At 33.7% G+C, this 72,089-nt stretch overlaps 5 protein-coding genes and 2 non-coding genes across 10 annotated transcripts in view; 3 read left to right on the forward strand and 4 right to left on the reverse strand.

The window, feature by feature from the left end:
- Positions 1-284, reverse strand: part of LOC115698003 (uncharacterized) — a 3,091-nt gene extending 2,807 nt beyond the window's left edge. The window contains exon 1 of one of the 4 annotated variants that reach the window (XM_030625179.2): positions 25-284. The gene's annotated coding sequence lies outside the window, so the exon portion shown is untranslated. The other 3 variants (XM_061101809.1, XM_061101807.1, XM_061101808.1) reach the window with 3 other exon arrangements.
- Positions 285-11,226: 10,942 nt separating this feature from the next.
- LOC115697506 (protein transport protein yos1) lies at positions 11,227-12,413 on the forward strand. Its single transcript, XM_030624536.2, has 2 exons — positions 11,227-11,404; positions 11,978-12,413. The coding sequence occupies exon 2, from the start codon at positions 11,981-11,983 to the stop codon at positions 12,215-12,217; it is 237 nt and encodes a 78-aa protein (XP_030480396.1). The 5' UTR covers positions 11,227-11,404; positions 11,978-11,980; the 3' UTR covers positions 12,218-12,413.
- A 162-nt stretch (positions 12,414-12,575) lies between these two features.
- On the reverse strand, positions 12,576-13,542 carry LOC115697505 (uncharacterized). The gene has a single exon (XM_030624535.2). It carries the CDS (start codon positions 13,368-13,370, stop codon positions 12,771-12,773), a length of 600 nt encoding a protein of 199 aa, XP_030480395.1. The 5' UTR covers positions 13,371-13,542; the 3' UTR covers positions 12,576-12,770.
- An 8,930-nt stretch (positions 13,543-22,472) lies between these two features.
- Positions 22,473-37,500, reverse strand: LOC133039600 (uncharacterized). Its single transcript, XM_061118497.1, has 7 exons — positions 36,366-37,500; positions 35,619-35,963; positions 35,193-35,438; positions 34,930-34,934; positions 33,227-34,835; positions 32,736-32,808; positions 22,473-22,638 (listed from the first exon to the last, which is right to left on the reverse strand). Exons 1-7 carry the CDS (start codon positions 37,498-37,500, stop codon positions 22,473-22,475), a joined length of 3,579 nt encoding a protein of 1,192 aa, XP_060974480.1.
- LOC115698451 (small nucleolar RNA snoR26) lies at positions 28,597-28,687 on the forward strand. The gene has a single exon (XR_004008197.1). It is a non-coding gene; the product is annotated as a small nucleolar RNA snoR26 (small nucleolar RNA).
- LOC115698452 (small nucleolar RNA snoR27) lies at positions 28,731-28,820 on the forward strand. Its single transcript, XR_004008198.1, has one exon. It is a non-coding gene; the product is annotated as a small nucleolar RNA snoR27 (small nucleolar RNA).
- An 829-nt stretch (positions 37,501-38,329) lies between the features above and the next one.
- Positions 38,330-39,461, reverse strand: LOC115697763 (uncharacterized). Its single transcript, XM_030624887.2, has 2 exons — positions 38,925-39,461; positions 38,330-38,842 (listed from the first exon to the last, which is right to left on the reverse strand). The coding sequence occupies exons 1-2, from the start codon at positions 39,373-39,375 to the stop codon at positions 38,649-38,651; spliced, it is 645 nt and encodes a 214-aa protein (XP_030480747.2). The 5' UTR covers positions 39,376-39,461; the 3' UTR covers positions 38,330-38,648.
- Between the last annotated feature and the right edge of the window lie 32,628 nt (positions 39,462-72,089).

Below are 72,089 nucleotides of genomic sequence, written 5' to 3' on the forward strand. Positions count from 1 at the left end.
TAATCAGAGTATGACCGAAAATACCTTGAGCTCGAAAACTTTAACGATCGGTTGGAGAAATTTCTATCCAAATTGGGAAACTATATATACATATGAGTGTGAAAGAAAGGTTGCCAAAGAAAAGAAAAAAAAGACCACGTGGCATAAATAAAATTATCTGAATAAAGAGAGGAATTTAATTTGATTATCAGATAATCATAACATAATTAAATTTTATATTTATATTTAACGAGTGCAGAAATGATTAACTCAAAAAAAAAGTGCACACGTAATATTTGTTAAAAGTATTAATTATTATTATTATGTTAGTGTAAAGAAAATAAATGAAAATTGTAAGGGAAGAGTGAAACTTGGCGGCCTAAATTGGGGTAGAAGAAGCGTGTGGATGTCATGGCATATTATGTTTGGCTTAATGGCTTTCACAATTGACTCTTTCTTCCTATAAAATTGGGTGGTATTTGCCTACTCTTGCAGCTCAAGTAACTCTAACCCAAATTCTTTTTCTTATTTTATATTAGGAATTTTTGTCCTCTAAATTTTGACATGTACTAAATTATATTTCCTGAATTTTTCTCGCCGTTAAAAATTTCCACCAAACTACTGAGATTATCGAATTTAAAGACTTTGTCTAATTTCCTTCAATTTTACTTATTTAGTGATTGTTTATATATTAAATCATGCTCCTCAGACTTTAATATCTATCAAATTATGTCCTCTGAACTTTCATTCATGTTGGACTTTCCTTACTAAAATTGGACAAAAGTTCTTAAATCCAACAATCTCAATAGTTCAAAGAAAATTTTTAACGACTAGAAAAATTTAAGGAATATGATTTGTTACATATAATTTAAGGGGACAAAAATACTAATTAACCTTTGTATTATTCACTTTTCCATAATTTTATTTTTGTAACACTAACAATTAATAGGCCTCTTTATTTATCTATACATGATTTGATTCTCTAATAGTGATAAGATAAACATTATCTCTTTAATATAATTAAATAAGCCCATATAATTAAGAGTTACACGTGGTTAGTAGTAGTTGTTACATAATAAATGTATTCAATAAGCATATTTTATTCCAAAGGAAAACAAAATAATCAATTCTAATAAATAATCCTAACATGAAGAAGAGAAGAGGAAAGTAACCCATAAATTGTAACTTTAAAAATAAAGCATTACTATTAAATACAGCCTAATACTATCATGAAATATATAATAATATTTAAAAATAATTGTTAAATTAAATAATGTAAAATTCAATATTTAATTCTATTAATAGCTCTATAATACTTTAGTTTATTTTAACATGGAAGTTATCAATAATATCCACAAATATATATCCATACTTTAGTGCTTGTCTTGTCTTTATACAATCAAAGATCTATAAATAAACGTTGTCCACACAAATTATCCTTCACTTACCTTAGATAGATCTAATATGGGATATTTATTTTTAAAAAAATATATAATATATTCTTATCTCAACTTCTTCAAACAAACTCAATCATTCATGAGAGTGACAATTTTGCAGTACTTGTGCCATAAGCCATATCTAATAGAGACTCCACGTGGCAAGGAAAAACTCTACCAAGCTGTCAATTATGTAGTTTGTATCAAAGGCCTTTGTGGATATAAGTTAGTTTAAATTCTTAAAAAAATAGTTGCCACCAAGTTTTAAGTTTACAATAGGTCTTTAGTAATAAGATAAAGTGTTATTTGCGGCATAACCTCCTTAAGTGGTCAGGTTTTTGTAACTAACCCCCAATTCTAAAATTTTTGCGGTAAAACTCCCTAAACTCAAGTTCTATTAGCACTTAGCCATTTCCGTTCATTTTTAGCTGTTAAGTGCCATGGTGGAATGTCCACGTGTACACAATGTACATGTGGCACAAATTTAATGGTCCATGTAAATAAATATTTAAAAAAAATAAAAAAATTAATTATTTTAAAAATTAAAAAATTAAAAAATTAATTTTTCTTTAAAAATTAAAAAATACAATTTTAAAAAAATAAAAATTAAAAAAAAAAACCTAACTCCCTTCTTCTTCTTCTTCTTCTTCTTCTTCTTCTTCTTCTTCTCTGCTAAAAAAAAGAAACCCTAATCTAACCTAGTCGAACCCCCCCAAAAAATCAGCCCCCTCATCGTCCTAGCCGAACCCCCCCCCCCCCGGCCCAAACTATGGCCTAGCTGTGTGCTCCGCCTTGTTGCCGAGCCCAACGTCGATGAACAAGTGTGAATGGCGGCCGTCGTAAACTTCAAGTATCACCTCAAAGGTCGATGGGCCCCCTCTGCTTCTTCCAATGAGCCCAACGCCGTCGCATCTCCTTCCCCTATACCTGACCCTGAGAAGGATTAGATCAAAGCCCTAATCGTCTCTCTCATGCTCTCCGCTAACCCCAAAATCCAGAGGCAGCTCAGCGAAGCCCTCGCCGTCATTGGCAAGCACAATTTTTCAAAATTGTGGCCTGCTTTACTCTTCGAGCTAATTTCAAGCCTCCAGAAAGCGTCGCAGGCATCAGATTATGCTTCCATCAATGGTATTCTAGGTACACCTGTGTTAGAAGGGGCTGATTTTTTTTTTGGGGGGGGGGGGGGGGGGCGGGTAGGGTTAGAAGATGATGGGGACAATGATGGCTGAATTTTTTTTTGGGGGGGGGGGGGGGGTGGGTTTGGCTAGGGTTAGAAGGAGTCTTCTAGGGTTAGAAGAAGAAGAATAAAGAAAATAGAAAGAAAAGAAAATATATATATATAAAAATAAATTTTTAAATTTTAAATTTTTTAAATTTTTAATTTTTTATTTTAATTTTAAATAATAATTACATGGACCAATAAAATTGTGCCACGTGTACACTGTGTACACGTGGACATTCCACCATGGCATTTAACAGCTAAAAATAGACGGAAAGGGCTAAGTGCTAACAGAACTTGAGTTTAGAGAGTTTTACCACAAAAATTTTAGAATTGGGGGTTAGTTGTAAAAACCTAACCACTTAAAGAGGTTATGCCGCAGATAACTCTAAGATAAATACAACCATAGTGTGACTAAATCTATTAAAAAAACTTGGGTGTGTGTATTTTTTTTAATAGAATGAAACTTTTATAAAGGCCAAAATACTAATCAAAAGTCTAAAGACTTACACAAAGTTCGGCAATCCCAGCCACAAAACTCTTGCCTCATCAAACGATAACGCCAATTTAACAAGATTATGATCAATATAATTCGCAAAACGATTACAAAACATAAACGTAATAACAAAAACATGAGAAGAAATTGCATAGATATCCTGAAGCACTAAGCCAAGTTCAGCATAAAAAAGTTTTTTTTTTTTACAAAATTAGAGAGCCACACGTTGACAATCAGTTTCAACTTTCACTTCATTGTATCCAAGTGCTGAACAGAGACGAAGACCATGGAATATAGCCAAAGCCTCTACAATAGGAGGAGAAAGAGAGCCATTAGCAGGAGAGGTCGTAGAAGCCAAACAAAGACCACGGTGATCATGGATCACCGCCCCAAATCACGTCCTCCTATCTTCCACACAAAAGTTCGTGTCAGTATTAAGTTTTACACGTCCCTTCAGAGGTGACAACTAAGGTGAAGCCACCGTAGGACCTCCAAACCGATGACAATGAGAAGGAGGTTTCGAGACCACAATGTTAGCTGTCTGGAAGTTTCGAGTAAAGGCAACAGACCACCCGAACACCCCTTCAATATCTAAAAGTTTCTTATTGTGGAACCAATAGTTTCGACAGAATCAGATACGCCATATGGGAACAAGGAGTTGTTCCATTTCATCTTTCACCAAAATCACCTCGTGTGCTTTAAGGAAAGCATACAAGCTAGCCATTGGCAAAGAGGATGGAGAGAAACTCTACCAATTTCGTAATAGAATTAAAGCTAGAGCACCCCCAAAGAGCATGGAAGGAAGTCTCAATTTCAGTGCCACACACAGGACAAAGGAGAACCGTAGGAACCTTATGGAGGAGAAGATTATGGTTAGTAGGGAACCAATCTAAACAAGCTTTCTAAATAAATACCTTAATCTTAGGCAGAATAGTAAGGCTCCATAAAAATTCCACCACAAAGTTGGACATCACATTGGTACCTACCCAATAATCTTATCATTCTAGTAACTACTCTTTATAGTAAAGTCAACAAAAGAATAATAGTGTTATATCAAGCGGTCCTGCTGCTTAGAGGATCGGGGAATAGCCAAAATCTAACTAGCTTCATCACTAGAGAACAAAATATCAATGAGACCACAATTCCAATTCTTATTATCCAGTAAAATGTCACTCACCATAAAAACATGCGGATGACCATGGAAGGAGTAAGATAAAGAGGCAGATTTTTCTGAATCCACACCTGGCAGCAAATATTTACATTATTCCCATCACCAATAAGCTAACACACTCCTTTCACAAAGAGTTCTCGACCCCACAAAATACTAGTCCAAATATACGAGTCGTTATAAATTTCCTCCCCATTCAGAAAGTCCCCTTTAGAAAAATAGAGACCTTTCATAACTCTGGCATCCAAAGAGTCAACAACAGAATAGAGGCGCCAGGCTTGTTTTGCCAATAAATTTTTATTGAATATAAATAGATCACAAAATTCGATACCACCATTAGAATTGTGACAACACAACCTCTCCTAAGTGCACCAATGCACTTTTTTATTATCATCATCACCACCCCACAAGAAGTGGGCACAAAGACAATATAATTCTTCGATCAACTTCACTGTAAGACGAAACAGATACATAGCTGTTATACCCAAAAATTGGCTATGTACCAAAAGCTAACACGTGTCCTACAGAAGGAATATGAATCAACTCAATGCATATAATAATGACATTATATCATTAAATGTAATTCAAATAACTCGTGTCAATTAAATACAAGTTTGATATAAATGATCAAACTCGCTGACTGCTTAGTTTTATGCGAGACAAGAATAAAAACTATTAAACTAGAATTGACGAGACATATGTTCGCCTTGGAATAAACAGAGTAGCAAGATATATGATACTGTTATCTAGAATCTCGTGATTCATTAACTCTCCTACACGAGCAGGGTGAAAATAACAACACTCAACCGCCTCGCATTATTCACAATGTGGTGATCATCTCGCATCACTAATACAAATAAAGGGAAACAACAAGATGAAGTGCTTCTAACACTTAGTGTTTTTTCCTATTAAGATGGATAAGAAACAGAACTCAAGTTTGACGAGATACAACCATCACAGTCAGTATAGCCGTCTAAAGGATAAAACAAGAGGCAGTTGAGTAGTTATTAGATATTATCCATGTTTAAATAAATGAAATGTGGGGAATGTCCATGTTTCATCAATAATTGTAAATGAATCAATCCCAATAAAATAATTGCCAACCTATATTCTTATAAATAGGGGCAAAATCCATGGAAAAGGGGACGGTAAAAAATAAAGAGAAATTCTATTATTTTCAAATATTGAGATTTGTATTCTGCTATCCAGAAAATATCCCTAATAAGAAGGACTCGTAGACTATGTAGATTTTAACTACAAAACCACGTAAAATATCTAGTGTTATTTATTATTATTAAATTTTGTAGTATATTTATTGCAAAAAAGGATATTAATTTGGTTAACGAAAATCTACGTTAACAGTTTGGTACTTTCATTGAGAGCATTGTGATAAAAACTCGGAAAAATCCCTCCTTATAAACACAATTCAAACCCATATTAAATGGTTGATAACAATTAACACAACGGTAATCGTCTTGAGGAAACAACCCTTCATCCTCACAAGGAACCTATGGGATCTCAAAGAACCAACACATATAAAACACCACGTTTAGGGAGGAACAATGGTAATTTCAATGATGTTGGGGATCAAATCCCAGAAATAGCGAGTGAGGACGCCTATGATCCTACCAGATATATGCCACTGGTAGAATTGGAAAATAGGCAACTTCGACAATGCTTGGCTGAATCAAACTGGTGAAACGCTGAGTTGGAACTAGAAGCAACAGCGGTCAGGGCATCACAAGGAATAGTTCCTCAAAACCAGCTTAATCCAGCAGTACGGAGACCATGAGGAAGACCTCGGGATTCCAGGACTAGGATACATGAGAATAACCAAGGGAATCCCCCAAATACCCAGGAGGAGCAACCTGGGGATACAAGGGATGTCCCAATGTATAATCAATCTAACCCTAATAATACAAGGAATCAAGAACATCAACGAGATGTTCCACAAACTTCCCATGGATTTGCGAACCAAGGGAATGAACAAATGACATGCCAGAATCATCTCGCATGAATGAAGAGGTGAAGCAGCCTCGACCAAGGAACTAGGGATTACCTCATGGTAATAAGAGAAACCCTGGAAACTAACCTAGGTACAGTGGTCTTCCTACGAGACATTTGCAACAGCCATCTCGCGTGTATAGGGAAAACATGCACACTTTCTTGAGTAGGGGATGTGTGTCTACTCTCCAGCCACACAAGATTTTTTTCTCTCTCCTGCGATATAAATTGTTGACTTTCATATGCGATCAAAATCAATCACCAAAGATCATTCATCAAGAAACTGATTTCTTCAACAAATAAAACTATCTAAAAATAAATAAAAATATTAAATATGGACTTTAGAAACCTAATTTACATATATATGACATATCAAATACCATAAAATAGCTAAAAAAAAAATGTCATATAAATTGGTCAAACCTAAAAGTGTCATATTTAAGTAAACAACTTTTAAAATCTCATAGTGAGGTTAATTTTCTTTTTTAAGAATGTATAATTTTTTTTTTTTTCACATTTTTACAGATTTTAATTTTTTTTAACAAAAATAAATAGTGTTTTTTTATCGTTAATATTATATTACTGGTATGGGAAAGTAATGTAAAAATAACGTTTTTTTTTTTAAATAAAATAAAAATAAAATTATAAGTAAAAAACCTATAAAAACATAATTTGTAAAAATATTAAAAAAAAAAAAGATTATTTCACAAATACACAAAAATAATAATAAAAAAAATTACGAAATTTTAAATATTTTTATGATTTTTTTGATTTTATTTATAGAAAATACGGTCTTTTTATGTTTTACTCATGTTAATTTGTTGTTGTTATTTAGATGTTATTTTTATGTTACTTTTATGTAGTTTTTTTGTTATTTTTCGTGTTATTTCTATGGAAAACCGTAAAAATGTAAAAAAAAAAAAAAAAAAATCTCTAAACATAAAAATATAATTTTTTTACAAAAAAAATAGTGATTTATGTAATTATCCCAAAAAAAATATGATTTTAAGTAGTTTGGGTAAAGTAGAATATTACACAATACATGGAAAAATTATAAGAGTTTACTTTTTTGAGGTATAAATAAATAATATTATGGGATTATGGGTTTTTTTTTATTATTATTTTATATTTATATGAGTTTTTTTATGTCATATTTTTGTAAAAAAATAAAAATTTCATATTTATAAAACAATAATAAGTTTGGCCCGAAAAGTCACCGACGATGAAAAAATCATCGGTGCTGGAAAAGTCACCGGAAAAATTATTATCGCTGAAAAATTTACTGAAAAGTCACTGCTGCCGAAAAAAGTCATTAAAAAAGTCACCAGAAGTAGATATCTCAGATATAAATAAAAATATAACCGGTTCTATAAGATAATGAATAAAAATAAATAACATAAAATAACTCAAACGGTTATAATTGAAATATAACTGGTTCTGTAACATAATAAATAAAAACAAATAACACAAAATAACTCAATCCAGTTATAATTAAAATAGAACCAGTTCTATAACAGTGTTATAATGAATAAAAATAAATAACATGAAATAAATCAAACCGGTTATAACTAAAATTAGTGAATGAGTATTTTTTGGGGTAGATATAATATGAGTGTAATTATTTAGTAGGTTAGAGCATATTGAATTAATATTTTTGTTTGAGTTATTTTATTCAATTAGTTTTGGTGTGTGAGTTTTTATCTTAATTGCTTTACGAAACCAGTTTTTTGGTCTCAAATTTTTAATTAGTTGATAAATATAACCGATTTCTTTATATTATATTTGAGTTATTGTATGTTATTATTTTTATTTATTTATTTTGTTATGGAATCAATTCTTTTCATATTTATGCCTTAATATTTTTTAGAATTGATCTCTACTTTTTTATTTAAAAAAAGAAATATCACTAGTTTTATGAGATATTTTGTTGTGGAACTAGTTTTATTTTTTATTTATGTTTCAGTGTTTTAGGAGCTGATTTCTTCTTTGTTTTTTTAATTGCAATCGGTTTAAGTTATTGCATGTTACTTGTTTGTATTCATTATGTTATATAACTGGTTTTATCGGTTTGAGTTATTTCATGTTATTTATTTTTATTCATTATAACACTTTTATAGAACCGGTTCTATTTTAATTATAACTGGTTTAAGTTATTTTTTGTTATTTATTTTTATTCATTATGTTACATAAACAAGTTATATTTCAATTATAACCAGTTTGAGTTATTTGTTTTTATTCATTATGTTATAGAACCGGTTTTATTTTTATTTATATTTGAGACATCTACTTCTAGTAACTTTTCCGTCGACGGTGACTTTTCCGACAACTTTTCCGGCGACAATAAATTTTTCGGTACCAGTGACTTTTTCGGCACTGGTGACTTTTTCAGCAAAACTTATTATTACAAGTTTTATTAATTTTTTTTATTATTTTTTTCCTCATATTTTAAATTTTAATTATTTTTTAATTCCATATTTTTTACATTATGTCATATACTACTTTTATTAATCAATTAATCAAATTTACCTCTTATTGTATATTTAATTGAAACATACCTCTTTTTATATATATTGTACCCAAAATACCCTGACATAAGATAGTCACATGGAGAGTATCTTGAAGTGACAAGGGCAAAATTGGTACAATGTTTAAAAAAAGAAGTAATAATGATAGACTTTAAAAAAGAAGTTAAAAATGAAAGAGCACAATATAAAAAGGGGTAAGTTGAAAAATACACCTTTTATTAATCAATTAATCAAATTTGGCTCTAATTTTATATTTATTTGAAACATATCTCTTTTTATATGAATTGTACCCAAAATACCCTGATATAAGAGAGTCACATGGAGAGTATCTTGAAGTGACAGGGGCAAAATTGGTATAATGTTTAAAAAAAGAGGTAAAAATGATAGAATTTAAAAAAGAGGGTAAAAATAAAAGAAGACAATATAAAAATGGTATAGAGTGTAATTTCCTCATATAAAAAGGTATATAATTTTTTTTTCTATATTTAAAGAAAAAAACGATTTGGTAAAGGAATAATTACATAATGCACTATTTTTTGTAAAATATTTACATTTTTACGTTCAAAGAATGTTTTTTTACATTTTTACGGTTTTCCAAAAAATAACATGAAAACAACATAAAATCAACAAGAAAACAACATAAAAGTAACATGAAAATAACATCAAAATAACAACAAAAAAACAACAAAAAATAACATACATATAACAAAAAATTAACAACAAATGAACAAAATTTCAACATAAAAATATCGTATTTTATTTAAATAAAATCAAAAAAATCGTAAAAATATTTAAAATTTCGTGAAACCGTATTTTTGTTGTTTTTTTTTTTTGTTGTTTTTGTGCATTTGTGAAAGAGGAAATTACACTTAGTATGGGATTTTAAAAGTTCTTATGATAAATATGGCACATTTAAGTTTGGCCAATTTATATGGTATTTTTTTGTTTTTAGGTTTTTGTATGGTATTTGATATGCCATATATATGTAATTAGGTTTCTAAATCCCATATTTACTGTTTTTATTTGTTTAGGAAGTTTTATTTGTCATTGATGCCGGAAAAGTCACCGGAGTTTGCTTCCGGTGCCGGAAAAGTCACCAGAGTAGCGGTCGGTGCCGGAAAAGTCGTCGGAGTTCTTTGCGTGGCGGAAAATTCGTCGAAATTGGCATTTTCGCCGGAAAAATCACTGAAAAATCACCAAGAAACCGGTTTCTTGAAGTCTAAGAAACTGGTTTCTTGGTGATTTTTCCGTTGACAATGCCAATCGACGACTTTTCCGACGCCGAATACTCGGCGACTTTTCCGCACCGACAGTAAACTTCAGAAAAGTCATTAGAATTGGCATAGTCGCCAGAAAAATTAACAAGAAACTGGTTTCTGGTTTCTTGATGAAGAAACAAGTTTTTTGGTAATTTTTCGGTAATTTTTCGACGACAATGGCTCGACGAATTTTCTAGCGTTAGTAGCAACTCGACGACTAAAACACCGACTACTCCGTGACTTTTTCGATGACAAACGGTAAACTCTAGGAAATTCGTCAAAATTGTCATTGTCACCGGAAAAATTATCGGGCTAATCACCAAGAAACTGGTTTTTTTTCGGTTTCTTGATGAAGAAACCAGTTTCTTGGTAATTTTTTTGTATTTTTTTCTCTATTTGGTTTATTGATGAAACTGGTTTCAATTATTTTCAGTGTATATCATTTTTGTTTTGTTTTCATAATCTTTATTATTGTTGTGTAACAAAATTAGTTCCTTGATGAAGAAACCACTTTCTTGGTGAAGAAACCAGTTTCTTGATGAAAAAACCACTTTCTTGGTGATTTTTCTAATGATTTTGCTGGCGACAATGCCGGTTCGACGACTTTTTACGCCGGCAATAACTCTGGCGATTTTTCCAACACCAGGAACTACTCCGGCAACTTTTTCGGCACCGACATCAAACTCCAGAATAGTCGTCGGACTTGGCATTGTCACTGGTAAAATTACCGAAAAATCACCAAGAAACCGATTTTTAACATCAAGAAACCGGTTTCTTGGTGATTTTTCCAGCGACAATCACCAAGAGAATTTTAATATTTTTTATGGTAATTTAATTAAGTTTTTATTTTTTATGAATTTTAAATTCAGATTTCTTTTTAATGTTTTGTATGGTTTTTTTTAGAAAAAAGCCATATTTTTAGTTTGATTGGTTAGATAATGCCATATTTAGTGGTATTTACTTTTTATGCTATATTTATCATAACCTTAATAATTTTTCCCATATTTTTGAAAATAGCGCTTTGTGAAATTAATTAACCCTTTGGTAAATGATGTGTATGGTTTGAGTTAGTCCAATACGAGAAGCCCAGGCCCACAACGTTCATGTTCTCTCTCTCTCTCTCTCTCTCTCTCTCTCTCTCTCTCTCTCTCTCTCTCTCCGTTAATCTATCCATCGGCCTTTTTGGCTTTCTTTGGTTCTGTCACTTACTGATCGGAGACGAGGAACCCTAGAAATATTAACAACCTCGTTTGATAACTGATCGGAGATCGGAGAGAAGGAATTCCGTTTCACTCATTGGCCGCAGGATAAACAACAGGTACTGTTTTTACGGTTTTGAGGTTGCTAATGAGTTTTCTCAAGCGATTGTTTCTGTTTTGTATCGAGTTCTACATCGGAATTCTACAGGGATATAAATTGATTTAGTTATTATCCAATTCTCTTTTCTTTTTCTCTTCTTTTTAATAATAATGATCCGAGATTGGTTCTCAATCTTTTTTTCATTTGAAGCCTAAGGGTCAGGGCCAAAGAAACTTTCATATTTTTCTGAGTTTGGTTCAGTAAAACTCAGTAATTATAATTCTATAGTTTTCTATTTTATTTTCCCTGTCAAACTCTTGGAGTTATGAATTTGATCAATAACGATTCACTTATGCTAAGAGGCAAGCTTTTCGAGATTAAATTAGCAAGTGATGCTGGTTTTGAATCAAATCAAATTAGTGATTTTGTAAAGTTAGTACTTTAATTGATTAAAGGTTTAACTTTTGAAGGAGCCTTAACTTGCATTTTAATTTTATGCACACACCATTCGGCATGTTTGAACTCATCTATGCTTATAATTGAGGTTTGTTCTTCTGGAAAATGAATTGTTGGAACCCACTTGTCATTTCAGAAGATGGGTTTTTGGACTTTACTCGAAGGCCTTCTGCTGTTTGCAAATGCTTTGGCGATTCTGAATGAAGACCGGTTTCTTGCTCCAAGAGGGTGGACTTTGTTAGAAGTACAAGGAGGAGGAAGGAGAAATTCATTGAAGGGACAGATCATAGGGCTTATACATGCATGCCAGTTCTTGAGACTACCACTCATACTTTTTAATATTGTAATAATTGTTGTGAAGATGTTTTCTGGATGAGGCTTTGATCATTTGCAACAGAAACTCAAAACAGGTGTGTACATTGTGCCTGCAACTTTGAGGGAGAGTGTGTTTGATAGACATAATTCAGTGGGTTGATCCCAAATTTCAGTGAAATGCATAATCAGTCTATATTTAATCTCATTGTTGTATCTGAATGTTATATATTTACAAAGTTGACCATTTTCTTAAACCACATTATGATCTTGACTTGTTTATTGTTAATTGTTTTCTTTGTTCCTTTATCTTTAAAGTCAACTGCACTTGGCTTATGATTGCATTTGTCTATTTTCTGGAAAGAAAGAGCCATTATCTGTTTACTCTTACTGCACTTTAAATGTATACAAAAGGCACTTCATTTCTTCTGGGAACCAAAACCAAGCTATGCTATGCTTATCATTTGAAAAGTCAAAACCATACAATCTTATTCTACAACAACACCATATTACAAAACCCAGAACATACAAGGTTGGAGTTAAACTACCAATCTCAATTCATATTTATATATAGTGCTCATACATTACATTATACATACATACACTATGTGACTCTCTCATTCAATAGGAATCAAAATCTCATTAGTTCTAAAAGGAGGCAAAGTCCATGGTGGGTTATACCTAGCAAGCAAGTATTCCCCAATCACCTTAAACCCATCTCTCTCCAACCCTTTCTTCAACATCTCCACCTTCTCCTCCACCACTCCATCACTAGCCACACCACCAAACCTCACCGCCCCATACTTCCTCTCCCCCTCTTCCCTTATCACCACCCTCTTATCCACTGGCGCAGGCGCCTCCTCTGCTCTCTGGTACTTCGCAGGCAACAAAAACTCCATAGTCACCATCTTCTTTTCCTCTCCTTCGGTCTTTGTCACCACCGGAGCCGTCATGGCAATCTTCTCGCCGGTTTTGGTGATCACCGGAGCAGTCATGGCGATCGTCTCCGGCTTGGTGTTCTGGGGGTCGCCCAAAGCGCCTATGTAGTTGGCCAAGAGAGTGAAACCACCGTCTTTGTTGCCTCGGAACTCGGACGGGTCGTAGGTGACTTGGGCCACCACGGCTGGTGGGTATCGCCGGATTTCGTAGTCGGCCGTGGCTTTAATTACTTCGTGATTTGGAGTTTCGACGTTGATTTTGCCAAATACCATACCCATTTGAGCAATGAAAATTGATTCGGTTTCGATTTCTGGAGGAAGTGTTTTTGTTGAGCAAACTGATGTTGATCGATAAGGGTCAGAAAATAGAGAAGTGTATCACTTATATATATTGGCATTTGCGGTGATTTTGCATGGCTGAATACGGTGGGTGTACGTGGACAATCTTCTTCCATTAGTTTTTCCTTTTAATCCAATCTAAATATAGTCGTGTCGTGAGACTTAGAATCTTGGTAAACAAGTTTAGATCATTCATTAAAAAAAAAAGGGGAAATTTGTGTCTTTGTTTGTTTTATTACTAATAAGTACCCAATTTTTTAAAATTACCACATTAATACTCAAAACTTTATATTTCTAAATTTCAGTTGGTGTCCACTAACTTCTGATAATTTAATGTAATGGTCCAAATTATTTCATTTTTATTTTATTTATTCTAATTTAATAATTATTTTAGATTGAAACAAATTAAAAGTAAAACTAATAATAATAAAAAATCTCAAAACACTCATTCTTCTCCCTCCATTTTTTTTTAAAAGACAAAGATCAGTAACCAAGGATAAACAAAGGAAAATAGTTACAAATGATCTTCAAGAAGAGGAACAGAGGTTGTTCCAGACCATCTCTTCGTCCGTTCCAAGAGCTGCTCGAGCGAGATTGTGAGCGATGGTGTTCTCTAATCTTGGGAGAAAACCAATTGAGGCACCTGGAAAAGATGACAAAGAGGAAATAATAGAGGCAATGAAACCCGAGAGAGCCGATCGATCAATGGAGTGCTTCTAAATTCGACGAACCAGCGTCTGGCAATCAGAGACAATAGTTCTTAGGGGAAAGCGAACTGCCTGACACCATAACAAAGCACGGTTGAGAGCTTCAGCTTCGGCGTAGATTGGGGAGCTGAAAAACCAACAATGATCTGACCTTGAAAATCGGTGACAACAGCGCCATAGCCATGTTTGGTGGAACCGGGAGAGAGAGTTGCATCCACACTAAGCTGAAACATATTACTTGGGGCCTGCAAATTAGTAGTGACCGATTGAATGGGAGTGGACTGAGAGTTGATTAGTAATTGAGTGTAACGCCCTGACCCTCAGGGACGCCACGTGTGTGCGTTTAAAAAAAAAAAAAACTTATTATTATTAACCTATAAATTTCGAAAAAGTGTGGCTTAATTTAAATCTTAATATAAATTTAAAATAAAAACTTTCATTTTAAATACCGTCGTAATATAGGGATCCCCTGTTTATAAAATAAAAATATTCTTTTACAATAGATTACATTTCCAAACATAGAAAGGAATTCGATCCTGCTTCCCAGAAGCCAAGACCCCACGGCTGATATGTACATTGCTGGGAGACCTCTGACTCATGGCCGAACACAGCTTCTAACTTCCTTACCTGCACCACGAAGTACCCGTGAGTCACAATGACTCAGCAAGAAAAGTTACTAATTAGACATTATGGAAAGTGCAGGCAGATTTCATAATAATATTATATACATACCGGTAGGTCTTACATATGTCAATTTACATATACAGAAATAACATAACGCTTATGTAAGCACACTTAATACATAATAAAGAATATTCATAGCTATTCATAATCAACCATCCTAGTGGTTCATAAGGTACCTTAATTACACATCATTATAAACACTCACTTTCAGCACTTCATAAATCACTCTAATTCATATATTACAGTAACCACATAATCTCAGTGCTTCATAAAGCACTCAAACACATAATCTTAGTGCTTCATAAAGCACTCAAACACATAATCTTAGTGCTTCATAAAGCACTCAATTCTTACATCCCTACAACATGTATTTTTTTTTACCCCCCGTCAGTTACAGAGAATAATTTCATAAATAATATAACGTTCATTCAATCATACCATAACACAATATATTTAGTTACAACTCATCACATAATAACACGCTTGATCGTTCCACAACTTCATAACCACATAATTTAGGTACTTCATAAAGTACCTCTACCACTCGTTAACCACGAGCTATATATGTCACTATCGTTGTCCGATACAACAAACGATAAGTAAGAAACCTATCCGCGGTTTCAGGAGTAATTACTCATAACGGTAATAACCGTTTCTTCTACTCGATCATAATCGAGCCACAACGATAATAATCGTTTCATAATACTTCCCTCGATCATAATCGAGTCAAACGATAATAATCGTTTCACAATATTTCCCCTCGATCATAATCGAGTCAAACGATAATAATCGTTTCATAATATTTTCCCCTCGATCATAATTGAGTCAAACGATAATAATTGTTTCCTATTATTTCCCTCAATCATAATCGAGTCACATCCAGTACATATCGTTAACCTCGATTAGGATTAAGTCACAACAACGTTTAACAAGATTTCGATCTTAATCGAATCTGTAACAATCAAAACATTAACCTCAAACAGTATTTAATACTTTTCTTACCTCAGTCCAGAGATTAAGCGTGCATGCCAGCCTAAGTGGATAAACAAAGCTTGACGATCCCGGGTCCTATGTCACGACAATATCATTCAATCAATACCTTAATCCATAAATTCGGGAATAACCATACTTCCCATAACTAGTGAACATTAACTTCTATTAGCTCCAAAATAGGTTTTACAACTTCCAAACAATCTATACCAGACACGGAAATCACCCCGAGCTCTAAAATCGGCCCTAACAAAAAATGAAAATTTTTCCCTGTAAGCAAACCGGTCGACCGGTTCTGCTACACCAGAACCAACCGGTCGACCGGTTTTGGCAGGATTGCAACCAAGAGTTTTCTCCTCCAAACTCGAACCAAAACTAAACCAAACCTGTCCAACTACTCTAGATCAATATAATATCATAAACACAACATAACCAATGCAACAAAACACCACAACTCATCCATTTGCTCAAAATTGTATTCCCAAGTGAACTAGAACTCATAAAACTTCATTCAACTCATTTCCAAGTTAAGCAGCCCTTATATTCAGCAAACTCAAACCTATACAAGCTTTAAACCAATCCTAAAAACAGATTCTAATCCTAACTTATACCCCAGGCCCGAATTTCTTGAAACCCTAACCAAAACCTAACCTTAAACTTAAAGAAATCAAAGGAAAAATGGTACCAAACTCACCTCAACTTGACTAACTCCTAGGGCAGAAGGTTTTGCCAAGAATTTGATGAAGAGAGCTGAGATTCCCACAAGTTCCTTGCTGGTTTTCCTTGGAGCCGAAAGAGAGAGGAAGAGAAAAGTGATGCTCTTGACTTTTCTTTAAATTTTGACTTTCTTTTCTTATCACTTTTTATTAATAGAATAAGTAGTTAACACTTAAATAAATATCTTAACCCTCCCAACTCATTTCAGCCATCCAAAACAAATAAAACATAACATTAACTTATCACACCAAATGACCATTTTACCCTTCTTATAACCCTTGAGCTTAATATCAAATCTTAGGGGTATTTTGGTAATTTCAAACCAATCCCGCCTAACCGACAACTTAAATTTCTAATCTAGTCTGGTATAAATCCAATTCCAATTTAATTCACATTTTATTGTCGTGACATTTCTGACCTCTCCGTCTAGTTCCACAATTGCCAGACCCAAGAAATAATTATTTAAAAAATGGTATCCATGATACCCACATATTTTGATATAATCTCCGTAATTAATAAATTACGCTTTATTTAATCATTTAATAAATTTACACCAATTACCCTAAGTAAGATCATAATCTTACTTCATTACCAAAATAATTACATATTTAATAAAATATGTCAAATTAAATAATATATTAATTTCCGGGATATTACATTGAGCATCCCTGTATTCCTGCAAGTAACTGCTGACAGAAGCTTCCAAATTTAAATCAAGATAGTGGTGAGCATTGAAAATGGCCTTATTCCTGCTATTCCATATTGCCCATAACAAATCCAAAAAACAAGCAAACGTTTCCTTGTCAAAATGTTCAAAACCACGATGCAAAAATTCCTTAATGTCACAATTATTATTAGTAAAATAAAACTGAGAAAATGAAGATTTCTTCCAATACTTACCTGCTCTGGAACACGTTACTGGGGAATGAGTGTTGGTGTCAGGATGAGAAAGACAAATAGAACAAAAGGAAGAAGACCTAGACTTACGATGGAAAAGGTTAAGATTAGAAGGAAGGACATGATTAAAAGCTTTCCACACAAAATGTTTAATTTTAGGAGGTATATTAGCTGACCAAACAGAAAACCACCATGATTTATAAGCAGCTGGATTAGAGGAACCAGGAGCAGAAGAAAAAGAATTAGCCAAGTGGTAAGCAGAGTTGACGGTGAAGCAGCCAGAAGGGTGGTAATTCCAAATAAGGCAGTCATTATGGCAAGGATCAATAGGAACACTGAGAATGGAATTAAACACCCCCTCATCAAAGTAATGTTGGAGCTTGCTAATATCCCAATGTTTGTCCTCAGTAATGAAAAAAGAAACAGTTGAGGAAGGGGGAGAAAGGCCAGGTTTGAAAGTAACACTATTCCAGTGAGGAAGCCAATTGGATTCAGTGATGCTAACAGAGGTGCCATCCCTAATTTTCTAAATTAGTCCTTTAATGAGAAGCTCCCTACTCCAAAGGATACTACGCCAACAGAAAGAGGGAGAGTGACCAATAGCAGCATGCAGAAAATCATTGTGTTTAAAGTATTTAGCTTTCAAAAGTGAAGCAACCAAAGAATCGGGAAATGTGAAAATTCTCCAAGCTTGCTTAGCTAACATGGCCTGGTTGTGATGAAAAATGTTACGAAAACCCAATCCCCCAAAAAGTTTTGACTTGTACAAGTTGTCCAAGCTTTTCCAGTGAATCTTGTGTTTGTTACCAAGAGAGCCCCACCAAAATTTAGCCATAAGCCCACTGAAATTCTTACAACTGGAGACAGGAATCCGAAAACAAGACATAGCGTAAGAAGGGATAGCCTGAATAACTGATTTGAGAAGAATCTCCTTATCAGCTCTCGAGAAAAGGTTTTGGTTCCATCCTGATAATTTGGAGCTTGCTTTTTGCAGAAGAAAAAGGAAAGAAGACTTTTTGGATCTAGAAAAACACTGAGGAACTCCAAGATACTTATCAATGAAAGGCTTGTTATCCATATTCAAGGAATTACGAAAGAAATCTCGGTCAAGAGAGTTGGAATTAGGAGAGAAAAGAATGGAAGACTTATGAAGATTGACCGATTGACCAGTAGCCTTCTGATAGATGAGCAAAATGTCTTTGATTTCAGAACAAGAGGAGGCAGAAACTTTGGTGAAAAGTAAACAGTCATCAGCAAACAGAAGATGGGAGATGGGAGGGGCGGAGCGACAGATAGAAATACCATGGAAAGAGTTCGACCGAGATTTATAATTAATAATCCCAAAAAGGCCTTCAGCGACAAGGAGGGAGAGATATGGCGAGAGAGGGTCACCCTGTCGAATTCCACAGGAAGGAAAGATTTGAGAAGAAAGACAATTATTTATAGGAAGACGGAAGGAAACAGAAGAGATGCACCGAAGGATGAGAGAAATGAAGTGGGAAGGAAAACCAAGTTGGTGAAGGATGTCTCGAATAAGCGCCCATTCAACTTTGTCAAAAGCCTTTTCCATATCAAGCTTTAAAGCCGCCCAACCAACTTTCCCATGCTTACAATTAGTGATGGCATGAATAACTTCATTAGCAATAATGATGTTATCAAAGATTATTCGATCACTGAGGAAAGCTCCTTGATTATGAGAAATAAGATCAGGAAGGATGGATTTGAGACGGTTAGCGATAATTTTGGACACAACCTTATAAAAGGTAGAGCAAAGACTAATAGGTCGATAGTCCTTGATACGGGAAGCATTCTTGACCTTAGGGGTGATAACCAAAGTCATATCGTTGACAGGAGCAAGGTCAACGTTGGTATTAAGAGCATGTAAGGCAGCACGACAGAGATCAATGCCCACGGTGTCCCAATTTTTCTGGTAAAAGCTAGGGTTTCAAGCCATCCGGGCCAAGAGCTTTATCCCCAGCAAGCTGAAAAAGGGCTTTTTTAACCTCCGCAAAGTCAAATTGGGTGGCAAGAAAAGTCTGCTGAGTAGCAGTGATCCTTTTAAAAATCCCTTGGAGGGTAATGGCAATGGCATCAGGATCCGTACCTTGCGAAGAGAAAAGGTCAAAGTGAAACTGAACAAAAGAATTAGTTATACCACTTAAGCTGGAGACACTGGAGTTATCATCTAAAGTAAGGGACTTAATGAAATTATTGCGCTTTCTAGTAGAGGCCTTACTATGGAAATATTTGGTATTCTTATCACCAGCTTTGAGCCAGTTGGCCCTGGAACGTTGTTTCCAGAAAAACCTCTTCCTTAAGCAAGATATTGTCGAGAGTACGTTGAAGAGCATTAGCTTTTTGAACTTCAGAGGGTGAAATAACTGGGCCAGCCAAAAGAGGCTCAATATCAGATTGGATGCGTTTGATTTCTCGAGCAAAGTTATTTTTATTTCTACCCCAAGAAATCATTGAAGCAATGCAATTATGCTGTTTCGAGAGAAAATCTTGGAGAGGGGAATTAGATTTATCCGAAAGAGCATCCATAGTCCAGTTATGTTTAACAAGATCAGAAAAATCAGATTCAAGAAACCAATGGTTTTCGAAATGAAAAGTAGAGTCACGTCGAAATATCATAGGGTTGCCCTCAAAAACCATTTTAAGAGCCTTATGGTTCGAACCGAAAAAGTCAAGATGATGAAGTGACGCCGTAGGGAAAAGATTATTCCACTTATGATTAACAATGGCCTAGTCCAAACGTTCTAAAGATGTACCATGTTTTCAAGTGAAACAGCTACCCGAAAAGGGGAGAAAGAGAGTATTTGCACAGAAAATTCTGAAAATGATGCATGGCATGAGAAGGAGGCAAACAGTGACTATTACGATCATTAAAACCAAGGTAATCGTTAAAATCACCAATAATAAGCCACGAAGCCAAAGGAGCAACATAAAAAAGACGATTAAGGAAAGTCCAAGAGCTATTTTTATCAGAAATATAAGGCGAGCCATAATAGCAAGACAAATGAAAAGTATTATTATTTATAGTAACAGTACAGGCAATATGATGAAGGGAGTAAGACAAAATATTAACATAAACATCATATTTCCAAAAGAGAAGCAGACCTCCCCCTAAACCTAGTCTAGGAACCTCAAGAACATTAGCAAAATACAACTTAGCTCTAAACACAAAAGTAGAATGAGCAGCAAGCTTAGTTTCCATAACAAAAAAAAAATCTGAGGTTGATGTTGCTTGCAAAGGAGGGAGAAGTTATGGAATGCTCGGGAACTCCCCAATCCACAAGCATTCCAACTGAGTAGACCCATTTTTTTGGGTGGGGTTGCTGAGCAACACCCGCCGTATTCTCATTGTCAGATATGGAAGGAACAACTGCAAAGTCAAAGTGAGGGGCACGAGCCCGTTTCAGCATGCTACGAACCGAAGAACCCACTTGACCACTATGCCGAGTAAAGGACCGCTTCCTTGTGGTTGAAGGAGCAATAGGAGTGTCAAGGTGTGATGGTGGAAGATTGAGGGACAGATGCCTGGGGGTTCGGGGTACATAGGAGCTGTTCCTTTTGAGGTGGAAGGAGTAACAGTGGAAGTCATAATGGGGAGAGAGGGAAGTGGGCAGTTAATGGTGGAGTGTAGAGGGTGTTGTTGAGTGACAATGATAGTAGTTGGTGGGAATGAAGTGGGGGAAGGGGCAACTGTAGTAGTCTGAGCAGTGGAGTAAACGGAAGTGAGGGTGGGTTGAGCTATGCTTGGGACAATGAAGTGGTCCATAGTTTCTTGAGGGCTAGAGTGGACAGTATTGGAGAGAGAGGGTTGTTCCTCAAAAGGAATGGATGTAGAAAGCTCGAAAATGCTTTTTTTTTTGTAGACAGACTTGGCTGGGGCACGAAGAGTGTCATTGTAACTAAGGCTGGGAGGAAAGGGATGATGGTCGCAATGATGGAGGAACTTCTCACACTTATTAAAGGTGTGATCAAGCTTGCCGCAGTGGTAACAATAATTCTGAATACCTTCGTAAAGAAGTTTGAGCCACTTGGTGATGGATAACTTCCTGAAATGAACATTCATGCCACGGTGAAGGGGTTTTGTAGTGTCGAGAAGGACTCGAACACGCAGAAAAGGAGTTATTACATCATAAAGAGAGGCCAGATGCACCTCAATAAGATCTCCAATAGTGTCAGCAACAAATTGAGCCAGACCATAGGAACGAGAGCCAAACGGGACATAATAAACCTGGACCCATAGAGGTATGAAGCGAAGTTGGGTGGAAAGGATGGTGTCAAAACCATCAGGAATAGCAAAAATCATAAGAGAACGATCGAAGTGCCAAGGTTGGCCTTCCATTACCCTTCGACGATCACCCTTGCAACCAAACTGAACCAGGAACATACCTGAGTGGTAATCAGAGAAAGAGAAAGGGCATTGGGTAACCCATGCATAGCTTTTTGAATCCAATCAGCTTTCAGGGTTTTGGGGGAGAGGATCTTAACAACCAAGCAGAAAGAATGGGATTGGGGTTCGGGGTGAATGGACACATGGTCAAAGTCGTGAATGAGGGCTTCTTCCTCAATGAGTTGAAGGGAGTGGTTATCAGGGAGAGTAGTCATAGTGATGAACAAATATGGCATAAAACACAGGGTAGGTAAAGAGAATAAAGTAGATATGGGGTAAATAAAACCCAGACAACATAACCTTAAATAGGTGAGGAAAAGAAAGTAATACCTGGATTGAATAGGGAGCGGAAGGTGGGGGGTGTTATTGCCATCCTAGCTGACGGAGGTCTAGATCGCCTTCTGCCCAGAATCAGAGCAATGATTCGTCTCCACCTGAGAATGGCGTTTGGAATTGAATGCTTGAAGGGATGATGGAGAAAGGGAGAACCATAGGATTTCTGGAAGTGCAATAAATGAGGTTCTCGGTAATGAGAAATAGGAGGTTGCATTAAAGGATTGTAATGATTAGTGGAAGATATTAAATGAGATAGCATTAATTAAGAAGTGAGAGGAGGAGGAGAGAGGAAAAAACGACGGTTGGGTATCACAAAGAGTAAACTGGATTAACCAGAGAAGAAGAGAGAACCCTAGAACGTTCCAGAGCAGAGCTCAGCTCAACTTCCCAATATTTTTTTTCATTCTTCTCCCTCCATGGCACCGTCCAAAAACGAGAAACCTTCCTAATTGCACACCTGAAATCGATCAAACCCCTGCCTCCAATTAATTTTAGTGGTTGAACTCAAAAAAGAAATAAAAAATGTACCATTCTATCATCACATAGCAGCAAGCACCCATTCTATCAATCATAGCATGAAATCAAATATGTATGTAGCTAAGAAAAGGGTATTCTCACTTTCAGTAGTACTCTTCTTCTTCAAGACGAACCGTGATTGTTTTACTTCAATTATAAGATTGCAGAGGTGACCAAGTGTCAATGGTATTTCACTGAAAATGAAGTTCCGTCTGATGGCTAGAAACCTGGGGTTTTTCAATTGAGAGATTAACTGCGGCATCGGACTGATGCAGAGAGCTTTCCCTTTACCGTGTTGATCTGACCTGTGAGACTCGAAGAGTCGGCTCTAGGATCTCCGAGATTGAGAGAAATAACCTTGTCGGCGGCATGGGGTTTGATTGATGGTTTTGGGGCTGGATTTCAGGTGTGCGAGTGGGATGGATTTTTGGTTTCTGAGTGGTGCAATGAGGTTGAAGAATCGATGTGTTGAGATTTAGGTTTTATTATTATTATTATTTTTAATTTTTTTATTTATTTTAACAAATAAATATTAGGTGAAAATAAATAAAATAAAATTAGAATAATCTAGACCGCCTGTGTCCATTAAACTAATAGAAGTTAGTAGGTACCAACATAATTTTAGAAAAGTGAACTTTTGAGTATTAATGCCATAATTTTCTGAAATTAGGTACTTATTAGTAACAAAATAAATAAAATAGGTATTTATACCGTAAATTTTTCTTGAAATGATTATTAAATAATAATATTAATTGGCGTGTCAAATTTATAAAAAAAGATAAATATAAGGGATTTTGCCACCAAAAAATAGATAAGGGGGTTAAGTGTATAAAAATTAAAGGGAAATTTGCAGCAAAAGTCTCCAAAAAAAGTCACTTTGATGCAAATTAGTCCTCAACCTCCAAAAATAGTGGCAATAGTCCTTAAGTTCATGTTTTTTATTTTTCCGTTAGTCCTAATTTTAACTGAGTCGTTTACTTTTTCAATATTGCTACGTGTCAAAATATTATTGGTCCAAATTATTATTTTAATTTTAAAAAATAAAAATATATAAATAAATATTTTTTTTCTTTTTCTTGTTTTTTCTTTTCTTCTTCGTCTTCTTCACGCAGCCTCACCCCAACCCCCATGATCCATCAACAACAACAATATTCATCTACAGTTGACATTTTCTTCTTCCGTTAGATTTAGTGGCAAAACCACCATGGATCTCATCTTCCAAAAAAAAGCCCAGAAAAATAATTAATCAAAAGAAAACATAGATTACACTAAATCTATCTTGTTGCATCTAAGTTTAACCAGATCCGTGATCCTACAGAGAGAGAGAGAGAGAGAGAGAGAGAGAGAGAGAGAGAGAGAGAGAGAGAGAGAGAGAGAGAGAGAGAGAGAGAGAGAGAGAGAGAGAGAGAGAGAGAGAGAGAGAGAGAGAGAGAGAGAGAACCAAAAACGAAAAGAAAAGAAGAAGGGGCTTTGGACTGCGGGAATCTCACATCTGGGGTTCATTTAGGCAATCATTCATTGGAAATTGCTCAAATGGCTTGGAATCGGAGAACCGAGATTGATAAATGCTCATCGTCTCTCTCTCTCTCTCTCTCTCTCTCTCTTTCTCTCCAAAAAATCTCCCAGATCCAATGTTATTATCCCCAAAAATAACGAAGGCGGAGATGGAATTGGCAAGGTGGGTTTGAGATTCGAATTTTGGAAGAACTAGGGTTTGGAAAGCATTTGCCATGGGAGGAAGAAGATGAAAGGTTAAAGAAGAAGAAGAAGGTAGATAGATAGAGAGAGGTAAAGAATGAAAAAGGAAAAACTGAAAAAAGGTTTTTTATTTTTTAAATAATTTTTTATAATTTTAAAAATGTTTTTTAATTTTCAAATAAAAAAATAATTAAAAATATTAAAAGATTTTATTTTAATTTTTAATAAATGTTTTAAATTATTTTTAATTGAAATTTTAATTTGAACTAATAAAATATCAACACGTGGCTTTTTTTTTAGAACAACTAACAGATTGTTAGAAAAAGGATTAACGGACAAACAATAATTTGGAGCTTGAGTATTATTACCGCTATTTTTAGAGGTTGGGGACTAATCTGCATCAAAGTAAACTTTTGAGGGACTTTTGCCGCAAATTTCCTAAAATTAAAATATAAGGGGGTTTTGCCACAAAAAAAAAGATAAGGGGGTTAAGTGTATAAAAATTAAAACATAAGAGAATTTTGCCACAAAAAAAATAAAAGGGTTAAGTGTTTAAAATTAAAACATAAGAGGATTTCGCCGCAAATTGCTCTTTCTTAAATAGGTCACATATAAGGTCCAGATTCTAGATCATTGGGTCTAGACAGAAATATATAGTATCAGTTACTTTCAAATGTTCTTTTTCGGGGAATTTTCATAAATATGAGAATTGAGAAAATCAACGAAAAAGTCAACGTCTCTAGAAAAGTCACTCGAAAAGTCACAATAAGTAAATGTCTCAGATATAACTAAAAATATAACTGGTTATATGAATAAAAACTAATAACTCAAACTTGTTATAATTGAAATATAACCGGTTTTGTAACATAATAAATAAATATAAATAACATAAAATAACTCAAACCAGTTATAATTAAAATAGAACCGGTTCTATAACAATGTTATAATGAATAAAAACAAATAACATGAAAGAACTCAAACTGGTTATAACTAAAAATAAAACTGGTTATATAACATAATGAATATAAATAAGTAACACGCAGTAACTCAAACCGACTACAATTAAAAACAAAGAAGAAATCAGTTCATAAAACACTGAAATATAAATTAAAAACAAAACTAGTTTCACAATAAAATACTTCATAACACATAATACCTCATAAAACCGGTTATAATTTTTTTTTTTAAAAAAAGTGGGGGTCAAATGTCTCAGATATAATAAACATAGAACCAGTTCTATAACATAATGAATAAAAATAAATAACACAAAATAACTCAAACCAGTTGTAATTTAAATATAACCGGTTCTGTAACATAATGAATAAAAACAAATAACACAAAATAATTTAAACCAGTTATAATTAAAATATAACCGGTTCTATAACAGTGTTATAATGAACAAAAATAATTAACACGAAATAACTCAAAACCGATTATAACTAAAATAGAACCGATTATATAACATAATGAATACAAAAAAGTAACACACAATAATTCAAACCGATTACAATTAAAAAATAAAGGGGAAATCAGTTCCTAAAACACTGAAACATAAATTAAAAAACAAAACTAGTTCTACAATAAAAAACCTCTTAACACATAATACCTCATAAAATCGACTATAATTTTTTTTAAAATGTGAGAGTCAATTTGAAAAAATACTGAGGCATAAATATGAAAAAACTCAGCTCCATAATAAAATAAATAACACAAATAATAACACACAATATCTAAAAATATAATATAAAAAACCGGTTCTATTTATCAACTAGTTAAAAATTTGAAAAAAAAACTAGTTTCGTAAAGTAACTAAGATAAAAACTCATACACAAAAACCATATAAACAAAACATTTCAATAAAAAACTAGTTCCTTAAATTAACTAAATAAAAAAATCAGTTCTCGAAATAACTAAATTAAAAACTAGTTTCTAAAAAAAATAATTCAAGAATTAATTTTTGAATTGATTAAATAAAAAACCAGATGACATAAATTAAAATAGGCTCAGTTCCACAACAAAATGACTAAAAACAAATAACACACAATAACTCAGAAATCGGTTATAATTTAAAAATAGAACTAGTTCTATAACATAATAAATAAAAATAAATAACGCAAACCGGTTATAATTAAAATATAACCGGTTCTGTAACATAGCGAATAAAAATAAATAACACAAAATAACTTAAACTAATTATAATTAAAATATAACCGGTTTTATAACAGTGTTATAATGAACCAGTTTTGTAACAATGTTATAATTAATAAAAATAAATAACACAAAATAACTCAAACCGGTTATAACTAAAATAGAACCGGTTATATAGACATAATCAATGAGTATTTTTGAGGTAGATATGGTATGGGTGTAATTATTTGGTAGGTTAGAGCATGTTGAATGGATGTTTTTGTTTAAGCTATTTTATTTAACTGATTTTGTGTGTGAGTTTTTATCTGAGTTGCTTTACGGAACTAGTTTTTTGTCTTAAATGTTTATCTAGTTGATAAATATAAACAGTTTCTTTATATTATATTTGAGTATTGTGTGTTATTGTTTGTGTTTATTTATTTTGTTATGGAATTGATTCTTTTCATATTTATGCCTCATTATTTTTTGAAATTGATCTCTATTTTTTTTTTTTTAAAATTATAATCAATTTTATGAGGTATTATGTGTTATGAGGTTTTTTATTGTAGAACTAGTTTTGTTTTTAATTTATGTTTTAGTGTTTTAGAAACTGATTTCTCTTTTATTTTTTAGAATCAATAGTTGAATGTATAATTAACTATTTTAGAATCAATAGCTGAATGTATTTCGACCCTTTAATTATATCGTGTATATATTTAATTTAATTCCGCATTTTTATATAATCATTCATATGCATATTATTTACATAACAATATCTAACAAATGCCTTTGCTCATGCTTTAGCAAAATATGCTCTTTTAGTGGACAAAGAATGCATTTGGTTGGAGGAATTCCCACCTCCTCTCATGACTATTGTATTATGATCTTAATTTTAATATAATAACATTTTATCTTAAAAAAAATCTAACAAATGCCACATATAGTTCAACATAAAATATATTGCATAAAATATATTTCAATATAATACTATCACAGTCGACCCTTTTAGGCAAAAATAAAATTAGGACCAAATGAAAAAAATGAGGTTATTAGAATTTGAACACTGAATCTCTTAGATATTACTCTAATCAAATTATCACCGAGTTGCAACATATATTTAATATTATGAGTATAATTTTTCATTTTATTATTAACTATATTTTATTTTTTTCAAAATGGGAGTTTGAGCATTGTGGGGCCTAACCGCGTCCTTCATCTCACCTCAGAGTCAGTCCTGAATACTATACAATTGTTAGAAAAATAAAAAAAATACCTTTTAAACCAATACTTTTCTATTACATAACTTTTTTTTTTTTTTTTGAAAAAACTCTTTTTATGAAAATATCATTAATATCCATTTTATATGAAAATTGAAGAAATAGAGAAATAGCGGGTGATTCTACAATGCATCCCCTTAAAAGAGATGTACAGATGCACCCTCTACTTGTTTCGGCATACAGAAAAAAAATTTACTCTATTTTTTTTTCATATTCATGTACGTTATAGCTATTTAAGGTATCTTATAAAATTTTGAGAAATTCGAAATAATTTACAATATAGAAAATAATGTTCAAACAGTCTATTTTATACGCGTATAAAATAAAAGTCAGGCGTGCAACACAGTGCTTGAACGTAATTTTCGGCATGTTAAATTTTTTCGAATTTCTTTAAATTTTGCAGGATTATAATTTACATGACATGGGAAAAAATTTGACTAAAAAATTATTTTTAGACGTATGAGTGTATTCTTTTGAAAGATGTCCATTCAAATATTTAAAACCGACAAAAAATATATATAAATTGTAAAATCATATCAACAATTTACCATTGCCAGAAGAAAATCAAATGCCAGTGTTAGGGTCACCCTGAACCAGATAGTCGTGTCCTTAATTTCGGACAAGGACAGAGTATTACTTATCTCCAAACAGACCGATACTTTAGGTCTCAGCCTTGCCCCTTTATAAGCCTTTCAAATTCTCAAACTCCACATCCAATAAACCCTAACCCTAATTACCTTCTTCTTCGCAATTTCTAATATTTTGTTTTTCATGATTTGTAATTTTTTTGGGGATTTTATTTTGCATAGATGGATAGAGCATCAGTGATGAGTCCATAAAAATGTTATCCTTGCACTTTGATTGTCAGTGAAGAATCTAATGGGGAATTTTTTCTCTGAGGTGCTCTCGCTCACTGTTCTCTCTTTTCTTTTTTTCTTTGTATACGCATATTGGATCAATGATGTTTAAATTACTGCGTTATCTATCTGCAATTTCCTATCACGGAATTGAAGACGATTATAGTTGACTGAGATCTAGTTTTCTTATGATTCTTTTTCTTTTCTCGATTGCGTTTTTGATTTTCTTCATTTTTTTGTTACATTGTGTTTTCTAGATCATCTTTCAGTGATATCCACCCTATGTGACATTCGTTTCTCACTTATATGTGGAAATATAAGGAAAGATGAACTCAATCTGTGTTTGTTTGAATTTTGATTGTGATGGTTCAATGTTTTATACTTTGGTAAATGGGATTTTGCAAGTCAAAGTTTGTAAATGCTTTGAAAAAAATATCAGGTTTGATCAAATTTGAACACTTTGTTCTTTTTACCCAAATTACTTTCTTTTTTTTTTTTTTTTATGTGCAAATTAGTTTCCATCGACTAAATGATATTTGAAATATTATTGCACAAGTGTAATTAAGGAACTAAGACCAATTTTAGACTTAGTGCATATGGAAAGTCATTATGATTTCATCAGAGCATTGTGCATCACTGGTACCCAGCACTAAAAGTCATAAAATTTATACTGTGAGATCTGTTTTGGTGTGTAGTGTGATCATTGGTAATGCTCTTTTGTGTTTTTCTTATTTCATAGGCAACAAAGTATCGTGAATAAATTATTTCATTAGAGATTTAATCTATAATTACAGTTCTAGTGGTGGAATGAGTGTATGCAAGATGGTTGGGAACTAATTTTTTGTTATGATAAATGGTAATTAGAAGTAAGATGTAAATTTCATTAAGCATGACATAGTTAATTGAAGGTCATCAAGTTTAGAAAGAGTTTTTATATAACAAGTGTTGCATTGGGGAAGTTCAGAATGTTATGGATTCACTTTGTATTATGGAGAACAAATCACAGAAAAAGTTTTGTTTTTTTTTTATAATATGGTTTGGTATTTGTTTTTTTTCAATATATAGAAGAATGAATAAAAAAATAAATTAGTGAATGGTGTAATTTATAATATAGATCTCATTGTTTATTTTCTTAGGTTTTTTATATACACATTATTGTTAAAATATGTTAAAAAATTGCTAAAAACAAGTCACGAGCAAATATTTGTTTTGTATTTGTTTTTTTTTTTAAATATATTGGGTAAGCTGGCTCGAGTCTTTTACTCTGGCTTCATGGGGTTTGATTTTATTTTGTGTGTCCTAAGTAATTTTTTCGTGTAAATTTGGTGATGTGAAATGGCACAAGAGTTTAATTTTATTATTTTGTCTTAGATAATTAGAGTTCAATCATAATGGGAATTTGACAATTTTGATATTAAATTTGGTTAGAAATGGTGGTTGTAGGTTGTAGTGCCATTTGCCATGAGTTTTTATTTGGCTAATCATGGTGGGTGGTGGCTAGTTAAGGCAATTCTTGTTTAGAATTTTCAGTGGCCATATAGTCTCTAAGTTGGCGATCCTGACATTGGCCGTGATTCTACGTTTAACACTGTTACATTTCGACGAGCCTTTTGTTATTGGTCACAATTAGCCTCCACATTCCTCATTATTTTCTGTTAGTTTTTGGGATAGTTTTGTCAGTAAAAACTAAAAAGACCAAAATTGAGGATTACGTAATTTTTTTTCCTTTTCTTTTCTATGTGGAAACTTAGGAATTTTATTAGAGCACTACTGTCAGTTTTTTCAGTATATTTTCAAATATATGAGTAATTTTTTTTTTATTGTATAACACACCTTATTACACTATTATTTCTTTAAATTACTAAAATTCTATTTTTTTTTTAATATATTTTATTTATTTTAAATATATATTATTAATATACATACATTTTTATATAAACATAATTATTAAAATTTAAAATAATTAATAAAATATTTAGATAATTAAATAGTATTCTATAAAAGTAAATTGCGGTATAAATATTTCGATTTTATACACTTAAATACTTAATGTTTATTTTTGGTGGCAAATATACTTAATGTTACAATTTTCTTACACGGTTACTACCACTATTATTAACTCATAAATATGGACACGTAGAGGGTCTAAATGCATTACATTTATTTATTTTATTTTAAAATTTAATATTCTTAATATAAAAAATTAAATATAACTTGTTTTTTTTTTTTAAAAATAAGAGAAATACAATACTAAATTACCAGTGAATCAGTAGTATATGGAATATGATTATCGAATTGAAATGTTAATATCATGTGAAAATTATTAATGAGAACAAGTTGTTTTTTTTTTCAAAAAAAAAATAGCATTTAGTTTTTGATATTAAGAATATTAAGTTTTAAAATAAAATAAAAATAAATGTAATGCATCTGAATCCTTTACGTGTTCGTAGTTATGAGTTAACGAAAGTGGTAGTAACGGTGGTGTAAGAGAATTGTAACATTAGGTATTTGCCTCCAAAAATAAATATTAGGTATTTAAGTATATAAAATTTGAAACATTAAGTATTTATATCGCAATTTACCTTTCTAAGTATAGGGTATTGAATAGTAAGTTTTTTTAAAAAAATTTAAAATGAAAGAATTTAGAATATTTATTGTAGTGTATTTTTAGTATAATTTTTTATATTTTTTAAAATTTATCTATTTTAGAGAAGCTGATGTGCGTAGATGCTATTGAGTGGATTGCAAAATGATAACAAAAGCAGGAAGATCTTATTTACCACACACACTTGGAAGCCCAAAGAACTCAAGTTTAATGATTCCACAAGACAGTCCAATGCCAATCAAGTTCATTTAAGAGAACACAATGGCAGCGACCAATAAAAATGATCACATTAAATTAACTTGAAAAATGCTTCTTTTATTTATCAATTAATCAAATTTACCTCTAATTTTATATTTATTTGAAACATACCTCTTTTTATTTGTATTGTATCCAAAATATCCTTACATAAGAGAATCACATGAAGAGTATCTTGAAGTGACAAGGTAAAAACAAAAGAGAACAATATAAAAAGGGTATAGAGTGTAATTTCCTCTTCAATTATAAGGAAACCTGGTTTTAAAAATGTTTACAATTTCTTGCCACAGTGACAAAAAAACAATGAAATCGACATTAAATAAATAATCGTAGTAAAATAACTTATAACAATTCTATAACAAATAAAAAACAGAAAAGAAAACAAAAGGAAAAACAATAAAAAAGAAACTGCTTAATAAATGTAGTAGTGACTATATTTGCGAGTACAATCTTAGATAATTAAAATAAAAAAACTGCTAAAATAAACCTAAACCAATACAAAAATAAATATAAAACAATAGAGTAAAAATAACTACTTAAAAAACATAAAAGAATCACACACTTCAAAATCATTTCGCCATTAAGCTCCTCAAATGTATTTATAGTAAAATCAAAGTAAAAAAAAACTTGAAAAATAGTGATTTATTTTTTATTCAAACAGATAAAAAAGTCAAAACAACACTAACTAAATAAATTACATTTTTTATTTTTTATTTACATATATTAATATTACAAAATATATATCATTTTATTAATTGAGTAGGTGGATCTCAAAGAGAAAAAATTTAAAATAATTTAAAAGAGAGCTATACATTAATTTTAAAAAAAGTTAAATTTATTAGTAAACTTAAATATGTCTTGTTGAAAATTATTAGTAAGGTTTTGTAGTTTGATTGTTGATCTTATTTTATATGAGAAAAATTAAGAAGAATTAATAGTTTTTTCTTTACCTTTTCTTTAAATTTTTTGCTTGAAAGGGAATTTGTAGGGTTTTTCAAGAAAAAAAAAGGTTAATTTATTTATTTTTTTTTTGACAAAGTGATTAAAATCACTCATGAATTTACGACGCCCACGTCCGCCACCGGCGCTGGAACCTCCTCGAACCAGGATAGCTAGCTCATCGTCTAACCGCAGAGCATGCTTTGCCAAGCCATGGACCGCTAAATTCTCAGAGCGAGCCACATGGGACAAAACTGCCCCCGAAAATTTAGACAATAAAGCTATAACATCTTCAAACAATGCTCCTAGCTCGTTGAAATACTTCTTCCCTTTGTTAATGGCCGTCACCAAAGCTAACGAATCTGAATAAACTGCATGAATTTGAAGACCACTCACATGAGCCCAATTAAGACCAACCAACAGGGCTAACGTTTCAGCCTATAACACTGAAATTCCACCTGAAATAACATCAAACCACAAAATTGTAATTAGAACATTACCAATCTGATTAACACTTAAATCCAAAAAATTTATCTACGTCCCCCTATGATTTACTTTAACTAGCCAAAGGGAGACCCTTTGGCTAGTAGTAACTTAACTCATGTATTTTACTTCGTAATCACCTTAGCTTTGTTATTCCTTCCTAGACCTAAGTATTCTTATATGATATCTAGAAATTACAAGATCTTTATAATTCACCCATACCTGAACGATCAACATTTCTTTTGGAATTATAACACTAATAAAATTCGTAACAAAATAATATTTAAAATACCTAATATGACTAACCTTTGAGTGGTTTACTTAACGCAGCGTGAACTCTATTATCTTCTGAGAATACCACCGCACCTAATCCAACTATACTCGTGGTGCTCAATACAGTTGCATCCACCATAAGTTTAGAGTATAACCTCTGTTCTTGAGCACTTGTAGAACTTCCAGCTGACGCTTCCCTATTCCTTCCATTAGTTTGAGAACTTTTTTTGGGGCCCTCCTTCATTGAAAGAATCGACTCGTAATAACTAATTATCCACTCAACCACAAACTGTGGTTGTCTTATTTGTTGACCATGAGTAATCTTATTCCTTTCAGTCCATATTGCCCACGAACAGATAATGAATTTTGCAAAGGCTTCTCTGTCCACTACCTCAGAAGCATAAAGTAAAACATTCTTAAAATCAATCTCTTCTTTTACTTCATGTAGAAAAGAGAATTCCATAAGATTCCAAATGCCTTGTGCAACAGGACACCAGAAGATTGCATGAGCATTCGACTCTCCTCCGAACCCACACAACTGGCAAGAGGTACTGGATGCGATATTTTGTCTAAACAATCCATTTCTCGTTGGTAGAATCTCGTGATAACCCCTCCACGCAAAATGTAAAATTTTCCTTGGGATTTTCAACCCCCAGAATTGTTTCCACCACAATGAGAACACATCACTAGCAGAAGAAGGTTGAAACTTATCTACAGTCATTGCAAGATTGTACCCACTCCCCACAGAGTAACTACCATGATTTGTATAGTGCCAGAACCATGAGTCCTCATGATTAAACAAGCTTAAAGGTATGGAAAGAATACATTCTGCGTCAGCTACATTGAAATATTGATTGACTACCTCATTATTCCATTTTCCTGGTGACTCGATAATATCTGACACTCTTGCCACCTCATACGCAGGGCGCGAACTTGGAATAAACGAAGGAGGTCTGGGCAACCAAGGATCTCTAAAGGTCCTGGTATTCATACCATTGCCAATACTTCGTCGTAGCCCTTTTAATAATAGATCTCTTCCCCATAAGATTCCTTGCCACGTTGATGATGGATAGGAACCCTTGTCTGCCTCTAGGATGTTAGATATTCTAAAATATCTTGCTTTCATTACTTGTGCCAGAATTGATGATGGGTTCATTAAGATGCGCCATGCTTGCTTGGCCAAAAGAGCTTGATTATACTGACTAAAACGTCTAAAACCCAAACCGCCATCAGTCTTTGGTTTACAAATCTTATGCCAGGCCCTCCAATGGACTTTTTGCTTATTATCAACTGAGCCCCACCAAAATCGTGCTATTAATCTTTCTATCTCTTCTCCAATGCCTTCCGGAATTTTAAAACATGCCATTTGATAAGTAGGCATTGCTTGGACTACTGCTTTCACTAGAATCTCTTTACCCCCTTGTGAGAATAGTTTGACTTGATATTCATTTAGCTTTTTCCATATTTTATCCTTAATTGGTCTGAATATTGCATTTTTGTTTTTCCCTCCTATCATGGGGAGACCCAAATACTTTTCTATAGCCTCTGTTATTCTCATATTCAATGCTTCTGCAAAGAGTTTCCTTGTTTCCTCAGGAGTATTTGATGAAAAATACAGAATAGATTTGTTAAAATTTATAACCTGAAAAGATTAACAACACTTAGGTTACTGCAAAATAAATTATCACCTACTTTGGTACAAAGAATCATATAACGTATTAAATCAAAATCTTTACCTGTCCTGAGCAACGCGAATATAATGCAAAAATTTGTTGAATTGTATGCAAAGAACCCTCATTTGCATCTAAGAAGAGTAGACTATCATCGGCAAAGAATAGATGGCTTATACTGGGAGCCTCTCTTGCAACTTTCAGCCCAAAAATTTCTTTCTTTGATTCTGCCTACTTAATTAGCGAGGAGAGTCCCTCCGCACATATTAAGAAAAGATAGGGAGAAAGTGGATCTCCTTGTCTTAAACCCCTCGTTGGCACCACTTCACCATGAATAGAGTCATTGATTTGGAATGGATAACGAACAGATGAAACACATTTCAAGACAATATTCACCCATTCGGTCTTGAAACCCATTTTTAACATCATTTTCTCGATAAACTTCCATTCTACTCTGTCATAGGCTTTACTCATATCCAACTTCATTGCTACGTAACTTCGCCTTCCGACTTTTCTTGCTTTTAAATTATGAAGGCACTCATAGGCAATAAGGACACTATCTGTTATGAGTCTTCCTGGGACAAAAGCACTTTGGTTCTCACTAATTAACAGTGGTAACATATTTTTGAGTCTATTTATTAGGACTTTAGAGATTATTTTATATAATACATTACATAAACTAATCGGTCTAAATTCACTAATCGACTCAGGTTGTTGAACTTTAGGAATAAGTGTAATTAGTGAATCATTAATACTTCGCATATCTGCCACCCCTGATATACAGTTTAACACTGCTTTAGAAACTAGAGGGCCAACAATATCCCAGTGTTCTTGATAAAACAAGGCACTCATTCCATCTGGACCAGGGCTTTTATCCGCGGGCATACTAAAAACTGCTCGTTGAACTTCTTCCAATGTAAAGGTCTTCGTTAGTGTTTCATTCATGTCATCTGTAACCACTTGCTCGACAGCTTGTAACAACTCCTCAATGCTTTCATTTGTAGGCATAATCGACGTAAAGAGTGCAGAATAATAACTCTTTGTGATATCACCTATGGCTTCGTTACTCGTACACCATATATGATCTTCATTAAATAAGCCTAAAAATAACCAAGATAAACTTTAACATTTGATTTATAAAATACTTTTATCCTAACAACTCATAATACTTTATACAACATTTCCTCAATATATGCTTAGCCTCAGTGGGAAACTTGTATCCATCCATCATATATATTTCAGTTTATTTACGACACCCTTAAAAACATATTCTATATTCAAACCATGTTTGCATAAATATAAGTTTATAACCTTAACTTAATGGATTGAGTTTGAACCCCTTCTCTCAACCTATTCTAAGCCACTTTTGAAAGACCACTAGTTAACAATTTACTCTATGTGTTGCCCTATTTAAAACACATGTAATACACATCAAATTGCAATTATATTAAAACTTATCCAAACTATACTTTTCTCTATAGTTAATTTACAAAAATAATTACCTCGAATTGTATTATTCTTTCTTCGTGCATTTGCCTTCTTGTGAAAAAATTTAGTATTCTGGTCACCAGCCTGTAACCATTGGACCCTTGCCCTCTGTTGCCAGAAGACTTCCTCCTTTAACAGCAACTCATTGAGTTTATTCTCCAATTGCCTAGATCCTTCGGTAGAACATCCTTTACTTTGCAAATTGTGCATTTGAACTACTTTTTTCTGCGTATCTTTAATTTCTCGGAATAATGATCCACACTTATTCTGATGCCAAGTATCCAGATTTGTAGCACATTGTTGTATATTCTTAATTGTTGAAATCAGTGGTGTATTTTCCTCAGACCTCCAACAATTCTTGATTAAACTCTTACATTCTTCGTCACCAATCCAGATATTCACGAATCTGAATCTTTTCCTCTTGTTGGAACCTATCTGCAAATCCGTATCATCCTTTACTTTTACCAACAGTGCTCTGTGATCAGAATGATAATAATCTAGATGCGTCAAGCTTGTATAAGAAAAAGAGTCCTCCCATGCTTCATTCACCATTGCCCAATCTAGTCTCTCCTTGATACTTTCATTGTCTGCACTTTTTGCCCAAGTATATCTCTCTCCTTTATAATGCAATGGGTGTAGTGCGCACAATTCTAAAGTACTACGAAAATCTTCAATTTGTGATTCATTTCTATATCCGCTTTTATTTTTATCATCCTGACTTAAAATTTCATTGAAATCTCCAATCACTAACCATGGTCCTTCATACACTATCCGTAAATGTTCCAACATATCCCATGTCAGTCGTCTCTTCGAAACATTAGGCTCCCCATAAAATCCACAGAAATGCCATTGTATTGGTATATTCTCTAACTTCATAAAACAACTAATATAATTAGGGGTAGAAGTAATTCCCGAGACCACAACTCTTTCCTTCCACAATAGCATTAATCCTCCTCCCATACCCACTCTAGGTACTTCATAGACATTGTCAAAAGATAGTTGTCTTTTTATTTCTAGGCTCTTACCTTGGACTAATCTTGTTTCCATCAAAAAAAGAACATCTGGCTTGAACTCTCGAAGAAGTAGCTTAACATGTCGTATTGCATCCTTACTATTCAAACCTCTAACATTCCAACTAACGATAGTCATTCCTCATATAGACTTACTAGCACTCGCAATAGACTATATATCTGTTATGATATCTTGATGATACTCCTTTATAACTTACTAGCACTCACAATGTGGAAGTATATAAAAAAAGGTCTCCTCACTTTGGACTTTCCTTCTAAGTCCATCAAACTTAATTATCTTGTTAAGATACTCCTTTATCTTCCTTTAATACTAAATATATTATGATTATCTTTGTAATAATAAGATTCCATAACTTTATTACCCATATATCAATGTATAGCGAAATCCTAAATATCATTAAAATATACTTAAAGATACCTATCCTACAATAAAATCAAAATACTATTCTCCTTTCATACTTGCATCATTTGTTACCATTTAAAATTATTATATTAAAAGAATAATTTTATATATCACAGTGCCTAAATTTTCATATCCTCACTTATTTTCCTCCAAACTTAACAACCAATATTGTAACTTAAAGAACTCTTTTAAATATTAAGAAAATTAACCTCATTTTAATTATATAAGATTTTTAATACTTATAATTATATAACTCTTCCATTCTAATTTATTTTGGCTGACTAAAAGTAATGACTTTTGTTCCACCAATCACGTTAACCATAAATATAAGTGTAGAAATACGTTTCATTAATATTTATGGCCTATAAATATTTAAAACATTGTGCTTTTATCATCATGTTTTCCTAATATTTCGTTTACTTAGTATCTATTTATTTAAGATTCTATTTATAGACAATTAATCAACTAATTCATACTCTAGACATACCACACAAAAACCCAATTATACCACTATATTATAACCAATTTTCATGCATTGTCTCAATGACCTTTAAGTGTAATATTCGATTATAATAAATTAAAGTTATATTTTATGTAAAAAATGCAACACTAAAATAATAATTATCATGCAAAACCAAACTTTTATTTAAGACATTACTTGAGCAAAAATTCATTAACATGAAAACTAGAAAACACTCTTCTTATACTTAAGAAGATACTTATTTCCATTGTCAACAAAACCGATAAATAAACTTCCAAAAAACATTCAAAACAATAATCCAAATAACTGAAACCGACTAATCATTATTCCTTGAAAATTATTTTAATAAACTAAAATCTTGCAAAAATAATATTAAGTCCCTTCATTTGCTTCCTTCATTGCCATACTGGAAAATTCCAGAGTAAAAATCCATTTCCTCATTTCCTTGATCTCCCTCAGACAAGAGAAATTCTTTAGCTTTTAATTCTTCCTTATCTCCTTTGGTCTCTCCCCTTACTCTTTTATCCTCACTTTGCTCTCCTTTTTCCATAAAGTCATTTGTGGGAAATCCTTTTCCTAAAAATAATCACAAAACTAATAATAAAATACCTTATGCATTCAAAAGAAAACATAAATTACCAAAAATTAAAACACGTACCATCATCATTCACTTTAACCCGTTTTTCAGAAAAACTCACACTTGCATCTTCTTCGTGCGATCTTGTTGCTCCTAACAATCTTCTACTCAAAGATGTGTTATTTATATCCCCATGCCAATTTATTGCTAACGGAATAGATGGGATCATATGTTCCAAACCCGCTGTTTTTATTTGATCATCATAATTCATTGGTGGATTATACCCTTCCTCTATTTTTTCCATTAAATCCAAACAATTCCTATCTATATGATCCAGACATCCACAATAATAACAAAATTTTGATATGCGCTCATATCGGAAAGAGATACTCATGGAAATTTTGCCATTTTCAGATTCGAAATTCATTCCTTTTTCCAAAGGTTTAGATGACTCCCATAAAACTCTAATTCTCATAAATGTTCTCTTATTATGAAATTCCAAAAATTTCCCCAAATGGCTAGCTATTTCCATACCCAAAGACTTATTAATCCTATGAAGAGGAATTCCAAAAACTTGGATCCATATAGGCACATGTTTAAAATTTTCCACAGTAATTTGATTTACATAATGATAATTTAATTTATTTAAATTATCATTATGTAAATATTAACAATATATAGATTTGGAAAATTCTTCAATAGACACTCATTTTAAAGGCTCACTAGTGTGTCCAATATCAAACAATATAATTGGTGATAGCTATTAAATGTAGGATTTTTGTGGTAAGGCTTACTGTAGAGAATCAAAACTCAGTAAAATTGGGGTGCACCTATACAACCTTTAAATTATTATTTGATTGGCCCATATAATTTTAGTGCACAGTAAATAATAGCCCTAAAAATAACAATCTCTCTTTCTTTCTTTCTCTCTCTCTCTCTCTCTCTCTCTCTCTCTCTCTCTCTCTCTCTCTCTCTCTCTCTCTCTATTTTTGTCTCTCTTCATCTTCTTCACTCCAAGCCGCCGACGATTCCTTCTCCCTCAGTTCCGGCAACACCGACAACTCTCTTTCTCTCAACCCCAGAGTCCAGCGAGAGATTCCCTCTCCAACCCTCAATCCCTCAAATAAAAGTATACATTCAAAGATGAAAATTCAATATTGATTCAGGATTTCAACAAAGAAACAACACTGCTGCCATACTCTCTTTTGATCCCATGAATCCACTTATAAATAACCAATTACTATTATTTTATTAAACTTCAATATTTTAATAAATCAATGTTATAATAAATATTTATATATATTTTGTAAATAAATAAACAAATAATTTTTAAAAAATAAATGAATAAATATTCTATGTACGAAAATCCACTAAAATACTATGTGTCTCAATATTATAACCAATCACTATTTAAGATTTTAAGGGTGTATGGGTGTGACCAATATTAGGGTGTCTATTGTAGAACTACCCTATAGATTTTGTATAAATATTTTTATTATTAGTTTTTTTTTTATTTTTTTTACATATTCTTATAATTTTGATAACTCATTTTAGTATTGGTATTTTTGAACTTTTAAAGTAGCCTAATATATAGTTATTCAAATGTAATCTAGAGTTAGCAACTCTTATTTTTACACTTCTAACTTTTCTAACTATTATAATATAGGACGATATTTTTAGGTTATAATTTATAATAAAAACGTCATGTGCATAATAAAAAAATCAATTTTTGACATAAAAATATAAAATTACTAAATATTTGATTATAAGTACTTTTTCCTTTTATGCAGATAATTTTTGTAACATACAAGATATTGATGTTATGCATGTGTATTTTGGAAGTTTAGTTTTAATCTAAAAATTTAATAGTTGGCCCCCCCTGTTATTTGAACTTGGCTCCGCCCCTGTTAATAGCCTTCATATTTTACACTCACAGACAGAATCACCACAGCAACGTGATAACACCTAGAAAATAACTATTAATTCTGGCGAGATGGAGTAAGAACAGTGAAATCGGCTTCAAATAAATAAATCACGTTAAAACAACCGTAAAACAATACTAAAACAAATAATAAAATAAAAGAAAAAAAGAATTAAAAAAACTAACCATATTTTCACAGTCTCAACACCAGATGCAATGGATACTATATTAGCAAGCCCAAAAAAATCAGAATAAAAAACCACTCTTATTTTGTTAAAAAATGTGACTGAAAATTTTAAAAATTAAAAAAAAAATGAAAAAAAGATAAAGAAGAAGAACTGAAAAAAAATAAATAAAAATATATATGTTAATAGAGAGAGAACTTGAGGAATAATAGAAAAAAAAAAAAGATTATAACTTATGAATGTTGAAACACAAACAAAAAATTACAAGGAGAAAGAATAATGAAAAGTAGGATGATGAAAATATATAAGAACGTGTAAAGTATATATGGTGTGATATATTTTATCATCAAATTAAATTAACAAAAAAAAGAACTTAGACAAATTTGACAACACTACGTCGAATCAAAACTTTTTTAAAACATAAAATGTAATGAAAAAGGACATGCAAATACAATGAGCTGCCACGTGTGTTAAAAATAAAATAACAATTTTTTTTTATTAAAAACACAGTATATCAGTATTAAAATAGAATTGTAAAAATGTAACAATTATTAGTAATAGTAAAATTAAAATAAAATAAAAAAACAGTATGGAGTGTAAATTTTTCTAAATTATATGAGGCGATAATATAACAACAATGAAGAAGGACATGCAAATACAATGAGCTACCACATGTGTTAAAAATAGAACAACAAATTTTTTTTATTAAAATCACAGTATATCATATTAAAATAGAAGTAAAAATGTAACAATTATTAGGTAATAGTGAAATTGAAATAAAATAAGATTAAATAGTATGAAGTGTAAATTTTTCTAAATTATATGAGGCGATAATATGAAAAGGCACTGGTGTCTTTCATTTAGCATTTAAGATCTTCCATAATTTTCAATGTTTTGTGAATAAATATAATCTCTCACCTTTTTTTAGGTAGCAAATTTACTTGAAAACATAGTGGTATTTTAGAAAAGTTTGATTGGGGTATTGTTAATAATAATTGGATGAATCTTTTTCCCAACTTTTTTTTTTGAAGCACTTGGTTTACTTTGGCAAATATGGAACATAAGGAATTCTGCTCTCTTTCAAAAACCGTGTGTAACTCATAATGTGCAAGATTTTGTTTTAAGTTATTTGCAGGAATATCAGGACGCTCAACATCTCTCCTCTGCATCACCTTTACCAAAGACCCCCTCTTCACCTGAGTTGGATCAACTCCTTCACGAAAATACTCATACCTTATTTGTGGATGCTGCTTTAAACCCCGAAGAAGCTGCCACTGGTCTGGGTCTGGTTTTCACGCAGGGTCTGTCTCATGTTCACAAATCCGCAAAGATTTATAAGTCTGGAGCTCCCACTCCAATTTTTGCTGAAGCTCAAGCACTTTATGAAGGACTCCAATGGTGTATGACTTCCCAGTTGAACCCAAGATTCATCTTCTCAGATTGTCTTAATCTGGTCTCTAAGGTCAATGGTAATTGACAAGACTACTCTTCCTTATCCACTCTTATTCAGAAGATAAGATCCTTCCTCTCCAGGTTCCCTGAAGCTTCCTTGCTGCATGTAGTGCGCCAACTTAATCACAATGCTCATTCTCTGGCAAAGGCAGCTCTCAGGTTGCAAGATGAAGACTTGGAGGATTCGTTTTAGTCTCCTCCTTCAGCTGTTTTGGTTCTCTTGTGTTTCTTTTTCTTTGTAACAGCCTCTTGTTTATCAAAAAAAAAAAAAAAAAAAACTTCTAATTATGCTATATGCATTATTATGATGATGATGATTATTTATTAAATTAGTTAAGAGTGTTGTTTGTAATTGTTGGAAACCAAATCTCAACTCACTTACTTACCCTTCCTTTCATTTCCTTTGGCGAGTGAGAGAGAGAGTATGAATCCGTTGTCAAATAATACTAAATACAACTTACCAATTCAATTAACAAGTAAACTTCATTCAAGTAACAAAATGATTGTTAATTTTATGTAAATTAGACCGATAGAATATTTCACAAATAAATAAGAATTGCAAAACAGATGACAATTGGCCGGAATAACAATCGGCGGCTGCTACAATGGGTCAAAAGAAAACCCTAGCAGACTTAATGTTGCCAATCATTTAAGATTCAAGAACTCAAAACAGGACTAATTGGCAGGAATACAGTATACATTATACATACCATTGGAAAAGTTGGTCTACTCTTTGCTACAGGATTACTCAAAAGCGCAGACCAATGCTCACCAAAACGCAAGTATCACTGCTGGTCCTAGCTACTGCAAGCTCTACTTTCAGCTTTATCTAATTCTTTCCCATGGCCTCCTTATGGCTGGTACAAACTTAGCACTGATGCAGCCACTTGCAAGGATACATATTGAGAATTGGTTTTGATGCTAAGATTCAAAACAGTAAGGGGGGTGTTGTGGCTGGTTATTATTCCTCTATTCCAAGTGCTCTTCTCTCCATTTATGCAGAAGCACAAGCTCTTTCCAATGCTCTTAATCGGTGTGTTGCAGTGAAGTTTTATTTAGCTTTAATCATGTCAGATTGCTAAGTCTTAGTCAACAAAATTAAGCATAAGTGAAAAACAGATCTTCTCTTTCAGATTTGATTCACAATATTGTATTCTTTTTATCAAATTTTCCTAATACTGGTATCTGTTTTATTCCTAGAGACCAAAATGTTTTAGCTCATAGTTAACAAAAAGAACATTAGGAACAGATAAAGAATGTGTTTGGAATTCAAGTAGTTCCAACCGTTGTATTTCTAATCTTGTAACTTTAAACATTTTTATCTACTGAACTTGGAGATCAGTTTCTCATAAAAATAAATAAATAAATAAAATGATATGTATTAATGCAATATTATATGCATTTTATTTTGAGCGTAGAGGGTGGCCGATGGCAAGGTATTTTTTTGGCTTTTGAATTTGTGTTTGTACTTTGTAGTCATGAAATAATTTATTAGATCGTGTACTTTTTTATATATACATTTTTAGTGAGCTCACGTGATTGATTCACATGACTAGCACATGGTATTTTTTGTTTTTTGTTTTTTTTTTTCTTTTCTTTTTTTGAATGGGTAGCACATGGTTATTTAGTTGCTAAATCGACAACTTTTACACTTTCAACTATGGTTGTTTTATAAGGTATTTTTAATTTCTCAAACCGCACCTGGATTACAAAACTAAAAAACTGTAAAAACCGCACTACAAAAAATATTGCGGTGCGATACGATTTCTGCGATTTGGACTATCATCAAATAATTAAACTATTACAAATATAATAAAATTTGAGCAACACTTATCAAAAATACAATAAGGCTTCAAAATAAATATGAAAAATATTTCAAGTTTCAACAATACAATAATTAGTAGGCTTTGGGCTAGACTTTCACATATTGGACCTTTATAAATATAAAAATTGGTATTTTTTATAATATGCAGTGCGGTGCGATTTGAACCGCATATTAACAATTCAAAAAAACTGCAAACTGTACTGCACCGTACAATTTAAAAAAAAATTCAAACCACAACCGCACTGTAAAAGATTTCAAACAGCACTTTTTTTGTGGTGCGGTACAGATGACTTAAGCGATTTGATGAACAACTTACTTTCAACCAGAGATATATGGCAAAATCTTTAAAGCATTTTGTTCTACATTATTCTTTAAAATGTCCTATCAAAATACTACTATTTATATTTTTATTAATTATTAATATTCCTCTCATTATTATTACTATGATTATTCTAAAATGGTATTCATCTCATTATTAATAATGTATTTATTATATTTATTCATATATAATATCAAAATATAACTGTTCACATTAAAAATAACTAACACTCGCTTGTTAGATTGACGATGAAATAAGACATGAATAGAGTAAATAAAGAGACATATATAATTTATAGTAGCTCACTCCTCATATCGCTATAATAATGAAACTACATCTACTTTGAGTTTTTTTTTTCTCACGAGAATTACAAGAGAGTTTACTAAGTGTGAAAGCTTTAAATTTCTAAAGAGAGAACTTAGAGGGAGATGCTTTGACCTTATGGAAACTAGTCTGAATGTGAAACATGAGCTAGATGAGCTCTCCTTTTATAGGGAAAGAAGTCATATTAAAATAATAACAAATATTCAAAAAAAAAATATATAAAAAATACATTTAAGCTATTTTGACCGTTAGTGATGATCTAACGGTGAAATTGACTCTAGAGGTCGTTCATCAATTTTTGGAGCTCGAGTCGCGTATGTAGATGCCGTTTTGGTAAGTTGTAGTTAAAATTTGTAACTCTCTTGAGGACAATATTGGACTTGATATCTTCAGAATCATGATTAGAGTGTGAAACATGACTTGATAGAGCATGAAATAGTTTCGAAATTCAAGTTGAACCGCGTCAACCTGATTAATATTGAGTGAGTTATGACTGTGTTACTACATGTTGCTCTAATACCGGCACCCAGGTTGACATTCAGTATCTAGGTTGATATATGACGTCAACGTGGATGCTTGATCAGTGGAAAAACGTGTTGGGAATGTATTTTTTGATGCCTAAGTGATATTTTGACATCACTTAATCAATTTCTTTGCTCTGGTGAAGCCGTTCACTAGTTCTCGAAGATGTTTCACGAAATCAGGAGACTCAAAATTACCCGATTTGCAACTAGTGAACTTTGCCACAAAAAGAAAAATATGAAGTTGTGAATCTGATTTGTCTAAGTTCATATGTCTCATTTACTATGAAAACCTAGACGAACGCTTGAGACAAAAGCAAGATAAGAAGAACCCAGCGCATCAGGTCGTACATCAACTTAGGCGCTGGGTGCCCTTTTCGGAGCTTTTGGGTGTCATTTTAATGCTTCTAAGGTATTCAAAATTGAGGACAATGTATCTTACCTCATTTTTGACCATGTCGGAGAGAATGCTCAGAGCAGAATTCGCATTTGAGTGACGGAAACCAATGCACCAGGTTGAATGTCAACCTGGGCGCTAGGCCCAACACCAGGTCAACCTAGGCGCTGGGCTCAGTTTTTGGCCTTTCAGGATTTTCGTTTTCTCCCCTAGTTTACTTGTATATTCTTTATTTATGATGACAGAAAAAATTCCTGGAAGACTTTTCGGAAAAACTCCTTGGAAATGACCTAGGTTGATAAAATGTCAACCTGAGCATAGGGGTTCAGCACCAGGTCAACCTGAGCGTTGGGTCCTTGTTTTTTCCACTAGATGGCTCTGTTTGACTCATGTGAGCACTTGTATCTTAATTATCGATGAAAGCAAAGAATATGCCCAGAAGACCTTATCAGATTTGCAGATAGAAGTGGATACCTCGATCGAACCTTAAATAGGAAGAAGAGGAGATTTCTTGAAGCTAAAGCAGTCATATCCCCTTTCCATGCAGAATATGAATCATCGTGTTAATAGCCTTAATAATGGCTATCGTCTCAGTTCCCAACACTCGCACCCCCAATTTGATCCAAATCCCCTCCCACAACCATCTCAAGATACAATTATTACAAATAAAAGGGAGGAATGTCAAAAGACTTCCAAGTGTAATGAGTTGATCAAATGACAAGGAAAGAAAAATATTTAATGGTAGCAGAGTAATTAATAAGAGATTTAACAAGGGAAAATACCTGATAAGAATCATTAAGAAAACTATTAATGCAAGAGGGAAGTGAAGAGAGACTTGGGGCAGAAGAACGAAAGGATTGGATATTTTGAATGTTTGAACCTTGTACTAGAATATTTGAAAATGTATATTAAGATTAATTATGTTAAAATAACATGAAAGTGTAAATTGTAGAACAATATGATTGTAAACTGAACTAAATATATAAAATTTTCCTAAATTTAGCTTAAAGTAATAATTGATATGTAGTCTTAACTATATGTTTATAAACTTGCTACAATTTTATTTCATCTGTTTGAGACTTGAGTTCACACATCAAATCCTACAAAATATTTTAATACAAATTCACCGTTTACTGATCATTTTTTTTGGAAGGGTATTGATAATTACTGAAATATTACAAGTTTTCCGTAGAAAAAAAATTGCAAGTTTTAGAATGTGGTTCATGGAAAATTGTTGTTGTGGATGGTAGAACCAACTTAAATAAATAAAAAAGAAAAACAGAGAAGATATAAGACAAATGACACTTAATAGTAGACCTTGTTTGAGTTGTACGTTATGAACAAAAAAATATCCAAATATATATATTTGATTATTTGTATGGTTGGATTGGTTGGTTGGTAGATAGATATTTTGTTTGATGGATAAGCATTGAAAACAATAGCTTATTTGTTCAAAAGTATCACTACACTAAAAAAAAATTGTACATCTAATTATTAATGAGGGTAAAATTGATATATTCAACAAAGAGGAGGGTACAATGGGAAATAAGTATTGCAAGTGACATATTTGGACAACTCATTGACTTGGGGAAAATAGATAAATAAGAGCATGATGAGATTTGAATTTGTTAGTTTCTTTAAGGGCGGGGACTTATTTTATTTTGAATTAAGACTATACTTAATAGCTTGGACTAGGACTAGTCTATGAGGACTATGTCTCAATTTTTTAAGTTATATATTTGTATACATGTAGCATGTTACTATGGCTAGGACTAGGTCTCAATTTTTATTATTTTCTTGAAATGTACTAGGTCTCAATTTAATAATACATAACACGATTCCATTTAAAATAATAATAATAAATAATAAAGATAATTACAGCAAAAATCTCTAAAAATTTAAGATTGATGTAGATTAGTGTCCAAACTCAAAAATTGGCAGTAATAGTCCTTAAAGTCAAGTTTTCTGTAAGTCCGTTAGTCCCTTTTTCTAACGGATCCGTTAAATCCAAATAAAATAGCACGTGTTAAATTTTTATTGGTCTAAATAATAATTTCAATTAAAATCTTTTAAAATAATAAAAAAAAAACTAAAAAAAAAATTATTTTAAAATCATGAAACAACTTTTTTTTTTCTTCTTTTGTTTTTCCTCTTGGTCTTCTACCTCTCGCTACTTCCTTGCCCATCCCATTTTGATTCTTCTTTCAGCCTGCCACACAATACCCATCCTCAAATTTTGCTATATATAATAGATCCAAATATATATTAGTGTAGAAAAAAAAAATACAGTAAAGAGTCAAAATGTTCTTCTTCCAGTCCCAGTAAACCCAAACCCATTCCCAGTAAAAAAAACCCGAAATGGCAAATCAAATTCCCATTCTCAAAGTTTTGTCTAATTTTAGTAAAAAAATTCTAACATGGATGAAAGTTCAGGGGGCATGATTTAGTACATATCAAAGTTTGATGGGCATGATTTGGTAGATATCAAAATCTGAGGAGCATGGTTTAGTACATAAACAATCATTGAAACAATAAAATTGAATGAAATTAGACAAAAGTCCTTAAATCTAACAATCTCAATAGTTCAGGGGAAATTTTAACGTCCAAAAAAGTTCAGGGGGCGTGATTTGGTATATGTCAAAGTTTGGGGGGAAAAAAATCCTAATTAGCCTAATTTTTTTATATAGTTATTTATAAAATATTATTGAAAAGTTACCATTAGATTTGATTAAATCTAAAGTTATAACTAAGACATATAATAGGAATGATAAAATATAGGAAACACAATTTGCATGACTTATTTCTTCTTTCTGCCTTTTGTTGCCATCATCGGTCGACTATCTCTAAAAGTTTTAGGAATTATCATCTGAACAAGGTATTATCACTTTTGTCCAAAAGCTTATTTACCATATCTCTAAGCACTAAGGGAACTCTCATGAAAATAACTTTGGGAATTATCAAGCCTTGTATTTTCTAACAAGTGCTTATTCCCGTTGTCAACCATTCAGTGGCTTTAAAAAGGCTTCAGTCCAAAGTTGGTAGTGATCTAGCTCTGTTTGATGTCGATCTTCTAGAGCAAACAGTTGGTACCTACTGCCAACTAAGCGTAGATAGGTGGGCTACAGAATTTAGCCAAGACACAATCTTCCTGGCGTAATTCACTTTGTCATTAGGCTGCTAGAGTTAGTATTCTCAATTAATGTTGTAATTAATTTTATTCATCATATTTTACTAACGTTATTTTATTCTACTCTTTTTAAGGAAAAATGCTCGCAGAACACTGTTTGGAAAATGACTTTAGAGTTAGAGAACCTCGAGACCGAACGCGAGGCATTTAACAAAAAGAGGGAGGAGGCTATGTCCAAGTTGGAAGAGATCCATAATCTAATGACAGAGCTCGTGGATCAACAAGTTAAGGATAGGTTCCAATCTCATATCAATGACATTATCAAATCTTACAAGTAGGACTTTTGGAAGCAATAGAAGCAGGCATATGAGTATAAGGAGAATTACAACCAAGCTAAGGGTCGAATCGAGACCTTGGAAGCTCACGAGTTAAGTCTAAAAGATAAGCTTCAGAACGCGGAGTGTGATCTGAGGAATACTGGACTAAGGGTGGATGTGCTAAATAAGGACCTTGATGAGAATAATAATTGCATCTACATCCTGGAACGGGATCTTAGGCTCATGAGGCTCATGACTGGCTTCTGTGATGCTTCATTGCTAGCCAAGAAGGACCTTACCACCAAACTTGAGGCCCAAACCAAGGAAAAACTAAAATTTAACTTCAACTAACAAAAGCAAAGAGGAAAGCAGAAGAGGAACTGGAAGCCGTGAAAAAGAAAGCAGAAGAAGACCTAGCAGTAGCAAATGTTTGTACGAGGGAAGATTTATCAAACTCCTTTCTTATTGCCCTTCATACATTATGGAAGAGGGATCCTAATGTTTTGAAGATTCTTGGAGAAGAGGAAAAGAATTTCCTTCCTCTAATCCACGATCTAGATAGGAAAAATCTTCCAAATGATGAAGAGGCAGAGGACTCTGAGTCAGAAATTGACCTTCCAACCGAAGTGCTAAGCTCAAGACTTACTCAAACTGATTCAACTACTGGGCTTGCTGTTCCAAAGTTTTGTGTCAGCTAACACTGAAGCTTCCATGCAATCTTAATGGCCTTATATTATTTTTTATTTTTGTTTGGGGGACAAGGGTCCCCCTTTTAATCATTTTGAAGATAATAGTTTTGCTCTTGTCATAGAGTTTTATTGTTTGTAATTTAACTTTCCTTTTATCGTCCCTAAAGACTAGATAGTTTTTTAATTACTTCCACACAATCACTTAGATTTCAAATGCATTAAGGGTTAGGAATAAAAGAATTTTGTTAAGTTAGTTATCTTCCAAACACCCTGAGGTTCTAGCTCCCACGACCTGACCCTTGGAGTTTTAATTTTATACTCAGACTTTTTAACTATTTAAGATTAAAATAATAAATCTGGAAAACTTATAAGAATTACTTACTCCTTGATCCTTGAGATTCTGGTTCCAAAAGTCTAAAACTTTTGGGCTTCAATTTTATTTCTTCAATGTTTCTGCTTTTCTTTATTGTCTTTGAAGCTTGAACTTCTTTCTTTAGTTTATCAACTTGAGTTAACTAGTGAACTATTAATATAAGTATGGTAAGATGGAAACTTACCCGCGGTTCCCTAAGGTTATGGTTCCAAAGGCCTGAACCTTATGGACTTCAATTTATGCTTCTACTCCAAACTGATTAATGAACATTCACACTTAAAAGAATAAAATTTTTAGATTTTTGGAGGTGCATCGTGTTGGGTTTTGTGCCCTAAATAAAACTCATTTCAATATAATCAGATTTACTAATTAATAAAGATCAGAAATCACATTTTATGTTGCATGGTTCACATGATTTATTTCATGATTATATTTAATGTATAAATTCTATTAAGTCCATAACATATGTATGTGTTTATTATTATAGTGTTGTCATCACAGTGGAATATAATCTTGATTATATGTTCGAAAGTTTAATTCCATGATTTGTCAGTTCACTGGATTTAGACTGGCATGATAATCAGCGATAGGTATACTTACACCTTGGATAAGTGCTATGACCTTTCCAGGGCATTGGCAAAGTTTACCAGTATCGAATGTATGGAGTATACATTAGAAGGGACCGATATTTAAATTTGAAATATTTGAAAATTTTCATGAATTTCTAGCAATGGTGAATAACCATTAAGGTAAGTGGTTAAAGATCTTGCGAACTGATAGGGGTGGAGAAATATTTGGTAGATATGCAGTTCAAAAATCATTAAGTTGATTTTTTGAATTATATCCAAACTTACCTCCCCAGAAATTTGATTTGCATATTGATGATAGTATAAGGTCTATGATTAGTTACTAATCGTTGCCTAAGTCCTTCTAAGGAAATATCCTAGTGATAGGAAAATTTCAGAAGGATGAAATGGTTGTGTACTTAGTATAAACCATTACTAGATTCATGGATGACCTAATCGTAATCTTAAGAAAAGCTAGAACTGTTAACCAAGATTTGCATGTTTGTTAGCTATTCTAAGTGATTAGGGGTGGACCGTCTCATGGTCATTAATATAAGAAAGTGTTTGTTTTTACAAATACTACTTTTCTAAGAAAATGACTAAGTCTGAAAATAAAGTAGCAAATAAAGGAGATATTTTTTTCTTGATTCCAAAAGTGTTCTATCATCTTATTCAAAATAAGATGATCCCATTGCCTCTGTTGTTTTGACACAACCGAAGAGGACAATACCATTTAGTATTCTTAGACAAAATTCACGGTACTTTGTCGTAGTGGGAGGGTTTCAAGGAACTCACCCTACTATGACTTGGAAGACACTTGTGATGAAAATGCATTCTTAGTTTAAACAAGTAATGGATTGTCAGAATAAGAAACTAAGAAGCAAAGCCAAGAGAACTATGGTTAAAACCATTCATATGGAACAACCAAAAGTTTTCTATTACAAGGACAAGAAAGGAAATTTTTGTTAGTAAGTCTATTCAATGGACTTAACAAAACTTCATGTTCCTAGTATTATAGGTTTGAGATTATCTAAACCTATGGCTTGTGGTATGCCTGGTAATTTACTTACTCTAGTGCAAACAACTTACTTTAGTAAGTTGCTGGAGAATTTTTCTAATGGCAATCTATAAAAGCTTCTCGAATTCTAGATATAGATTTCATTTATCTAAGGAAAAGTTTCTACTATTCCAGAAAAGATAAAGCCATGAAGTAAATTCTTGAATCAACAGTAAGAGGTCTCAGATATGCTTTAGTATGCCTTAGACCAGACACCTATTGTTGAGTGAAAGTAATGAGTAGGTATGAGATTAATCCAGGAAATGAACATTAGAAGACAATCAAGTGAATCTTAAGATCAAGAAGAGGAACTATATGTTAGTCAATAAGGGTGTATTTAATACTCTACACCAAATCAAATTTCTAGACTTGCCTTAGTGCCAGAAAGTCTGCTGATGAGATGGTGATTACTCTGGGGGTGGACTAGTGATTTTGGAGAAGTGTAAAAACCTATCTGAAGTCTCTAAGTCTACTAGAGAGACTGAATGTTAAAGTTGCAGGAAAGATAGTTATTCAGTCTAAGGAAAGTTCTATACATTTTTGGCATTGTTCCAACATTTATTAACTACTAGTGTTACTTCCTGACTAACGCAAAAGTAGTGGCCAAAAAGTAAAGAATCCAGTATCCTTAAAGGATTATACATATAGAGAGGAATTTCACAATATCAAGAATTATGTGATTAAGAAAATGTAATGGTGGAGAAAAGGTTGTATTGAATACAACCTGTTAGATCCTATTACGGAGAGAATACTACAAACTACACTTGATTTGTATATCAAGTTGTTGAGATTGAAATGCACTTTTTGTTTTATATTAGTGCAAGTGGGAGTTTGTTGGGTTTTGTGTCCTAAATAAAACCCATTTCAATATAATCAAATTTACTAATTAATAAAGATCAGAAATCATATTTTATGTTGCATGGTTCACATGATTTATTTCATGATTATATTTAATGTATAAATTTTATTAAGTCTAGAACATATGTATTTGTTTATGATTATAGTGTTGTCAGCACAGTGGACTATAATCTTGATTATATGTTCGAAAGTTTAATTCCCTGATTTGTCAGTTCACTGGATTTAGACTGGCATGATAATCAGGGATAGGTATACTTACACCTTGGATAAGTGTTATGTCCTTTCCAGGGCATTGGCAAAGTTTACCAGTATCGGATGTATGGAGTATACATTGGAAGGGACCGATATTGAACTTTGATTAGATATGATAAATTTACCGTAATATCTATTCAATTCAATATCACCTAGTTGATCCTAGATTAAATGATCTTAATCCTGACACGGTTAGGTTCGATCTCAAGAGTATTATACATGTTCTTTGATTTGTTAGTTAAGCCTACTTTTTGGTTAGGGTGATACGTACATTTTGGGAACATGATAGTGCAATTGAGTGGGAGCGCTAATCATAGATATGGAATCTATAGCTTCTATAGGTATTTAGAAGTGAAACGATGATTTTCTTCGAGCTTGCTAAACAGAGATAAATGAGAGAGCACTCATTTTAGTGACTATATTAGTTCACTATAATATCATTTATAGTGTTTTAAGGATAAAATACATTGAAAGGGTGTAACAGTAGTTTTATCCCTATGCAATGTAGATCATCTATAGAGGATCATTGATTATTGGGATTATAACAATGGATAATTAATAATGTATCTATATCGTGGAACATATAGAGCGTTTTATATGACTGAGAGTGCAATTCCAAGTTCTATGAGTGGATGCAATGAGGAATTAATAAGTTAGTGAATTTACTTGGTAAATTCTAAGTTTACTTATTGGAAGCTCGGTTATATAGGTCCATGGTCCCCATACTAGTTGAGACCATATTGCTTGTAAGACTCAGATAATTAATTTTAATTAATCAATTATAATTCTAAAATTAGACTATGTCTAGTTTATGAATTTTCACTAAGCAAGGGCTTAAATGTGAAGAAAAGAGTTTCTAGGATTTATTTGTTAATTAAGAGACTTTGATTAGTCTAATTAATAAATATATTAAATGACAATATTATTTAATAATTAATTTTTAGTTATTAAATAATTGGAATTGGCATTTAAGTGGTTAAATTGGAAAATTGGCATTTTTGAGAAAATAAGATTGGAAAATGACAAAATGACAAAATTGCAAAGTGGGCCCATTATCCAACACATGGCCGGCCACTATGCATGGATTTTACAATTTATTTTTCTAATATTTTAATGCTAATTAAATCTAACCTAAACCTAGGTGGTTGCCTATAAATAGATAGTGATGGCTCACACTTAAAGTTGATGAAATTTCTTGCCTTCAGGAAAAATTGAGCCATCTTTCCTATACCATAGCCGAACCACCTTTTTCTCTCTTTTCTTGTTCAAAATTTTCATACCTTGAGTGAAGAGCGAGTGCCCACACACATCAAGTGGTATCTCAATCATAGTGTGTAAGACTGTGAAGAATCCAATCAACAAGAAGGAGAATCAGGCTCAAGAAGGAGAGAAAGAGATCCAGGTTCAGATCTTGATAATGCTCTGCTACAGAAAGGAATCAAGGGCTAGAGATCTGAACGGAAGGAGTCATTATATTCTGCTGCAATCAATGTAAGGTTTCTTAAACTTTATATGTGTTTATTTCATTGTTTTAGAAATTCATATTAGTATGTTAATGAAACATACTTGTTAGTAAATCTAGATCCTGGTAAAATAATTTCAACACATTGCTGCATATATTACCCCCAAGTGAGCTGAGAGCCTAAGCTCTTGGTCACTTGTTACAACACAACTAAAAATTCAAAAAGACTTCGGATTTTTCTCTTCAAAATTCTTCTATTTTTATTTAATTACTTATGCCCTGCGGCATACATAAAAAGGAAAAACAAAATGCATTAATTGAGAATGGATCCGGCTACCCCCAGTTTATTGGTATTATCGGCGCAAGTGTTCCGCATTCCAGGCTAGTGGAACCTTAGATCCATCAAGTCTTTTCAATTGGTATGTTCCATCATGCACCTTGTGTTGCATCTCATATGGTCCTTCCCATTTGGGTCCCAAGACCCCCACACCCAGCTCCTGAGATGCTAGAAATTTTTGGAACTTATTTTACCAAGATATTAATTTACTAACATGTATGTTGATTATATGCAATATAATCTAACACCCTAAATATGAAAAATTACAAAATGATAAATTAACACATATAAGTTTGAGATTACTTACATAATGGTTATGGAATAATATGAGTCTTTCCATTCAGCACTCTAACCATTGTTCCTTTCTGTTATAGAGTAATATCAGAAAAATGTAAAACGATAAATCAATACATATAAGTCTGAGTATTGTTTTGAATTGTGTGGGAAATATCTCACTACTGAGGCCACAAAATTTGAGAGAAATAGAAAGAGAAACTCAAAAATCTTAGAGAGAAAGAAAGACTTTTTCTGATACAGTTTTAGGGAAACTAAAATTGTTGAAACTTGTGTGTTTCTTTATTTATTTAGAATCAAAGCCTTATGCTTCCTTTTATGGTGCCTTATCTATGTTCAAGGTAAGTGAATAATGGGCTATTTAGGAAAAGATAATGGCCCTAAAACCACCTTATTAGCTCAATAGCCATATGGGTCCAATAGATTTGGTTTTTGCTATTTTTTTATGAAATTTTTCATCTTTTTCCTAAAATACCATTTTAATTTCCTAATACCAATGCTATAATATAAGTAATTGTAAAAAAAACTACAATTTGAATATATTTATTAATTACACCCATAAAATGTCTTAATTAATAAATAAACCTTTCTTATTATTTTCTTCTCAAATATGTTATTTCTTAGTAAAATTTATAAATAAGACATATTCTTCTTTAGAATTTCTAATTGATTTAACAAACCAATTAATTGAGTCTACAAGAAAATATTATCCCAGATAATGTGGGGACCATGGGCCTATGTAACCAAGCTCCTAATAAGCAGTTTTCTGTTGACTCCACTACAGATTTAGTATTGCACATTCGATTAAATAGAACACTTTATATACTAAATACAAATATGCTATGACTATCCCTTGTTTCAATCTAAATAATCAATGATCCTTTATGTATGGTTTACATCGAGTAGAAAGAAATTTACCATTTTACCCTTCAGTGTATTTTATCCTTAAAACACATAGCTATTTGTAAATGATATTTTAGGAAATGAATATAATTACTGAAATGAGCACTCTAGCATTTAAACTCGTTTAGCCAAGCTCTAAGAAAACTATCATTTCACTTCTATGTATTTATATATGCTATAAATTCTATATTTATGATTAGCGCACTAACTCAATTGTACTATCGTGTTCCCAAGATGTAAGTATGGGCTAGTCCTATGGGTAAGCGAGTGACAAACAAGTCAAAGAACCTGAATAGTACAATTAGGGTAGAACTTAACTATCTCAGAATTGAGGTCACTAATCTAAGTTCAAAAGTGATATTGACTTAGAAAAGATATTATAGTAAGTTTATGATATATTTTCCACTGTCAATATCAGTCCAGTCCGATGTATAGCCAATACATCCGATACAAGTTTACTTTGCTAATGCCCTGGAAAAGACATTCTACTTAAGCAAGTGTAGTAAACCACATCGCTGATTATCATATCAGTGTAAATCTAGTGCATTGATAAATCACAGGACTTAAGTAGTTTATATCATATAATCACAATTACTTTCTACTTTGTAGACAACCCTATAATCACATGTAACAATATAATAGGGCTTTATTAGAATTTATATATCAAACATATGATCATGAAAGCATTATGTGAACCAAGTAAAATACCAAAAGTAATAAATAATTTATATTCTTTTATTGATAAATAAAATCAAGATTACATTGAAATTAGATTTTATTTAGAGCATAATATCCCTATAAACTCCAACTTGCAAGGTGGATTGAATCCTAAATTCTGAATTCCTAATGTGTTTTTCAAACGCAGTCTCTGCGAAAGTCTTGGTGAATGGATCAACAAGGTTGTCTTCTGTATCAACCTTCTCAATCAACATGTCTTATCTTTCCACATATTCCTGGATGATGTGGTACTTCCTCTCAATGTGTTTTCTCCTCTTGTGGCTTCAAGGTTTTTTACTATTGGTGATGACACTAATGTTATAAAAATGTAACATTAGTGGCTTTTCCATATTTGGAACAACCCCAAGTTCTGTGAAGAACTTTCTTAGCCATACCATTTCCTTAGTAGCCTCAGCGGCAGCTATATACTCGACCTCCATGGTAGGGCAAATATTGTGGATTGCTTAACTCTTCTCCATATTCAAACTCATCTAACATGCATATTATTCCACCTATCGATCCAACGCAGTACAATATATTGCAGAACCTACTTCACTACAAATGAATAATTAAGATATTCAAATTCTACTAAGCATTCATAACTAATTTATAATAAAAGTTAGTAAATATATACCTCGAGCTAACTAGAAACTGATCAACACCAAATAAGTCGGATCCTTGCTAATTGGCCTCACAACCTACAACATAAAGAAATACTACAAAATTACCAATTTCTTTATTTAGCTACTTACTGTTGGGTTTTATGCCCTAAATAAAACTCATTTCAATATAATCAGATTTACTTATTAATAAAGATCAAAAATAACATTTTATGTTGCATGGTTCACATGATTTATTTCATGATTATATGTATATAAGGTATATGAGTTGGTTAAAGATTATATGTATATATGTATATAATGTATGAATTCTTTTTAAGTCCAGAACATATGAGTTGGTTACAGATTATAGTGTTGTCAGCACAGTGGAATATAATCTTAATTATATGTTCAAAAGTTTATTCCCTGATTTGTCAGAACACTGGATTTAGACTGACATGGTATAATCAACGATAGGTATTCTTACACCTTGAAAAAGTGTTATGTCCTTTCCAGAACATTGGCAAAGTTTACCAGTATCGGATGTATGGAGTATACATCGGAAGGGACCGATATTGAACTTTGATTAGATATATTAAAACTTACCGTAATATCTATTCAATTCAATATCACCTATTGATCCTAGATCAAATGATCTTAATCCTGATATGGTTAGGTTCAATCTCAAGAGTGTTATCCGTGTTCTTTGATTTGTTAGTTAAGCCTACTTTTGGGTCAGGGTGATACGTACATTTTGGGAACACGGTAGTGCAATTGAGTGGGAGCGCTAACATAAATGTGGAATCTATAGCTTCTATCTGGCGAATAGAAAGTAAAGGATGATTTCCTTCGAGCTTAACCAAACGAAAATAAATGGTGGAGATCTCATTTCACTTAGCTGAAATATCATTTATACAGGGTTAAGTGTTTTAAGGATAAAATACATTGTAGGGTGTTACGGTAATTTAATCCCTTTACAGTGTAAATCATCTATATAGAGGATCATTGATCATATTAGGGTTATAACAATGGATAACTAATAACGTGTCTATATCATGGAACATATAGAGTGTTTTATATGACTGAGAGTGCAATTCCAAGTTCTAAGTGTGGATTCAATGAGGAATTAATAAGTTAGGGAATTTACTTTGTAAATTCGGTTCGACTTATTGGAAGCTCGGTTATATAGACCCATGGTCTCCATACTAGTTGAGACCATACTGCTTGTAAGACTCAGTTAATTGCTTTTAATTAATCAATTAAAATTCTAAAAGTTAGACTATGTCTACTTTATGAATTTTCGCTAAGCAATGGCGAAATTGTAAAGAAAAAAGATTTTAGGTTTATTTATTAATTAAGAGACTTTATATGTCTAAATTAATAAATATATTAAATGGCAATATTATTTAATAATTATTTTCAAGTTATTAAATAATTAGAATTGGCATTTAAAAGGTTAAATTGGAAAATTGGCATTTTTGAGAAAATAGGAATGGAAAATAACAAAATGGGAAAGTTGTAAAGTGAGGCCCAAATCCCTTTGTATGGCCGGCCACTATGCATGAGACTTACCATTTGTAGTTTCTATTATTTTAATTCCATACAATTCTAACCTAAACCTAGAGGATTTTCTATAAATAGAAAGTGTTGGCTTGAGGAAACACACACATCTTTGATCACATTAGTTTCCTTCAGAAAAGGCCACACGCCACCTTCTCTCTCTCTTTTCTTCTCTGTAATTTCGAATTCCTTGAGTGATGAGTAGTGCCCACACACATCAAGTGGTATCTCAATCATAATATGGAAGACTATGGAAATTCTGCATCAAAGAAGGAGAAAAGAAGATCCAGATTCAGATCTTGATAATGCTCTGCTACAGAAAGGAATCAAGGGCTAGAGATCTGAATGGAAGGAGTCATATTATTCCGCTGCACCCACTGTAAAGTTTTCTAAACTTTATATGTGTTTATTTTCATTGTTCTAGAATTCATATTAGGATGTTAATCAAACATACTTGTTAGTAAATCTAGATCCTGGTAAAATAATTTCCAACACTTACTAGTTATGTAATTTATGAGTAACTATAGTTACTAACTAGTTAATTTATTACTAACTAGTTATTAATGATTAACTAGTTAGTAAAAAAAATACATGAATATGAATAAAAATTAGTAACTTGTTAATTAGTTGTAACTAACTATTTACTAGCTACTAAAAAAATAAATACAGATGAATAAAATTGAAAATAGAAAAAAAAATTGATACAACATAGAGTTAATTTCTAAACTAATTTTTTAGAAATTAAATTTCTAAACTTTTATTTTAATACTTTCCTATCCCATTCTCATTCACAATGTTTAACAAAACTATAAGTTTAAAATACTCAATATATACATATACAATATATAAAATACTCTCCTATATCACATTTCTCATTCACAATATATATACACACAATACATATTCAATACAACACAAAATACATACATATATACTCTCCTATATCACATTTCTCATTCATAATATATATACACAATACATATTCAATACAACACAATACATATTTAATAATATAGAAAAACCCTAAAAAAATTTATAAAATAAAAAATAAAGCAATGCACATTACTAAAATTACTAGAAATTAGATTTATACCTTAATAGACGTTGAGATACAATGTTTTCTCCACTAAAAACGGTGGTCAGAGGTATAACCACCTCAACCACTACCTCTACCTTGGGTTTACCCTAAAAAATGAAAAAAAAAAATGTGATCTTTTCAGGTATATAGTTTTAGGTATGAAAAATATAAAATTTAGAAACAAAAATGAGCTAAAATGGTGAAAAAATTGTGAAATTAGGGTGATTTTCCATGGTGGTTGGCGGAGAGGGTTTGGGGTTTCTCTGGTTTGGGGGTTTCTAGGTTGGCTGATCGAATGAGGAAGACGAAAGACTAGGCTAGGGTTATAAACCCTTTTAACGTCGGTTATTTGGAAATAACCGACGCCATAGAAGGGCACACCCTATAGCGTCGGTTATTTCCAAATAACTAACGCCATAAGTGGCGTAAAATTTCCTTCTAAAAAATTCCAACCCTATGGCGTCGGTTATTTATTATTATGCTGAAAAAAGTGCCTCTAAAGGCTTGTTTTGTAGTAGTGCCCCAAGAGTGAATACCATTCCAGATTTAGAGTTTATGTCATCAAGACAAGCCTGAAAATCTGTATAACCTAAAGGATTTAAAGCACCACCCTTGTAGACTAACCCATAGTTTCTAGTCCTCTTCAAGTACTTCAAAATATGTTTAATTGTCGTTCAATGTTCCTGTAAAGACCGCTTAGTTTAATTTGGAAATTAGCAGTTAATTATGTTTAATTATGAAAATTATTTATAGATATTTAAATAATTATTTATACTGTTATTTTTGAATTCTGAATGCATTTTATGTCATATAGTGAAATTTCATAATTTTGCATTCCGGTTCCCGGTAACATGGAACCCGGTGTTTGGCTTAGTAAAAATCACAACTTAGTATGTTAGTATACTGGGACGGTTTATTAGACATTAGGAATGTCGGGATTGGCTGGGAATTTAGAATTTCCAAAAATACCCCTTTAGTGTTAGTTATGCTATTTTAGTGAGAAGGGGCAAAATGGTCATTTTTCCCCATTGTTATTTTGTCCTTTAGTGGACTTTATATGGTGAAATTATATGAGTATGTGGCATTTCTTTTGGCTGAAGTAAAGAGTTAAAATAGCATTTTATTTTCTCATTATTCAAAAAATTTCAAAGTTAGAAAAATTAGAAATTTCAAAGCTCTCTCTCTCTCTCTCTCTCTCTCTCTCTCTCTCTCTCTCTCTCTCTCTCTCTCTCTCTCTCTCTCTCTCTCTCTCTCTCTCTCTCTCTCTCTCTCTCTCTTTCGGCCAAGCTTGGGGGGCTGCTAGGGCTGTGATTCTTTGCAAAATTCAAGTGTTTTTCCTCAAGTTTAGAGTGATTCTAGTGAAGGTAATCCTTGTTCAAGCTTCTCTTTTAGTTTCTTGGTTTTTTTGAAGAAAAATGATGTTGAATTGCATGCTTATTTTGAAGGGTTGTTGCTGCTGTGTTTGTGAAATATTTTCAGAGGTTTAATCTTGATTGTTTGAATAGAATAGAGCTACTTGTGATGCATGTTGTGGTGTTGTTTAAAGTTATGGAAATTTTTTACTCAAAGCTATAGTTTTTCAAAGTGAAATTGTGGATTTTGTTGCTGTTGAGATTGCTTATGTTTCTTTCGGTTTCTGCAGTTCTTATATGCATGGTGGATATATTTAAGCTTGTTTTGATGCATGTTAGTTAGATTTAACCAAGTTTGAGTTTTAAACTCAAAGCTTGGAGCTTTAATGGTGGATTTTGATATTATGCATGAAGCTTTGTTTTATCACTTGGAAAATGTTTATTATGGTCTAATTAGCAGGTCTGGAAAGTTTGGTTGAGTTTGGAAACGTTTTGGTTGGAGAATTGGTTTTTGTGGGGTTTTTGGGTAAAACCGGCTAACTGGTTTTACACTGCTTGTAAAACCGGTAACCCGAATTTTACAGTAAGGTGCGAAACCGGTTTTTTCTCAACTTGTCGTTTCGTGCTAGTTTCGGGTTTTCAGGCATTTTGTTCTCTGCTAGTTTGGGGTATTTTTGTATATTAATACAGTAGGTTAAGTTTGGTTTTAAAACCTATTTCCCGGTTGTGATTTAGCGTGTCACTTATCGGTGTTGTGATTTTTACGGTTTAGGAGCCTGTAATCCGCCGAGCTGTTAGTTCCACTCAGGTTGATCGGCACACCTGAATTCGGAGTTGAGGTAAGATTAGTATAACAGTATGCATATATATTACATGTTTAGCGTGCATGTTAGGAAGCCTGTTAGATTACATTAGCTATGTATGTTGGCTTCGTACCATCCGACCATATCACATCGGTTAGGCTAGAGTATGACTAGCAACTGGAGTATGACCAGTATACCGAGTATAGGCTGATACTAGGGTTGGTGGTACAGTGCTATGTGACCGTATCACATCGGTTAGGCTAGAGTATGACTAGCAGCTGGAGTATGACCAGTGAACCGAGTATAGGCTGATACTGTAACACATCGGTACGGGCTAGAGTATGACTAGCAGCTGGAGTATGACTAGTGTACCGAGTATAGGCTGTTACTTGTCAATAGTACCGTCTTATGAACGTTCGGGACTAAGTATCGTGTCGGACACGACAGTTAGGGTTATGGTCACGGGTATGGGCGTCTGATCATAACCCGGGATTTATGTATGTTTATGATTTATACTTTTCTTACTGAGTCTGTCGACTCATAGTGCTATGTTTATGTGTAGGTAAGGGTAAGGCTAAGGCTGAAGGACCGTGAGAGCGACCCGGTGAAGATTGTACATGTCGGGGCGGTTAGGCTTGGAGCGTACAATCCTCGGGACAACAGTGCTTGTTTTGTAATTAGTCGCTAGGCGACAAGTATTTTGTATAGTCAGTGAACTTTTGTAAAATGTTATGTAATCGGGATCCCGAGTATTTTTGTATAAATATTTTATAAGTTTAATTAAAAAGCAAAAATTTTAATTAATCACGATTTCCATAAACCTCGTTGATTAGCAACGAGCTGCACAGTACGTTTAAAAATCACGTAATACGCCTATGCTAATTAGGGTGTTACAATTTGGTATCAGAGCCACCAGGTTGTCTTCCGAAGATCGTCACGACATGTACAATCATCATCAACAGTTAGCTCGTTCTACGGTTCAGTAAGCTTTTATTGCTTTAGTAGCTTATTTATTTTTATGAAATAAGAAAAGCCTGATAGGAAGCATGTTAGTATCCTGATAGTAGCATAGGCGCATGTTTTAAATTTCTAAATTAAGCGGCATTAGTAAGCTCTCTTTGATCATGACCTGATGTGCCAACTCTTGGTTTCGCAGACTGTTCAGACTAGATGGACGCCAGGCGGAATACCAGGAGCCAGGGCAACTCAGTAGGGTCGAATTAGGGTTAGGGAGCCTAGTTTCCCCCGCATGCTAGGGGCCGTGGTAGAGGTCCCAGGGGCAGGGCCCGTGGTCGGGGTGATGATAACCCGCCATAGGCTGCCCAAGTCGATCAGGAAGCCCGAAATTGGGAGACTAGGTTTGCTGAAATGCAAGCCAGGATAGAGGAGCAAGATCAAGAGATACAGAGATTGAGGCAGCACGGGGCTCCTGTTGTGCCTGTGTCAGAAGTTCCTGTGGCACCCGCCCCTGCTGCTCAGGCCGACATAGTGGTAGCGGCAAACAGAATGGAACCCTTGTATGAAAGGTTCCGGAAGCAAGCACCTCCAGTTTTTTTGGGAGGTCCGGATGTCATGAAAGTCGAGCAGTGGCTAACGGTGATAACCAAGATACTGAACTTTATGGGTGTCACCGGAAATGACAGAGTGGTGTGTGCCACCTTCCAGTTCCAAGAAGACGCTCTAGTCTGGTGGGACATGGTGTCTCAGATTCATGATGTCACCACCATGACCTAGGAAAGGTTCCAGGAACTCTTCAACGCGAAGTATTATAACGAGACAGTTAGAAGTGCCAAGAGGAAAGAGTTCACCCACCTGACCCAGCGAGAAAACATGAGCGTGACAGAGTATACCACCCAGTTCGATCGGTTGGCGATGTTGGCCTCGGGAATAGTGCCAACCGATTTCAGCAAGAAAGAGAAGTATCTGGACGGATTAAATGCGAAGATCAAGCATGACCTTATGATCACCACCGACGACAAGACCACCTATGTTGAGATGGTGGAGAAGGCACTGCGAGCTGAGGGCGCAGTTGGATGTATGTCGGAGTCGGCTAGTACTCCAGGGAGTGGCGGGGCTCCTACCCCTCCTACATCAAGATTTAGCAGGGGAGGTAGTGGTTCAGCCATGGACCAGAAGAAGAGAACATCCACTGCATCCGGTGGCTCGGGGCAGAACAAGAGGTTCCGGGGGAACCAGAGTAGAGGCAGCCGTCAGGGTGGTGCTAAGACCCGGTTTTCGTACCCAGAGTGCCCCAATTGTAAAAGGCACCATCTGGGTGAGTGCAGAGGTCAGGGATGCTTTCAGTGTGGCATGCTCGGACACTACAAGAGGGATTGTCCCCGGCTCAGATCAGAGGCACCTAGGGCTCCGGCGGGATCCACTCCAGCTAGGGTGTTCGCCATCACTCAGGCTGATGCAGAAGCCAGACCCTCAGTTGTAACAGATCAGCTCTCGGTTAATAACTCATATTACTCAGTGTTGTTTGCTTCTGGGGCCACACATTCCTATGTGGCAGCCAGAATCTTTAGTAAGTTGGGTAGACCGTTTGATAGTTATGAATCAGGGTTTGGAACCCTATTACCTGGCGGAGAGTTAGTTATCTCCAAAAGGTGGATTAGGTCTATGCCGATCAGAATAGATGGTAGAGAGTTAAGTGGTGACTTGATAGAGATGAGCCTAGTAGATTTTTATATTATTTTAGGAATGGATTTCCTATCTAAATACTCGGCTAGTATTGATTGCAAGAGGAAGATGGTGATCTTCCAACCAGAAAGTGAAGAACTATTTGTGTTTGTTGGTTCAGTTCGGGGATCTCGGATCCCAGTGATTTCGGCCATGTCAGCTAAGGAATTACTGCATGGAGGTTGTTTAGGGTTTCTGGCCGTGGTGATGGACACCACTCAGCCAGATACCATTCGGCAAGAAGATATTAGAGTGGTTTGGGAATTTCTAGATATTTTTCCCGAAGAACTTCCAGGGTTACCACCTCAGGGGGAGATTGATTTCGTTATAGATTTGGCACCAGGAGTGGAACCGGTTTCCAAGGCTCCTTATAGAATGGCTCCAGCTGAACTTAAGGAATTAAAGATTCAGCTTCAGGGGTTGCTTGACATCGGGTTTATTCGGCCTAGTGTGTCACCCTGGGGAGCTCCGGTTTTATTCGTTAAAAAGAAGGATGGAACTATGAGGATGTGTATCGATTATCGGGAGTTAAACAAGCTAACAGTGAAGAATAAATATCCACTACCTAGGATCGATGATCTATTCGATCAACTTCAGGGGAAGACTGTCTTTTCCAAGATTGATCTCCGCTCGGGTTATCATCAGTTGAAAATCCGAGAGGAGGACATTCCGAAGACGGCTTTCCGTACTAGGTATGGACATTATGAATTCCTAGTTATGTCGTTCGGACTAACCAATGCTCCTACAGCGTTTATGGATTTGATGAATAGGGTGTTCAAGGATTTCCTCGATATCTGTGTTATCGTGTTTATCGACGACATCCTTGTGTACTCTCAATCAGAATAGGAGCATGAGTTACACCTTCAGATGGTTTTGCAACGGCTTAGGGAACACAAGCTTTACGCCAAATTCAAGAAATGTTAATTCTGGCTATCTCAGGTGTCCTTCTTAGGGCACATCGTTAGTAAAGATGGGATCAAGGTGGATCCCAGGAAGATAGAATCCGTTAGGGATTGGCCGAGACCGAAGACAGTGACAGAAATTAGAAGCTTCTTGGGTTTAGCCGGGTATTATCGTAGGTTCGTGGAAGGGTTTTCTAAGATTTTATCACCCTTAACCGAACTTACAAAGTAGAATCAGCAGTTTGTCTGGTCAGATAAGTGCGAAGCTAGTTTCCAGGAGCTGAAGCAGAGATTGATTACCGCTCCAGTGCTAGCTTTACCTTCAGACAACGAGAAATTTGTAGTTTATTGCGATGCATCCAGACAGGGTCTGGGGTGTGTGCTGATGCAAGCGAATCGGGTTATCGCTTATGCCTCCCGTCAGTTAAAGGATTATGAACAGCGATACCCGACTCATGATCTAGAGTTGGCCGCGGTGGTTTTTGCATTGAAGATCTGGCGGCATTACCTTTATGGAGAAAGGTGTGAAATCTATACCGACCATAAAAGTCTCAAGTATTTCTTTACTCAGAAAGATTTGTATATGAGACAGAGGCGTTGGTTGGAGTTAGTGAAAGATTACGACTGTGAGATTCTCTATCACCCTGGGAAGGCCAATGTAGTGGCCGATGCCCTGAGCAGGAAGGGTCCCGGGCAGGTAGCTAGCATGATTCAAATCTCACCTCAGTTAGCTGAAGACATGGTTAGATCCAGCATTGAGTTTGTGGTAGGTCAGCTTCACAACTTGACGCTGCAATCTGATCTGTTGGAAAGAATTAAAGCCGCTCAGATGACTGATCCAGAGTTAGTGAAAATCAGAGATGAGATTTCAGCTGGTCAAGCCAAGGATTTCTCAGTGTCAAACAACGGGATGCTTCTGTATAAAGCTAGGGTTTGTGTTCTGAGTAGTGTGGAACTCAGGAATGAGATCTTTGAGGAGGCTCATTCTACCCCTTATTCTCTGCATCCTGGCACCACTAAGATGTATCAGGACCTTAAACCGTACTTCTGGTGGAGCGGTATGAAGAAGAATTTGGTAGAATTCGTATCGAGATGCCTCACTTGTCAGCAAATAAAGGCTGAACATCAGAGACCAGCAGGGTTGTTGCAGCCTTTAACCCTACCGGAATGGAAGTGGGAGGATATCAGGATGGATTTCGTGGTTGGGTTACCTAGAACCACGGGTTTGTTCGATTCCATCTGGGTTGTGGTGGATCGATTCACGAAATCTGCTCATTTTCTGCCTGTTAGAACAACCTTTACAGTGGATCAGTTGACAGAATTGTACGTTAGAGAGATTGTAAGACTTCACGGTATACCGAAGTCTATAGTTTCGGATAGAGATCCGAAGTTCACCTCCAAGTTTTGGCAGAGTTTGCAACGAGCAATGGGTACAAAACTAAAATTCAGTACAGCATTCCATCCTCAGACAGATGGGCAGTCCGAAAGGACAATTCAGATATTGGAGGACATGTTACGAGCCTGTGTTATGGATTTTGAAGGCTCTTGGAATAAATATCTACCGTTGATAGAATTTTCTTACAACAACAGTTATCATAGTACGATAGGGATGGCTCCATATGAACTGTTATACGGTAGGAAGTGTAGATCTCCCATCCACTGGGATGAGACAGGGGAGAGGAAATACCTAGGTCCGGAGTCAGTGCAGCGAACCAACGAGGCAATTGAGAAAATAAAAGCTAGAATGCTTGCCTCACAGAGTAGACAAAAAAGTTACGCAGATCCGAAACGCATAGATGTTGAGTTCTGAGTAGGGGACCATGTGTTTTTACGGGTATCTCCAATGAAGGGGATCAAACGTTTCGGGAAAAGAGGCAAGTTATGCCCTAGATTTACGGGACCTTTCAAGATTCTCGAGAAGATAGGTCAAGTGGCATACCGGTTAGCATTGCCTCCAGCTTTATCAGCAGTTCACAACGTATTCCATGTCTCTATGTTGAGAAAATACGTTTCATATCCCTCTCATATACTCAGTTATGAGAGTCTTGAACTGCAGCCAAATATGTCTTACGAAGAACAGCCAGTGCAGATCCTGGAAAGAAAGGATAAAGTCCTTCGGAATAAGACCATAGCTTTGGTCAAAGTACTCTGGAGAAACTGCAAGGTGGAGGAAGCCACCTGGGAGCTAGAGTCAGATATGAGAGCTCAATATCCAGAGTTATTCAGGTTAGATTTCGGGGACGAAATCCTTTTAAGGGGGGAATAGTTGTAAAGACCGCTTAGTTTAATTTGGAAATTAGCAGTTAATTATGAAAATTATTTATAGATATTTAAATAATTATTTATACTGTTATTTTTGAATTCTGAATGCATTTTTATGTCATATAGTGACATTTCATAATTTTGCATTTCGGTTCCCGGTAACATGGAACTCGGTGTTTGGCTCAGTAAAAATCACAACTTAGTATGTTAGTATACTGGGACGGTTTATTAGACATTGGGAATGTCGGGATTGGCCGGGAATTTAGAATTTCCCAAAATACCCTTTTAGTGTTAGTTATGCTATTTTAGTGAGAAGGGGCAAAATGGTCATTTTGCCCCATTGTTATTTTGTCCTTTAGTGGACTTTATATGGTGAAATTATATGAGTATGTGGCATTTCTTTTGGCTGAAGTAAAGAGTTAAAATAGCATTTTATTTTCTCATTATTCAAAAAATTTCAAAGTTAGAAAAATTAGAAATTTCAAAGCTTTTTCTCTCTCTCTCTCTCTCTCTCTCTCTCTCTCTCTCTCTCTCTCTCTCTCTCTCTCTCTCTCTCTCTCTCTCTCTCTCTCTCTCTCTCTCTCTCTCTCTCTCTCTCTCTCTCTCTCTCTCTCTCTCTCTCTCTCTCTCTCTCTCTCTCTCTCTCTCTCTCTCTCTCTCTCTCTCTCTCTCTCTCTCTCTCTTTCGGCCAAGCTTAGGGGGCTGCTAGGGCTGTGATTCTTTGCAAAATTCAAGTGTTTTTCCTCAAGTTTAGAGTGATTCTAGTGAAGGTAATCCTTGTTCAAGCTTCTCTTTTAGTTTCTTGGTTTTTTTGAAGAAAAATGATGTTGAATTGCATGCTTATTTTGAAGGGTTGTTGCTGCTGTGTTTGTGAAATATTTTCAGAGGTTTAATCTTGATTGTTTGAATAGAATAGAGCTACTTGTGATGCATGTTGTGGTGTTGTTTAAAGTTATGAAAATTTTTTACTCAAAGCTATAGTTTTTCAAATTGAAATTGTGGATTTTGTTGCTGTTGAGATTGTTTATGTTTCATTTCGATTTCTGCAGTTCTTATATGCATGGTGGAGTAGATTTAAGCTTGTTTTGATGCATGTTAGTTAGATTTGACCAAGTTTGAGTTTTGAACTCAAAGCTTGGAGCTTTAATGGTGGATTTTGATATTATGCATGAAGCTTTGTTATATCACTTGGAAAATGTTTATTAGGGTCTAATTAGTAGGTCTGGAAAGTTTGGTTGAGTTTGGAAATGTTTTGGTTGGAGAATTGGTTTTTGTGGGGTTTCCGGGTAAAACCGGCTAACCGGTTTTACACTGCTTGTAAAACCGGTTACCTGGATTTTACAGTAAGGTGCGAAACTGGTTTTTTCTCAACTTGTCGTTTCGTGCTAGTTTCGAGTTTTCAGGCAGTTTGTTCTCTGCTAGTTTGGGGTATTTTTGTATATTAATACAGTAGGTTAAGTTTGGTTTGAAAACCTTTGTCCCGGTTGTGATTTAGCGTGTCACTTATCGGTGTTGTGATTTTTACGGTTTAGGAGCCTGTAATCCGCCGAGCTGTTAGTTCCACTCAGGTTGACCGGCACACCTGAATTCAGAGTTGAGGTAAGATTAGTATAACAGTATGCATATATATTACATGTTTAGCGTGCATGTTAGGAAGCCTGTTAGATTACATTAGCTATGTATGTTTGCTTCGTACCATCCGACCATATCACATCGATTAGGCTAGAATATGACTAGCAACTGGAGTATGACCAGTATACCGAGTATAGGCTGATACTAGGGTTGGTGGTACAGTGTTATGTGACCGTATCACATCGGTTAGGCTAGAGTATGACTAGCAGCTGGAGTATGACCAGTGAACCGAGTATAGGCTGATACTGTAACACATCGGTACGGGCTAGAGTATGACTAACAGCTGGAGTATGACCAGTGTACCGAGTATAGGCTGTTACTTGTCAATAGTACCGTCTTATGAACGTTCGGGACTCAGTATCGTGTGGGACACGGCAGTTAGGGTTATGGTCAGGGGTATGGGCGTCTGATCATAACCTGGGATTTATGTATGTTTATGATTTATGCTTTTCTTACTGAGTCTGTCGACTCACAGTGCTATGTTTATGTGTAGGTAAGGGCAAGGCTAAGGCTGAAGGACCGTGAGAGCGAGCCGGTGAAGATTGTACATGTCGGGGCGGTTAGGCCTGGAGCGTACGATCCTCGGGAGAACAGTGCTTGTTTTGTAATTAGTCGCTAGGCGACAAGTATTTTGTATAGTCAGTGAACTTTTTTAAAATATTTTGTAATCGGGATCCCGAGTATTTTTGTATAAATATTTTATAAGTTTAATTAAAAAGCAAAAATTTTAATTAATCACGATTTCCATAAACCTCGTTGATTAGCAACGAGCTGCACAGTACGTTTAAAAATCACGTAATATGCCTATGCTAGTTAGGGTGTTACAGTTCCTTTCCTGGCTTTGAATGATACTTGCTGAAAATTCCCACTGCATAGAAGATGTCTGGTCTAATGCATAACATAACATACATTAGACTCCCAACTACTAAAGCATAAGGAATTCTTCTCATGTCCTCTATCTCTTGGGGATTTGGAGGAGACTGTTCCTTAGATAGATGTAAACTATGTCTAGAAGGCATATTTGCCCCTTTGGCATTGGTCATTGAGAAGCGCTCAAGCACCTTATCAATGTAAGCTGCTTGTGAGAGAGCAAGTAATCTATTCTTCTAGTCTCTAATAATTTTGATCCCAAGAACATAATTAGCTTCACCTAAGTCCTTCATCTTGAGCTGGGTGCTAAGCCATTCATTTACATCAATTATCTTCTTGACATTGTTTCCAATGACTAAGATGTCATTAACATAAAGGACCAAGAAAACCACAACTTGATTATCCTTGAGTTGGTAAACACAAGGTTCATCTTTATTTGGGTGAAAATTGTAGGTTTTGATTATTTCATCAAACCTTTTGTTCCAAGAGTGAGAAGTCTTCTTAAGTCCATAAATGGACCTATTTAGCTTGTATACTTTCCCTTCTTGTCTTGTAATCTTGTAATCTTTTGGTTGCTCCATTTCAAGAATTTCATTAAGGAAAATTATCTTTGTTGGGATTTTATGTCCTAAATAAAACCCAATTTTATTGTAATCTTATTTACTTTCAATAAAGATTAGAAATCATATATTTAACTTGTCATATGATTTGTTCACATGTTTTATAGATTATTATATGTTTAATATATAAATTCTATTAAATCTCGAACATATAATTATTCACAAATTACAGTGATGTCATCACAGTGGAAAGTAATTGTGATAATTTGCTTCAAACATTTATTCTTATGATTTATTAGTGTACTGGATTTACACTGACATGATAATCAATAATGGGGTTTGCTTATACTTAGATAAGTGGAATATTTTTTCCAAGACATTAGTAAAGTAAACTAACATCGAATGTATTGGCTATACATTAGTCTGGACCAATATTCACAGTAGAAAATATATCTTAAACTTACTATAATATCTTTTCTAAGTAAATATCACTTAATTGATCATAGATCAAAGATCTTAATCCTAAGATGGCTAGGTTCTGGCTTAAACGTATTACACGTGTTCTTTGACTTGTTTGTTACAATTGACCAGTAGGATTGGCCCAATACTTACATCTTGGCAACACAATAGTGTAATTGAGGGAGAGCACTAATAATAGAAATAGAATCTATAGCTTCTATAAATACTTTGAAGTGAAATGATGATTTCTTTAGAGCTTAGTTAACAGGCATAAATGAAATACATTAAAGGGTAAAACAGTAATTTTAGTCCCTACTTGTAACGCCCTGATCCACGGGGACGCCACGTATGTGCTTTTACAAATTTATTATAATTTATCTATTAGTTTAGGAGAAGTGTGGTTTAATTGAAAACGCTATAATTAAACTAAAATATAACTTTTATACAAAATACCACCATAATACGGGGATCCCCTGTTTATAAATTCCTTTACAACTAGTTTCAAAACTGCTATTACAAAAGTAGGGTTACATTTCCAAATATAGTCAAAGGGTTGATCTTGATCCCTAGAAGCCGAGACACTGCAGTTGA

Source organism: Cannabis sativa, chromosome 7 (genome assembly GCF_029168945.1).
Source record: "Cannabis sativa cultivar Pink pepper isolate KNU-18-1 chromosome 7, ASM2916894v1, whole genome shotgun sequence".
In the NCBI taxonomy this organism is placed as follows: Eukaryota; Viridiplantae; Streptophyta; class Magnoliopsida; order Rosales; family Cannabaceae; genus Cannabis; species Cannabis sativa.

Bases quoted from the DNA above. Each gene is read 5' to 3' on its own strand.
- LOC115697506 (XM_030624536.2), top strand. From the start codon at position 11,981: ATGGGTTTTTGGACTTTACTCGAAGGCCTTCTGCTGTTTGCAAATGCT.
- LOC115697505 (XM_030624535.2), bottom strand. From the start codon at position 13,370: ATGGGTATGGTATTTGGCAAAATCAACGTCGAAACTCCAAATCACGAA.
- LOC133039600 (XM_061118497.1), bottom strand. From the start codon at position 37,500: ATGACTATCGTTAGTTGGAATGTTAGAGGTTTGAATAGTAAGGATGCA. The intron at 35,964-36,365 runs GTAATTATTTTT...GGTTATTTTTAG, and splicing joins AAAGAATAATACAATTCGAG to GCTTATTTAATGAAGATCAT. The intron at 32,809-33,226 runs GTTAGTCATATT...AAATTCATGCAG, and splicing joins GTTAAGTAAACCACTCAAAG to TTTATTCAGATTCGTTAGCT.
- LOC115697763 (XM_030624887.2), bottom strand. From the start codon at position 39,375: ATGGAAATAGCTAGCCATTTGGGGAAATTTTTGGAATTTCATAATAAG. The intron at 38,843-38,924 runs GTACGTGTTTTA...GATTATTTTTAG, and splicing joins GGTTAAAGTGAATGATGATG to GAAAAGGATTTCCCACAAAT.